Below are 70,712 nucleotides of genomic sequence, written 5' to 3'. Positions count from 1 at the left end.
GTTGGTTTACATTTTCCTGTAGAAGCGCAGCTAGTAAGTATCTGAGTTTGCAGGCTGTATTACCCCCGTGGCAGTGATCCAGCTCTCTCCCTGAAGCACAGAAGTAACCGGTGAGGGAGTGAATGAGCATGGCTCTCAGTGAACTGTGCCCCAGTAAAAGCGTCTCCACAAACCAGGCACAGGGCTGGCTTGATTGCCTCTTGTAGTTTGCCAAGTCTTAGCTAGGTCATAAAAGACACTGAAACTTTTTTTTTAAGATTTTATTTTTATTTATTTGAAAGGCAGAGTTACAGAGAGAGAAGGAGAGAGAGAGAGAGAGAGAGATCTTCCATCTGCTGTTTCACTCCTCAAATGGCTGCAATGGCCAGGGCAGGGCCAGGCCAAAACCAGGAACCAAGAGCTTCTTCCAGGTGTCCCACATGGGTACAGGGGCTCAAGAACTTGGGCCATCTTGTACTGCTTTCCCAGGCCATTAGCAGAGAGCTGGATCAGAAGTGGAGCCACCAGGACTCAACCCGGTGCCCATATAGGATGCTGGCATGGCAGATGGCAGCTTTATACATTATGCCAGAGCACTGGCCCCAACTATTTTTCTTTTCTTTTCTTTTTTAAGAGACAGAGACAGGGCCCACCCATCTGTTGGTTCAGGTCCCCAGATACCTGAAACACCTGGGACAGAGCCAAGGCCAAAGCCAGGAGCCCAAGTACGTGAGCCATCACCACTGACCCCCAGGGTCTGCACTCGCAGAAAGCTGGAGTCAGGAGCTGGAAGTGGGTGTGGATCCCAGGTACCGCGATGTGGAACACAGCATCTTAACTGCCAGGCCGAATACCCTCCCAGGCACAGCAGCTTGTGGCTTGCCATCTTGTGTCACTGGCTCTGCGCCAATTCAACTCCATGTCATAAGGACACTTGAGTCCAACGAGATGTCCCCATGGGGAGGAACCAAGGCCCCCACCGATAGCCAGCACGAACGGGCAGACCCTATGAGTGGACCATCTTCTAAGTGATCCTTAAGCCCCACTCCAACCTTCAGGGGAGACAAGACCCCTGTTAGACAAGACCCCATCTAGTCTGCAGCTTCGTGACAGCCCCCAAGCCAGATCACCCAGCTAAGGTGCCCCTAAGTCCCCGAGCCACAGTGATTGTCCAGCCAGTAGATGTGTTTCTAGGCACTACGTTTTGTTGTAATGTTCATGTGGCAATAGAACTAATTACCCATGGTTATCTTCCTCCGGACTCCTGAGCTAAGCATTAAAGAGATAGTAAACTCTACCATGGGCTCTTGGGTGAGTTATTTACTTGAATCACAAATACATGAATACAGACTCATTGCCAAAGATTCAAGGGACCAGCAATGTGGTGTAGTGGGAAAAGCCACTGCCTGTGACACAGGCAATCCACACGGGTGCCAGTTCAGGTCCTGGCTGCTCCACTTCTAATTCCAGCTTCCTGCTAATGGCCTGGGAAAGCAGCAAAGGATGGCCCAAGTACCTGGCCCCCCCCCCCCCACCCAGGTGGGAGTGGTGGGTACTTGAGCCATCGCATGCTGCACATCAGCTCACGTGCCTGGGAAAGCAGCAGGAGGTGGCTCAAGCACTTGGGCCCCTGCCACCACGTGGGAGGCTCAGATGGAGTTCCAGGCTCTTGGCTTCAGTGTGGCCCAGCCCCAGCCATTGCAGCCATTTGGAGAGTGAAACAGCAATGGACTATCTCTCTCTGTCTCTCCCTCTCTCTGTGTCACTCTGCAGTTCAAATACAGATTTGAATAATAAATAATAAATAAGCCGGCGCCGTGGCTCACTAGGCTAATCCTCCGCCTTACAGCGCCGGCACACCGGGTTCTAGTCCCGGTCGGGGCTCTGGATTCTGTCCCGGTTGCCCCTCTTCCAGGCCAGCTCTCTGCTGTGGCCCGGGAGTGCAGTGGAGGATGGCCCAAGTGCTTGGGCCCTGCACCCCATGGGAGACCAGGAGAAGTACCTGGCTCCTGCCTTCGGATCAGCCAGCCGTGGCGGCCATTGGAGGGTGAACCAATGGCAAAGGAAGACCTTTTTATCTGTCTCTCTCTCTCACTGTCCACTCTGTCTGTCAAAATAAATAAATAAATAAATAAATAATAAATAAAGATTTAAAAGTAAATCTTAAAATAAAAAAAAAAACCAAGGGGGAAATTCCTTATCTCTGAAGGGCTTTTTCTTACTTTCTGCTTTGTTTTAGAAAGCCCTATGCAGGGGCTGGCGCTGTGGCGTAGTGGGTAAAGCCACTGCCGGCAGTGCCGGCATCCCATATGGATGCCAGTTCGAGTCCAAGCTGCTCCACCGTTGTAGCCATTTAGAAAATGAATCAGCGGGTGGAAGACCCCTCTCTCTCTCTCTCTGTCTCTGCCTCTATGTAACTCTCCCTTTCAAAAATTTTTAATTTTTTTTTAAATGGGCTAGTTTAGCACCATTAAAAAAAAGAAAGAAAGAAAGAAAGCACTATACAGATATCTTAATGATGATCTACCAAGATGGAATAATCCAGAATTATTGTTATGATGGGAGACTCCCCCTTTCCCTCCAATTTTGCTTGCTACTCTGAGCTTCATTTGTCCCATGCAGGAACAAAAGAAGAATATGGGCCTCTGTTTCTCATGGGGGGAGAGCTACAAACACATTCTTAAGGAGCAACCACTTCAGCCCCGCACAGCCGGTAAGCTCCATGCTTCAACAATGTCTGTACTCAGAGAAGGACTCTGGGGTGTGCACAAAGGGCTTCATGTTCTCAGGCAAGCAGCAGGAGCCACTGAGGACGGAATGGAGCAGATAACATTGACATGTAAAGCTTATTGTCTGGCACGCTTTAGTCACTGAGTCTTCCACATATTTGCAGGTGTTCAAAGTTCCTGGGAAAATTTACTATGATTTCACGAAAAAAGCACATTATTTTGGTTTATTTAGATTCACTTGATGTGATCAGCTTATTTTTAGAAATTAATTAAGTAACCAATTTTTTATTTATTTGAAAGGCAGAGAAAGAGAGACACAGAGACCGAGACAGATCCTTCATCCATTGGTTCACTCCTCAAATGCCTGCAACAGCCAGTTCGGGGCCAGAACAAAGCCAGGAGCTGAGAACTCCATCTGGGTCTCCCACGTGGGTGGCGGGACCCAAGCGCTTGATCCATGCACATTAACAGGAAGCTGGATCAGAAAGGGAGCTGGAACTCAAATCCAGGTGTAAGGCAAGAAGAGGGAAATTGGCCAAAGTGAGTGAAAGGGCCCAAAACAAAACACAGCCCCCGTGGGGAGGAACGCAGCAGCCCTCGGCAGCCTCGGAAGCACCCAGCATTGTGCCCTACACAGTCCTCTCCATACCCCCATGACTTCATAAGTAGTCCCCGCCTTCCCGCCAGGAAGAATCCTGGGAGGATCCTCTCTGCCCGGTGCCAAGATTTATAACCCAGTATTATAAAATCTTGGGAGGCATTTTATCTAATTCACATTCAGGAAACCCTTTGTCCAGAGGAAAGGGAGGGCGAAGGAGGAAGAGGTGAGCCCCACTCACTGATAAGCCCCATCTGAAGGCAGGCTGGGCTCTCAGCTCTCGGTTCCCTGCAGAGATGTGCACCTGGCCTTCACGCGTGTTCTCTCTATTAAACTTTGTAGCCTGAGTGACTGGGTGCTCTCTCTCAGACCTGTCTGAGAGGTGCCCATCCGTGCTGATGGATGCCCTACCTCATTAAACCTTGCGACCTTGCTCACTACTGCTGTGTCTCACATCTGACATTCTTTTCTTCATGGAAGACAAGAACGTGTATTCCAGACATCCCTCGTAACACAGGCACTCCGACACAGGATGGCAAGGGACCAAGCGGTGTGCCAACCACGGTACCAAACACCCCCTCCAGAACAGAGCGCTTCCTTTTTTTTTTTTTTTTTTTTTTTTTTTTTTTTACGATTTATTTATTTGAAAGACAAAATTACAGAGAGACAAAGAGAGAGAGAAGTTTTCCATCCACTGGTTCACTCCCCACATGGCCACAATGTCCGGAGCTGCACCAATCAGAAGCCAGGAGCTTCTTCCAGGTCTCCCACATTGGTGTAGGGGCCCAGGGACTTGGGCCATCTTCTACTGCTTTCCCAGGCCATAGCAGAGAGCCGGATTGGAAATGGAGCAGCCGGGACTCGAACCAGAGCCCAGTTGGGATGCTGGCACTGCAAGTGGTGGCTTTACCCACTATGCCCCAGTGCCAGCCCCCATAAATTGATCTTTTAAAACATAATTTGGCAGGGTGATATTAACGCAAAATCTCTGGTTTGCGTTAACACAGTTGCCTGCCCACCTCCATGGTCAATTTTTCCTGATGCCTGAAGCAGTGCGTGGCAGGCAGCAGGTGCTGCGAGCCAGCAAGAAGGAAGGCAGGGAATTGCAGTGGAGTGCTGGACAGCTGTGAGGACTTGGGGAACACAGTCACCCCAGTTTGAGGCAGCGGGGAGTGGGGTGTTTGCAAGCTAGGAAATGCGCAACCCCAGGACGCAGCTGCCAGTAGCTGAGGGTAAAAACCTTTTCCATAGGGCCATGGGGTTTCATTTTTACCTCGGTGACTATCAGAATTTAATCTGTGTAAGGAACGTATCTCAGAAGACATTCTGAGTGACTGCCTCCATTCATAGGAGCAGGGTTGGGGGATCATTGCCTTTGATGTCTGTCTCGTGTCCTTTCTCCCGGGCTGGCCCTGTCTCTGTCAATTACCCTGGGACACTGCCCCCAACAATGGAGGCCACTGCTTCAGTGACAGCGGCACATAGGCTGCAGGTGCTGCAGAAGGCGACGCCCAGAGCTGAGGGAGCTCCTGTGAGTTTGTTGTCTACGATGCAAGCCCCATTGCACGGCTGTAGACAGTATGTCCACGATGGATGTCGGCCCAGTCTCCAAGCAGCCTCTGCTGTGAGCAGAGATTTGATTTTTTTAAATTATTAATGTACTCATTCAAAAAGGAGGGGCAGAGAGAGAGAGAGAGAGAGAGAGATATTTCCTATCTGCTGGTTCACTCTCCAAATGCCCACAACAGCTAGGGCTGGGCCAGGCAGAAGCCAGGAGTCAGGAAGTCCATCCAGATCTCCCACATGGGTGGCAGGGGCCCAGGTGCCTTGAACCTTCATGCTGGAATTACGAGCAGAGCTGGGACTCAAGTTCAGGCACTCTTGTAGGAGATGCAGGAATCTCAAGCAGTGTTTTAACCACTAGATGAAACAGATATGGTTCAGTTAGTTAAAGTTTATGTGGGGTCAGTGTGGTGGCATGCAGGTAAAATCCATCGCCTGCAGTGTCGGCATCCTATATGGGAGCCTATTCAAACCCCGGCTGCTCCACTTGTGATCCAACTCTCTGCTATGGCCTGGGAAAGCAGTAGAAGATGGCCCAAGTTCTTGGGCCCCTGTACCCGCATGGAGACCCAGAAGAAGCTCCTGGCTCCTGGCTTCAGATCGGCTCAGCTCTGGCCTTTGTGGCCAATTGGGGAGTGAACCAGAGGATGAAAGACCTCTCTCTCTCTCTCTCTCTCTGTCTCTCTTCTCTGTCTCTCTCTCTGTGTGTGTATCTCTGACTTTCCAATAAATAAATAAATATTTAAAAAAAAATAAAGTTTATCTGAACTGGAATTTTTTTAAGATTTATTTTACTTATTTGAAGGGCAGAGTTAGAGAGAGGGAGAGAGAGAGGGAAACTGCAAGGGAATGGGTGGGGGAGGGAGAGAGAGAGAGAGATCTTCAATCCATTGGTTCACTCCCCAAATGACTGCAAGAGCTGGGGCCAGGCCAGGCCAAAGCCAGGAGTCAGGAGGTTCTTCCAGGTCTCCCACATGAGTGCAGGGCCCAAGGACTTGGGCCATGTTCTGCTGCTTTCCCAGGTGCGTTAGCAGGGAGCTGGATGGGAAGTGGAGCAGCCGGGACTGGAACTGGCGCCCATATGGGATGCCCACTTTGCAGGCGGTGGCTTGACCTGTTCTTCCCCAACACCAGCTGGAAACTCTTGCACCCCTGCAATACAACCTTCAGCTGTCAGTTTCGTACGCCTGCCTTCACAGAACGCACCTGTAGCACCCAGGAATGTGGCGCGTGCCCAGACCCCACTCTGTTTGCATAGCCAGTGGGGGTACCACCCCTTCCTTACAAGAAGAGGTGGAAGGCAGGAAAGAGCACTCCTACAGGGTCTGCTCTTGTTCACTCTCTCTTCATGCCACACACCAGATGGACCACTTAGGCTCTCATCCAAAAGTCCTGTTTTCAGGTTCTCTCTCTCTCTCTCTCTCTCTCATTCACTGGCAACACTTTGGCCCACTCATCATGGGTATGTCTCTGTGTGGGGCTGCCCACACTAACTCGTGAATGGGTGTTTATTCCCTCACTGTTGAATATATTCTGTCCCTATTTGTTCCTGATACCAGTCTCTGCTTAGTGTTTTTATTTCAACGAGAAACATGAACTTGGATTGAAAGTTAATATATTCATTGCCCACATAAAAATATCACAACTATTGTTTTTGTTTTTGTGTTTAAATTTAAGGGAATCTTAGAGGGCTTCCACTGGGGAACTCGGACTCCAGAATAGGGAAACAAGGACATCCCAGCTGCCATGGAGGTGCAGGCCCAGGCACTGTCTTCATAAATCCTTTCCACCTGCCACCGCCAGTCTTCTTTCTTGAAGGATTAAGACATGTCACTCAGAGCCAGAGAAAGGCACTAGCACTGCCTGTCTCATAGCTGTGATCTAGGGCCTGCACAGCTATATCTTAATTCTACTGCACTAGGCCAGCATTGTAATGCCGCAGGTCACGTTGCCGTCTGCAACACCAGCGTCCCATATGAGCCCTGGTTCGAGTCCTGGGTGCTCCACTTCTGATTTAGCTCCCTGCTGATACACCTGGGAAAGCAATGGAGGATGGCCCAAGTGCTTGGGCCCTGCCATCCAAGTGGGAGACCTGGGTGGAGTTCCAGAATCCTGGCTTGGGCCGGGGCTGGGCCATTTGGGGAGTGACTCTGTAACTCTGCCTTTAAATAATAAATAAATAAATAAATAAGTAAATCTTTTAAAAGGTATTACTACATTTAAGAAGCATGATCAGCCCCACTATACAGAAAAGAGAATGAAGTTCTTTTGAGTTTTCATTCAGATATCCCAACTCAGAAATGCTGTTCTTCCTAAATCAAGGCGCTCTGAGAGTGGGGAGCAGAATTTGAGACTACCAGCATGTGTTGGGCTCAGTAATTATGGTATCGGGGGCCAGTGCTGTAGCATAGTGGAGAAAGCCACCACATGTGGCTCCAGCATCCCATATGGATGCTGGTTCAAGTATTGTCTGCTTGACTTCCAATCCAGCTCTCTGCTACGGCCTGGGAAAGCAGTGGAAGATGGTCCAAGTGCTTGGGCCCCTGCACCCACGTGGGAGACCTGGAAGAAGCCCCTGGCTTCAGATCAACCCAGCTCTGGCCATTGTGGCCATTTGAAAGTGAACCAGCAGATGAAAGACCTTTCTGTCTCTCCCTCTCTCTATCTATAACTCTGCCTGTCAAGTAAATAAATAAATCTTTTTTAAAAAAGATTTATTTATTTACTTGACAGGCAGAGTTATAGAGAGGCAGAGGCAGAGAGATAGAGAGAAATTCTTCCATCCAGATGGCCGCAATGGTCAGAGCTGAGCCAATCCAAAGTGACGAGCCAAGAGCCAGGGGCTTCTTCTGGGTCTCCCACACAGGTGCAGGGGCCCAAGGACTTGTGCCATTTTCTATTGCTTTACCTGGCCACAGAAGAGAGCTGGATCAGAAGTGGAGCAGCCAGGACTCGAATCAGCGTCAATATGGGAAACTGGCACTGCAGGCAGTGGCTTTCCCTACTATGCCACAGTGCTGGCCCCAATAAATACATCTTTAAAAAATAATAATAATGGGGGCTGGTGCTGTGGCACAGCGGGTTAAAGCCCCAGCCTGCAGTGCCATCATCCCATATGGGCACTGGTTCAAGTCCCCGCTGCTCCTCTTCCAATCCAGCTCTCTGCTGGGAAAGCAGTAAAAGATGGCCCATGTCCTTGGGTCCCTGCACCACGTGGAAGACCTGGAAGAAGCTCCTGGCTCCTGGCTTCGGATCGGCACAGCTCTGGTCTTTTCGGCCATCTGGGGAGTGAGCCAACGGAATGGAAGACCTCTCTCTCTGGCTCTACCTCTCTCTGTGGCTCTGTCTTTTATATAAATAAAATAAATCTTCAAAAAATAATAATAATGATATCAGGGCAGAGCTTTTCAGGGACAAGCCTAAATCATCTCAACCAGCTTATTAGTTTAATTAATTTGGAGCAAACCACCTATTTGTAATGCAGCTTATTAGTAGGAAATAGCTGGATCCTTCAGACCACAGGAGGAACCTCATGGCAACATCCTAACAGTGTGACAGGTGCCTCCACTCTGACCCTCACAACCATTCATTTAGGAATGCATCCCGGAGAAGGCACGTCTCCTCCTGCAGATCCTCGCGGTTCGGTTCCCTTGTGGCCAGTTCCCTGGCAGGTCAGCCGCAGATGCCAGCCCTACTGGATAAGTTGTACTTTCATGTTCTGGTTCACTCCCCCAATGGCCACAACAGCCGGCGCCGGGCCAGGCCAAAACCAAGAGCCTGGAACTCATCTGGATCTCCCGTGTGGGAGGCAGGGCTGTAAGTACTTGGGCCATTTTCTGCTGCTTTTCCCAGCACATTAGCCGGGAACAGGATTGCAAATAGAGCAGCTGGGGCTTAAACCACCACTCCAGTATGGGATGCTGGTGTTACAAGCATCGAGTGCCTTAACACATTGCGCCACAGCACTGTCCCCCTAACATGAAAGTTGGCAAGCTGCCTCCTATCCATGATACTACAATGTATTTGGGAATAGGCATTTGGTCTGGCAGTAAAGAATCAGCTGGGATGCTCTCTTTACATGGAGGAATGCCTGGATTTGAATCCAAGTTTCTTTTCCAATTCTGGCATCCTGCTAATGCACACCTTGGGAGCCAGCAGATGATGGCCCAAGTACTTGGGTCCCTGCCACCCATGTGGGAAACTGTGATTGATTATTCCTGACATTGGCCTGGCCCAGGTCCAGTGGTTGCAGGCGCTTGGGGTATAAGCAGATGTGAGATCTCTCTGTGTCTCTGTCTCTCAAATAAACAAAGTGTTTTAATATGTTTATAAGTATGATAAATAGAGTTACAGACAGAAGTGGCTACCAAAAGTTCCAGGAAGTGCACAAATTCACAAAAAGGGAAATCTAGTCCCTTGTGACAGAAGTTTATCAAACGAAATAGCACAAGAAGAAATGGTAGCGAACACTGGGCTTCCTACAAGCAATGTAACATGAGCTCCTTAGAAAGAGAGGCCTACATTGTGGCGTAGCAGGTGAAGCTGCTGCCCGTGATGCTAGCATCCCAAACAGGTGTGGTTCAAGTCCCAGCTGCTCCATTTCTGATCCAGCTCTCTGCTGGTGTGCCTGGGAAGGCAGCAGAGGATGGCCCGAGTTCTTGGACTCTTGTACCCACAAGAAAGACTGGGATGCAGTCCCAGGCTCCTGCAGTTGTAGCCATTTGGGGAATGAACCAGTGGATAGAAGATCTCACTTTCTCTCTCTCTCTCTCCATCACCACCACTCCTCTGTAGTTTTGCCTTTCAAACAAACACAGAAATTTTTTAATATAGCAGCATTTGATTCTCAAAGGGGGGAAAAAAGATACGGCAATTCACCTCTAGCTTGTCCTTGAAGACATCTTTTTCCCATGATAAATATTAAAATATGCATAAAGAATGTGTCCTTTCCATCGTCATTAGTAGTATTTATCAAAATGAAATTCACTGAAAAAAAACTGAAAGCTTGAAGACAGCGTGATTTACTTGTAGTAAATATTGCAAATGTTCTATAAAGGATGAGTGTTTGGCTCAGCAGTTAGGTCAGTTTTGGGGACGCCTGAAGCCCATTTAAGGGTGAGAAGGACATGAACAGAAACTGTCTTTGGTGCAGGCATTTGGCATAGGAGTGAAGATGCCACTTGGGATCCTTTCATCCCATACGTGAGTGCCTGGGTTCTAGTCCCAGCTCTGCTCAGGTGACTTCTTCCAGGGGTGGGGGAAACAGCACATGATGCTTCGACGTCTCAGATCCCCAACACCCACGTGGGAGACCCAGATTGCATTCCAGGCCCTTGGGCTCGCCCTGACCCAGCCCTGGCCTTGCAGGCACCTATGAGCAAACCAGCGGATGAAAGATCTCCTCACTCTCTCTCTCTCCATTTCAAGCCAACAATTTTTTTAATAAAAGAAACAATCTGAAATTAAAACTTGCTCTACAATGGAGAAACACTGATGAGTTTTTTATAGAAAGCTTTTATTTAATAAATATAAATTTCAGAAGTACAACTTTTGGATTATTGCGGTTGTTACCCCCATACCCGCCCTTCCACCCCCAAATCATCCCACCTCCTACTCCCTTTCCCATCCCATTCTTCATTAAGATTCATTTTTATTTATCTTTAGATACAGAAGATCAACATTATACTAAGTAAAGATTTCAACAGTTTGCACCCACACAGACACACAAAGTATAAAGTACTGTTTAAAGACTAGTTTTACTGTTAATTCGCATAGTACAACAGATTAAGGACAGAGGTCCTACATGGGGAGCAGGTGCACAGTGACTCCTGTTGTTGATTTAACAATTGACACTCTTATTTGTGATGTCAGTAATCACGCAAGACTATTGTCATGAGTAGCCAAGGCTATGGAAGCCTTTTGAGTTCACAAACTCCATCAGTATTTAGACAAAGCCATAAGCAAGGTGGAAGTTCTCTCCTCCCTTCAGAGAAAGGTACCTCCTTCTTTGAGGGCCCCTTCTTTCCACTGGGATCTCACTCTCAGAGATCACTCATGAGGTCATTTTTTGCCACAACACTGATGAGTTTTAAACAAGGAAGGACTTGGTCAAATTGGTTTCCTGTCACTCTTTTTTGGCAAAACCCTAAACTTCCATCCCAGAATCGATACCAACAAACCATACAGCCGAAGGCTGGACGAGCAGCCAGATGACACGGCAAGCAAGCCCTGGCCAGGATCTGTCCTCCTGCCTCTCTCCGTCCTCCTGCCCACCATGACAGCTAAGGGTAAGCGGAGAAAATTGCACAAGCACGGGGCGGGAGATGCAGTCTTGCTTAAGAAATCTCGAAGCTATGAACTCCCAGGCCTTCGCATTTTGCACAATACAAGGAAAATGCTTTAAGGGATCTTCAGGGATTCCACAGCTGTGGGGAGCAACTGGGAGCAACTCGGACTAGACTAAGTTACTGGAATTAAGACTTATTCTATGCATCTGCTCTCCCACAATATGGCGCTGGGAGAGAAGTAAACAGCTTCCGCACAGCTGCCTTTCAGCAACTTGACAAGCTGCAGGAGCTGCTCCTGATGGGAGGAGAGCAGCGTACTCGGCGTGTGGGTAGCAGAGTTGGGATTGGTGGAAGAGGACTATAAAGGAGGAGAGAGACAACATGCACCAGGAACATCTAAGGGGAACATCTATCTGAAGGAACACCTGTGCAGCCCCCGAGAGAGCCGGCCGGCGGTGTGCCGCTCCCCCACGGACGTGGAAGGGACAGTAGCCAACCCGGGAAGAACCAGCAGCAAACCCGGGGAGGGCCGAGCAGACAAAAGAACAGCGCAGGGTCCTGTGTCGTTCCTCCATGAAGAGGGGGAGCGACATAATGGTGCCGTGACTCGGATATGAAGCCTAGGCAGGGTTTAGTGTCGTTCCTCCATGAAGAGGGGGAGTGACACACAGCAAACCTGCAGCATCTCCTCTCTGATAAACCCTGCGCTCCAATTTCTTTGTAAAGTGAGGAGTCGTGGGGTGAGCATGAGGAAAACCAGACAGGATCTTTCCTGGGCCGAGTGGCTCTCCTAGGCTCCCATGACCACAACATACACGTTCATCATGGCGCTACCATCTTGTGTTAGAGCTCTATATACCTATTTTCTCACTTAGAGCAGCTCCTTAGGAATGTCGCAATCAAGCTAACCTCTACTGAACGCTTACTGTGTGCCAAGCATGTTTAAGACACTTTTCCTCCCCATAATAACCTTATTAGGGAGGGGGCTACTGTTTATGCCCACTTTACAGATAAAAAAACTGAGGCTTACAATTATAATAGTTATCACTCAGAGTCATCATGCTAATTAGTGAAAAGGCCAGGATCGGAGTACAGGCAGTCTGGCTTGCAAACATATACCAGGGCTGGTGTAGGGGCACAGCGGGTCAAGTTGCCTCCTGCAACATTGGCATCCCATGTCAAAGTGCTGGTCCTGACCAGCACTTGGGCCCCTGCCACCCATGTGGGAGACCCAGATGGCATCTCAGGGTCCTGGCTTCAGCCTGGCCCTTGTGGCCATTTGGAGAGGAACAAGTAGCTGGAAGATCTCTGTCTCTCCCTCTCTCTCTGTCACTCTGCCTTTCAAATAAGTAATACGAATCTTAAAAAACAGAAACCACATTCCTTTTCGAGCATGGCTCCCCAGGCACTCCTCCCAGAGATTCCATAGCGCAGGCACGGTGTGTAGGAGGGAAGCGTTTTGGCTGGATCTCAGGCCCATGTGTGGTCTAAGTTTTCTACTTGACCGTCTTCACAACCTCAACTTCTGTTTGCCCTTCAACACGTTCACGTCAGACTTGACTTATCGTACAAAATGATCTTTTCTAAGTCATTACTGCCTTCCCTGTTGCCAAATCTTTACAATTTTAAAAATAATAACTGCCAATGCTTAATTTTTAATTTTTCAATGGTCATTTTGTTTATTTGAAAGGCAGAGACACAAGAGACAGAGAAACAGACAGAGAGAGATCGTCCACCCACTGGCTCTCTCCCCAAATGTCTGCAACAGCAGGGTCTGGGCCAGACAGAAGACGAGAGCCCAGGGGCCGGCATTGTAGTGGAGCAGGTAAAGACACCACCTGTGATGCCAGCATCCAATGTGGGTGCCCGTTCAGGTCCCAGTTGCTCCTCTTTGATCCAGCTTTCTGCTAATGCTCCTGGAAAAGCAGCAGAAGATGGCCCAAGGGCTTGGGCCCCTGCACCCACTTGGGAGACCCAGAAGAAGCTCCTGGCTGCTGGCTTGATCCTGGCCCAGCCCTGGCCAGTGTGGCTATTTGGGAAATGAACCAGTGAATGGAAGATTCCCTCTCTCTCTCTCTAACTCTGCCTTTCAAATAAATAAGAATTAAATATTTTAAAGAGGAGGAGGACCAGAGGAGAGGAAAACAGGAGACTAGAACTCAGTTCAGGTCTCCCATGTGGGTGGCAGGGAGACAAGTACTTAGGCCATTATCTTCTACCTGTCAGGGTGTGCATTAGCAGGAAGCTGGGAGGCCAGTGCTGTGGCATAGCAGGTAAAGCCTCCGCCTGCAGTGCCAACATCCCATATGGGCGCCAGTTCGAGTCCCGACTGCTCCACTTCCAATCCAGCTCTCTGTAGCTCTCTGCTATGGCCTGGGAAAGCAGTAGAATATGGCCCAAGTCCTTGAGCCCCTGAACCCGTGTGGGAGACCCAGAAGAAGCTCCTGGCTCCTGGCTTTGGATCAGCACAGCTCTGACCGTAGTGGCCAATTGGGGAATGAACCAGTGGATGGAAGAGATTCTCTCTCTCTGCCTCTCCTTCTCTCTCTGTGTAACTCTGACTTTCAAATAAATAAATCTTAAAAAAAAAAAAAAAAGTAGGAATCTGGAATTGGGAACAGAGCTGGGATTGGAAACCAGGCGCTCCCAAATGGGATGCAGATGTCCGAAGCAGCATCTTTACCACCAAATCTTTTATGTGGTCTGGGTCCTTATCTAACCTTCTGCCAGCAGCACATAGGGAGCTGTCAGGCTTTGTTCCGTGTTGTCTGTTTGCTCCCTAGTTTGCCGCTCTTCATCCTCCATGGGTGTCTAAGTATTGGAGTTCCTCTTTGAAATCGCAACAAGTGGGCCGGGCATTGTGCAGGGGGTTAAGCCGCCATTCAAGGATGCTTGCACTCCATATCATAGCAATGCTCTTCCCAGCTACTCCATGCTTCTAGTCCAGCTCTCTGCTAATGTGCCTGGGAGGCAGCAGGTGATGGCCCAAATGCCTGGGCCCCTGCCTCCCATGTAGAAGATCCAGGTTGAGCTCCAGGCTCCTAGCTTCAGCCTGGACCAACCCTAACCCTTGCAACCATTTGGTGAATGAGCCAGCGGATGACAAGTCTCTCTCTCTCTTTCTCTCTCTCTCTCTCTCTGCTTTTCAAACAAATAAAATAATTTTCTAAAAAGAAAATAAGTGGCATTTATGAGGATGCTGCCCCAAATTCTTTTTAATATATATATCAGATTTATTTTATTAAAAGCAGAGTGACAGGGAGAGAGGGAGAGACAGAGACATCTTCCATCTGATGTTTCACACACACACACACACACACACACCCACAAATGGCCACAACAACTAGGGCTGGGCCAGGTCAAGTTCTAAGACTGGAGCTCCACTGGGGTCTCCCACCCTGGGGACAGGGGCCCAGATACTTGGATCATCTTCTGCTGCTTCCCTGAGCACATTAGTAGGGAGCTAGATTGAAAGTGGAGCAGCCAGGGCTTGAACTTGTACTCATATGGGAGGCCCGCATCGTAGGGCCCTTCTTGCAACTCAAGTCTTATGACATCGAGAATTTGCACAGCCCTCTTTTGGGGACTTTCTTCCGTGCTTTGGATCATTTTTAGCAAGTGTCAGAATCCTTATACACTTTTTCAAGCCCAGTGACCCCTTGGATTTTCATACTCTTTGTGAGTTTTCTGTTCCCCGACACCTAACAAATGCTTTGCCTTTATATTTCTTCATTTGCAGGCTACCCAATGTTTTCTCTCTCTTTTTCTGAATTGTATTTCCTTTCTAAAAAAAAAATCAGAACTTCAATTTAAAGCAAATTATTTGAAAGGCAAAGAGATGGAGAAAGAGAGAGAGAGCGCACGCACCATCATTCACTGGTTCACCCCCCAAATGCTGGCAACAGCCAGGAATGTGTCAGGCCAAAGCCAGGAGCCTGGAACTCAATCCAGGTCTCCTTGTCCCTGGAAACATTTTGAAAGTCAACCAGCAGATGAGAGCTCCCTCTCTCTCTCTCTCACTCACTCTCTCTCCCTCTCCGGGTCACTGCCTCCCAAATAAATACTTTTTAAAAATATAAGGAACTCTAAGTAAGCTGTGGGCTGTAGTTAATAACAATGTATCAATACTGGCTCATTGAGTGGGTATTTGGCACAGAGATGAAGACACTGTTGGGACAGCTGTTCCTCCTCTCCGAGTGCCTGGTACAAGTGCCAGCTACACTTCTGATTCTAGCTTCTTGCTAATGCATACTCAGGAGGCAGCAGATAGCGCTAGTGCTTGGGTCCCTGCCATCCACATAGCAGACCTGAGCAGAGTTCTGGGCTCCTGGCTTCAGCCTGACCCAGCTCCAGTAGCGGGAATGGAATGAGCAGATGGAAGATCTCTCTCGGTCTTTGTCCATCGGCCTTTCAAAAAAATAAAAATAAATCTAAAAACTCAGTATCCTCAAAATGCCCTGAGAACTCATTGTCTAAAGAATATAATTTGTGTATTTATGAATTGTGAAAAATGTATCATTTTAATATAAGATAAGCATAATCGAGGAAGCCAGGGATTTTCTGGGGAGAAGATATAGCAGAACTGGCTCTGCAATCTGTTCAGCAATTCTGTAAATATAAAACGATTTTTTTAAAGATTTACTTATTTATTTGAAAGTCAGAGTTACAGAGAAAGGAGGCAGGGAGAGAGAGAGAAAGGTCTTCCATCCGCTGGTTCACTCCCCAAATGGCAGCAATGGTTAGAGCTGCGCTGATCCAAAGCCAGGAGCCAGGAGCTTCTTCTGGGGCTCCCACGCAGGTGCAGGAGCCCATATACGATGCCAGCACTGCAGATGCAGGATTAACCTACTGCGCCACAGCACTGGCTCCTCAAAATAGTTTTTAAAACAGTTTCAGGAGCTGGTGTTATGGTGTAGTGTGTAGGGCCACCGCCTGCAGTGCCACCGCCTGCAGTGCCAGCACCCCATATGAGCACTGGTTGGAGTCCTGGCTGCTCCACTTCCGATCCCGATCTCGGCTACGGCTTGGGAAATCAGTGGAGCATGGCCCAAGTGCTTGGGACTCTGCACCCACGTGGGGGATGGGGAAGAAGCTCCTGGCTCCTGGCTTTGGATTGGCCCAGCTCCGGCCATTACGGCCATTTGGGGAGTGAACCAGCAGATGGAAGACCTTTCTGTCTCTCTCTGTGTGTCTGTAAACTCTACCTCTCAAATAAATACATAAAATCTAAAAACAAAAAACAAAACAAAACAAAACAAAAAAAAAAACCCTATACCAGGGAGGTACAACACCATTTTTTGGTTCCAGTATTTAAAGGTGACAAGAAAAGGCTTTCCTGAAGGGATCACACAAAATCTGATAGTAAACATTGAAAAAGAAAAAGACAAGAAAAAGAGGGGCCAGAGTTATAGCACAGGGAGTGGGTTAATCCTCTGCCTGTGCTGGCATCCCATATTGGCACTGGTTCTAGTCCCGGCTGCTCTACTTCTCACCCAGCCCATTTCTACTGTGCATGGGAAAGCAGCAGAAGATGGCCGAAGTCCTTGGGCTGTCACCCCCTGACACCCACACAGGAGACCCAGTTGGAGTTCCAGGCTCCTGGCTTTGGCCTGGCCTAGCCCCAGCCATGGTGATCATATGGGGAGTGAACCAGAGGGTGGAAGACCTCTCTGTGTGTTTCTGTCTCTTTCTGTAACTCTGCTTTCAAATAAGTAAATCTTCAAAAAAGAGAGAGAAAAAAATAAAGTTTTTTTTTTTTTGGACAGAATTACAGAGAGAAGTAGAGAGAGAGAGAGAGAGAGAGAGAGAGAGAATCTTTCATCCACTTGTTCTCCAAATGGCTGCAGCAGCCAGAGTTGAGCTGATCCGAAGTCAGGAGCCAGGAGCTTCTTCCAGGTCTCCCACATGGGTGCAGGGGCCAAAGGACTTGGGCCATCTTCCACTGCTTTCCCAGGCCATGGTGAAGTAGACAGGCATACAGATTAAAATTGTTAGCTTTGTGAACTGGAAGACCACGCCTTTGCCATGCCCCTGAGTGGCCTCATCCCCCTACCTGGCCACACCTGGGTGCCCACCAGCCAATCAGGTTAATTAACCACTCCCCTTTGGAAGTGGGTTAAAAGCCGGGACACAGTGTGGTCTGGGGGGCTCTTCTGCCCTGGTCTCTTACCAGGAGGGGGCTTGCTGCAGCCCCGCGCCCCCAGGGTGCATGGCCTTCAGGCCTTGTGCTCCAGGCTTCCTGACCCAGATACAGGCCTAGATGCTCTTCCACGTGGCTGGTTCCTGGTGCTCAGTATGAACCCCCATTCACCTCTCTCTCTTAAATAAAGCTCTCACTCTCCTATGCATCTTTCTCACTAAATAAAAACTTATAATGTACCATGCTGCCTCATTTATCTGTGCCGGTATTTAGAATTCTTTTCTAAATATTAGGCAAGAACCCTCTTGGGCTTATTAATATAGGGGGTTTAGTAATAAGCCCGTAGTGAAATCATAAGGCACCCCAAATTCCGGTAGCGCATGTGGCACCCCGGATAGCATTTCTAGGGAAATTTAAGGGGCCATATTTTAGTGTAAAATTTTAGGGGTCTTGTACAATTTCAATAGCAGAGAGCTGGATCGGAAGAGGAGCAACCAGGACTAGAGCAGGCACCCATATGGCATACTGACACTTCAGGCCGAGATTTTAACCTGCTGCACCACAGCGCTGGCCTAGAAAGAGGGTTGGTCATGAGAAGAGGACTTCAGAATCCTTCTAGGCAGAGGTCACGGGGAACTCGATGACTCAGAAAGCTAAATGCAGGCTGGAGCCCTCAGGATAAGTGATAAGGAGGCGCCCAGGGTTCCAAGTCAGGAATCTTCTCATTTATCCTAAAGCCAAAGCAGAACCAGTCACTCAGAGACCCACATTATCAGTACCATTGAGTGAGGCTCAGGGGCCATATGCCCCATGGCAATAAATAAACCAGAAAATCCTTGCCCTCAGGAAGGAGCCTGGTCTGGAGTAGACAAGGGGCAGGGCAGGACTGGAGGGGTTTTGAGCCCAGGAAGGGCTGAGGCTTTGTGTATTTTAAATCTCACCTGCACTTGCCAGTAACCTTTCACAGGTGTAGCCCGGCCTGGCCACCCCCATCCAAAACCCTCCAATTGTTTCTCCTTGCACAGGGATGAAAATTCACAAATCAATTGGGTGTTCGGCTGCGGTGGTTATAGAGGGCAAATCTCCTCTAGACTAAAATCAGGTCTCCCCGGAATTTTAGGAGATGTGCATATGCAAAACAACCTTCCTTGGCTTATCTTCTCTGCCAAAACTGTATCTCCATTGTAGACTCCTGGTTTCTGTAAGTGGGATCCAAGTCTATTGTACTCTTGAAGCTGCAGTCCCAAACGCACCAGCTAAACAGAGGTTTGTGTCCATCTTCTTCCTTCCTTTCTCTACCGACTTGTTCTACCCCTTCTGCTTTTGTTCTCCCAGAACGCTACTTTGGGGTGATTTCCTTCAAGATACTCGTTGATTTCTGTTACCACTCAAGGTCACCAAGGGGAGGGCGAGTCTCATGGGTTCTTTTCCTCAGCTTAGTGTAGAAATAAAAAGCTGGGAAACAACCTGCAGAGGCAGAAACTTTGATTTGATTGACAAGCCACAGAGAAAGCCAAGTCCGAGAGGAGACCAGGTGGAGTGCCCGAGCAGGACACTGGCTTTGAGGAAGTATCCCAGGTTTTTAAGGCATTACTGTCTGTTCACTGGGTCATCCTATTGGGGGTGCCCATTGGACGGGGTGGGGGGTGGGGTTCACATACGTATGTTGATTGTCTTGGAGCTCATGGAGATAGCAGGGGTCTCCTGAAGACTGTCTCTTTAAGGGCTCAAGGTCACCCAACACAGCCAGGGTCTCTTGGAGCGGGTCCAACTCTCCCCAGGGGCTCAGCCCACCCTCCCCACCCCACCCCCTGCCAGCTCTGAGTGAAAGATTGACCCCACCCTGAAGGTGTGATTTAAGGCTGCAAGGTCACACACGGAGCACAAGAAGCTATTAGTGGGGGAGATGTCAGGTGGCCTGGAGACAGGTTTTCCAGCCACAGCTGGCAGCCTGCTTGTGTCTGAAGGGCAGACTCTCAGCCCCACTGGCGGGCCTCAATTTCCTTGTAAAAATAAGAATTTTTGAATTTATCCAAAAGCCAAAGGAGAACTATTCATCCCGTAGCCAATATGATCAGCATGGTGTGTGGGGGCTCTACTAAGCACTTGCTTGTGGAGTTCAAATCAACCTCAAACCCTTGCCCCTAGCAAGTCCTGGCTGGGAGGTGGGCTTCCGGCTGAGCGAATTTCACTGTAATCCTGCTAGGGGGCTGAACCCAGTGAAAATGGTTTTTTTTTGTTTATTTAAAGGATACTTCATTTATACAGCATAATACACTTTAGTATGCAAATATTTGCCTTTGGAATGCTTTAAAATTTTAATTAAGTGGAATTCTGGGAAGTTGTTGAAAAAGAACTAGACAGATGCGCCTATGGAACAGAGTCAAGATAGAATGTGTGGGGGCCGGCGCTGTGGCACAGTGGGTCAACACCATGGCCTGAAGCACCGGCATCCCATATGGACACTGCTTCGAGACCCGGCTGCTCCACTTCTGATCCGGCTCTCTGCTATGGCCTGGGAAAGCAGTAGAAGATGGCCCAAATCCGTGGGCCCCTGCATCTGTGTGGGAGACCTGGAAGAAGCTCCTGGCTCCTGGCTTCAGATTGGCGCAGCTCCAGCCTTTGTGGCCAACTGGGGAGTGAATCATTGGATGGAAGACCTCTCTCTCTCTGCCTCTCCTCTCTCTGTGTAACTGACTTTCAAATGAATAAATAAATCTTTAAAAATTAAGAAAAGATAGAATATGAAAGGAAAATGTTTTAGGAGCATGTGAAACAATTTTGTTTTAAAAATGTTTATGTTTTGGGGCCAGCGCTGTGGTGTAGAGGGTGAAGCCTTTGCCTGCAGTCCATTTTCAGGGATGGGCAATTGGTGCAGCATTTAAAAGGCCACTTGTGACACTGTTACCAGAGAGTGGCAGGGTTCTTGTCTTCGCGCAAGAAAGAATTCAGGCGTGAGACAGAGAGTAGTGGAAAGTAAAAGTAGCAAAGTTTGTTAGGGTAGGGACATCTGCAAGAACGGTTGGGCACCTCTCCAGACAGAACCTGAGAGAGAGTGCCTGGTTTACATTTAGGCCAGGGGATTTTAAGATGGGTCTCTGTCTTCACACATTTCCTCCTGAAACAAAGGATTTTATGGCTGCAAATATTAAGAAGCTCCTATCTGAGTTTTCCCTTGAAGGTATCAGACAGGAGGAAGCCTAGCTGGTGCCATCCTGGGTTCAGAGGAAGGGTGAGCAGGACCCCCTGGAGAATGGGGATCCGGAGCAGGGTGTTTGAAATGCAGATACTGGGCTGCATCTGGGAGATTGTGGAAGATTTGTCAGGCAGAAGGGGCGGGGACCCCCACTTGGCAGGTTATCAGGTAGAGGGGGCAGGGCAGGATGGGAACACAGGGCTGCCCCTCAAACATTATCGGGATGACTTTGAGATGCAGCGTATGCGGGACATAGAAGTCTTCTCTTTAGGCCTGTCACACACACATCAGCTCGTATCTAACTTCCTACCTAACAACACCTGCATCCCACATCACAGTGCCTATGTGGAGTCCCAGCTCCTCTTCCAGCCAGTCCAGCTTCCGGCTAATGAGCATCCTTAGCAGCAGATGATGGCTCAGGCTCTTGGGTCCCTGCCACTCCACATGGGAGACCCACACGGGGCTCCCGGCCCCCAGGTCCAGCTGTTTCAGGCATCTGGGGTGTGAGCCAGCAGTCTGAGCTTGCTTTCTCTGGCTGTCTCTCTCTCAAATAAATAAAATAAATAGTAATAATAGAAGTGACATAATAAAATTTGCAGTCAGGACAATCATTCATTAAATAAATGTACAAGCACTAATTAACTAAAATAGTGTTTAGGGCCACTCAAACCATAGGCTAGGGGCTAACAGCACAGGTGATTCCTTATACTGATTCAGTGAACAGGCCTGCCAATGTTTTTCTCAGACAGCAACTTCAGTGACTTACAGGGAGATACTCCAAAAGTTCATGAGAAGGGATGGATGTCCAGCACAGTGGTTAAGAAGCTGCTTAGAGGACCGATGTTGTGGGTAGTAGGTTAAGCCTCCCCCTGCAGTGTGGCATCCCATATGGGTGCCAGTTTGAGGCTGGCTGCTCTACTTCCAATCCAGCTCCCTGCTAATGGCCTTAAAAAACCGTGGAAGATGGCCCAAGTGCTTAGGTCCTTGTGCCCACATGGGAGACTCACGTGCGAAGAAGCGCCTGGCTCCTGGCTTCGGATCAGCCCAACTCCTGCTGCTGTGGCCACTTGGGAGTGAACTAGTGGATGTAAGACCTCTCTGTCTCTCCCTCTCTCTGTCTGCTACTCTACCTCTCAAATAAATAATAAGAATAAAGTTTTTAAGTATATTTTAAAAAAAGGAAGAAGAAGCTGTTTGGAATACCTGTATCCTACCGAAGTATCCCAGCTTTTTGCTAACAAGTACCCTGGGAGGCAGCACATGATGGCATAGGTACTGAGTTCCTGCAATCCTTGTGAGAGGCTGGTGTTGGGTTCCAGGCTCAGTTTGGCCTGACACAGCCCCGCCTGTGGTAGGCATTTGAAGAGTGAGTCAGTGAATAAAATATCTCTGTCTCTCTCTCTCTCTCTCTCTCTCTCTCTCTCTACCTCCCAAGTAAATGAAATAGATAATTGTTTTTTTAAAGTTCCTGAAAGGGGCTGGTACTGTGGCATAGCAGGTAAAGCCATCTCCTGCAGTGCCGGCATCCCATATGGGCACTGGTCAAATCCCAGCTGTTCCACATCCAGTTCTCTGCTGTGGCCTGGGAAAGCAGTGGAAGATGGCCCAAGTCCCTGGGCCCCTGCATCTGTGTGGGAGACCTGGAAGAAGCTCCTGGCTCCTGGCTTTGGATCAGCTCAGCTCTGGCCATTGCAGCCATTTGGGGAGTGAACCAGCGATGGATGACTCTCTCTCTCTGGCTCTGCCTTCAAATAAATAAACAAATCTTTAAAAAAAAAAAAAAGTTCTTGGAAAATGGAATTGGGTCAGTTTATTTTGGTGCAGAAATGTTTTGAAATCTGCATCTTTCTTACAATACGTGCTTTCCATGACCTTTTTGAAGATCCCATATAGCTTTGGTAGGACTTGATCTCATTCAATGAACACTTCCTGGGAGGTAGGGCCCGAAAGCTGATAACCTGAGGAATGAGACCAGGTGGCCCAGGCACAGTGTGTGCACTGGAAGAGGGTGCGCGGGTGGTGAGGTCCGGGAGAACTCACCAGGTGGTAGGAGCAGCATATAGCTAGAGCTCTAAGCTGGGCATGGCCTGAGTGGCAGAGCTGGAGCGAGGGGAAGGGACAGCCCCAGCCAAGGTCAGATCAGGCAGCTCCTCGAAGGACTTGGTGAGCAGGCTGAACGGTACCTTAGGCAATGGAACGCAGGAGAAGTGGAGGGTGTAATGTGATCTGTTCAGATTTACATTTTATAGCTTTAAGCTACTGCTTGGGATTCCTATATCCTGTAGCAGGGTGCTTGTTCAAGTCCCTGCTACTCCATTTTTAATCCAGCTCTTTGCTAATGCATGTGGGGAGGTGGCTGATGATGGCCCAAGTGCTTGAGCCCCTGCCACCCACATGGAAGACCCAGATGGAGTTCTGGGCTCCTGACTGTGGCCTGGCCCAACCCTGGTTGTTACAGGCATTGGGGGAGTGAACCAGCTAATGGAAGATCTCTCTCTGTCTCCCCTTCTCTCTCTGTCAGTCTGCCTTCTAAATAAATAAAATAAATCTTTTTTTTAAATGAACTGTTTTAGGCTATAGATTGGAATGTAGAATAACAGGAAAGGGCAAAGGGAGATTAGTAGTTGAGGCAAAGAGATAACTGTAGCTTAGTGTGTGTTGAGTGAATGAGTGAAAATTAGAGCCAAAACATAGACTATAGTGCTTGGAAAATCCCCAGAGATTCCACCCCTGGTTCTACATCTCAGTCAGCTAAGTCCCTGGGGCCAGTGTTGTGGCATATCCGGTAAAGCTGCCTCCTACAACACACCAACATCCCATATGAGCTCTAGTTCATGTCCTGGCTGCTCTACTTCCTATCCAGCTCCCTGCTAATGGCCTGGGAAAGCAGCAGAAGGTGGTCCAAGTGCTTGGGCCCCTGCACCCATGTGGGAGACCCAGAAGAAACTCCTGGCTCCTGGCCGGGTGCTGGCTGTTGTGGCTATCTGGGGAGGGAACCAGCAATGGAAGATTTTGTTCTCTCTGTCTCTCCCTCTCTGTAGCTCTGACTTTCAAATAAATCAATAAGTCTCTAAAAGAAAAGGAAGTAAATTGAGTCCCTGAGAGGTGCAGCCGAGGATTGGGTACGGTGCAGCTTTCCACAGTAGGCTAGCACTGCCTCCCTGCTCTGCCTTTCACCCCTTTCTGTCTTCTTTCCTGGCTCTTCTCCAGCGACCCAGTTCTTGAGTTTTAAAGAAGCAGCACTGCACTACACCGAGACACAGAAGGCGTTCATCATACTGCTCTCTCCACTTTGATCTGTCTGAAAATGGTGATGACGGTTAGCAGGTTTACAAGAAGCAGTGCTTTAGAACTGTTGTGGCATAGGCCTTTAGAACAGTTTACAAGACTTTTTGGTGCTCCTATATTGGCACAGCGCACTCCAATTCCCAGCCCTATAGATTCAGGTGGGTGGCTTTTGGATTGATTGTGACAGTCAAACCCAGAGCCAGAATGCTGAACTCCATGGCTCTTGCCTGGGGTAAGACATGGAAAAATGAAAGCTCTCTCTCTTGCCAGCACCGCGGCTCACTAGGCTAATCCTCCGCCTTGCAGCGCCGGCACACCAGGTTCTAGTCCCGGTCGGGGTGCCGGATTCTGTCCCGGTTGCCCCTCTTCCAGTCCAGCTCTCTGCTGTGGCCAGGGAGTGCAGTGGAGGATGGCCCAAGTGCTTGGGCCCAGCACCCCATGGGAGACCAGGAGAAGCACCTGGCTCCTGCCATCGTATCAGTGTGGTGCGCTGGCCGCAGCGGCCATTGGAGGGTGAACCAACGGCAACTGTCTCTCTCTCTCACTGTCCACTCTGCCTGTCAAAAATAAATAAATAAATAAATGAAAATAAAAAAATTAAAAAAAGAGAAAGCTCTCTGGCTTTTCTGTAAGATGAGACACAGAGAATGATAGACTGAGGTGAGCTGATGGATGCAGAAGTCTCTGCCTGCTCTACACTCTCACACCCACGATTTTTTCTTTTTTTAACTTTTCCTTGACAAGGAAAATGTCACCTCACATATCTGCATAAACCACCAAGACTTTTTTTCTTTTCAGATTATATTTATTTATCTGAAAGGCAGAGTTATAGAGAGAGGTGGGGAAAGACAGAGAGACCTTCCATCCACTGGTTCACTCCCCAGATGACCTCACCAGTCAGGAGCCAGAGCTTCTTGCGGGTCTCCTACATGGGTTCAGGGTCTCAAGCACTTGGGCCGTTTTCCTCTGCTTTCCCAGGCATGTTAGCAGGGAGCTGGATCAGAAGTGGAGCAGCCGGGACTCCAACTGGCACCCACATGGGATGCAGTGCTGCAGATGGTAACTTCACCTACTCCACTGCAGCACTGTCCCAAATCAAGATGGATCAGGTGGTTGTCTATTCATGATTTGTACCAGGGCATGTAAAACATTTGTGGAAAAACGGAATTAAAAGATGTGTACTTTGGTGCAAAAAATTCTGGAATCCATGCAGTTTTTTCCTGACATACATTTCCCATGGATTTTTTGAAGACCTTTCCTACTGCATTTTAAACTTGAAGGTTTTTGTTGTGTTTCTCAGGGGTCCTTACTCATTGTATAGCCTTATCATACAGATAGCAAAGATAAGGGCTTCAGTTATGAAAACAATGACATGGAAGGTGTTTGGGGGTGAGGTCATGCTGTTTGTTTCAAGCTGTGGAGTCTGCTGGCTGATGCTGAAGGGATGCGCTTGGGCTCTGTTTCTCGTTCAAGGTGAAGCTTCCTTGGAGGTGATCCGGGAGCTCTTCCAACTCCTCCCAACAGACTCCCTTATATACACAAGATTTTGATCAGTCGCCTCCCCATTTCCTTTCCTTTCCTTTTTAATTCAAAGAAGCAAAACCAGCGCATTCTAAGTACCTATAGTTGTTGAGTAAATGAAGCAATTAACAAGCAAATTTGAGCCCTATAATTAAAATAGAACATTGTTAGATGCATATTATATGACTGTATGGTACGGGAAGTGAGATACCCCTAATCACTGTGGCCAGTATTCTGACCACTTTCTATACCATGCGTCATATTATGTTAAGATATATTGAAAGATTCTGATCTTTGACATTTGTGAGTTGTCACATTGAGTGAACACTGTAGATGTAATTACTTTTTATTTTAAAGGTTTTAGAAGATGAAGAGCAGAGTTCACAAACGTTACCTGAAACATTAAAAACCACAGAGTTGGTGAATTTGTTTATAAAGTAGACAGAAGAATAGGAAGACAAAACCTTAATAGCCTCTTAAGTTAGTGAAGAGTGAAGAAGCCTGAAGATGAAGTTGTGATGAAAAGCATGTGAAAGAATACCTTAAAGCAAACAAAAACTAATGAGAAAAAAACATACTGTGTCTTAGAGGTGAAATCCTGTTCTAAAGGATCACCATTTCATGGCACTCTACAGTTCAGTTCAACACTCAGCAAACATTGCATTTAACAACACTCAGCACACATTGCATGCAAAAACAAAACAAAACCAAAATCCTGGGGAATCTAAGACCATCTACAAACACGAAACTCTCTAGTTTGCACTTAACGGGTCTTGAATTGACTTGAGCAGGGGTTAATGTTAATATATTTTTTAAGATTTATTTATTTATTTGAAAGTCAGAGTTATACAGAGAGAGGAGAGGCAGAGAGAGAGATGTCTTCCATCCGATGGTTCACTCCCCAGATGGCCGCAAGGGCTGGAGCTGCACTGATCCGAAGCCCGGAGCCAGGAGCTTCTTCTGGGTCTCCCATGTGGGTGCAGGGGCCCAAGGACTTGGGCCATCCTCCACTGCTTTCCCAGGCCATAGCAGAGAGCTGGATTGGAAGTGGAGCAGCCGGGTCTCAAACCGGCACCCAGATGGGATGCTTCAGGCCAGGGCGTTAACCCGCTGTGCCACAGTGCTGGCCTCATGTTAATATTCTTAGGAAAGTCCAGGGACATCAATTCTGGTTGCAATGAGTCACCTTTGTCTATAAAGCTTTTCTTCCCTTTCTCATGGTGCAGAGTAGAGACTCCTGACTGTCTGTTGGCAGTGTCCCAGTAAAGAGGACATGGACTATAAACCTGGGCTTATTTGCTTCTTTGTTCGGTCTTAAGCACCTTTCACCTTTGGTAGCTGGTAATTGAACAGCAGGTTTTTTCAAAACATCTTTTAACTTTCTGCTTTCAAGTATAGTGACATTTCTATAAATGCTAAATTTATTAAGTTGACCTAATATATTTGGTAGGCAATTCATTAAATATCAGTACCTGTCTCGCAATTTTTCAAAGTTTGGGGCTATATAATCCCCTTGGGTGCTGGAACCCTAGAGCTCCAGGGGACCCCCAGACCTTAAAGACAAAAAGTTTGAAGTCACCAAAATATTTTTGAGGTCCAAACAATTTCCTAAACTTTGGTAAATTGGTTGACATAGCTGATCTGTCTTAGAGATGATGGTGGCAGAGCAAGGCGTGCTTTGTTTTCTAGGCCAAACAGTCTGGTCCAGCAGACTTCAGTAAAACACTGGGGGCCTCCTCAGAGCAGTTCAGGTGAGGGCATTTTCTGGGAACCACTGTGAGTTGGTGGCAGACAGTGAAAGCAACGGAGAAGAAAATGACCTTTTCCTGGCCTTCAAACTGCCTATTGGCTATGCATACTTCACAATGAAGAGTGGGACAAAGAAGTTGAGTTTCTGTGCGAGGATTGCTCTCCTCAAAAAGTTGAGTAATGAAGCAGTGGATTGTCCAGGCCAGCAGCTCACAGCTGGGGCAATGTTCCCCCAGGGAGAGTTATCAGATGCAGTGAATAAAACTGCAGGAACAGGCCGGCGCCGCGGCTCACTTGGCTAATCCTCCACCTTGCGGCGCCGGCACACCGGGTTCTAGTCCGGGTCAGGGCACCGGATTCTGTCCCGGTTGCCCCTCTTCCAGGCCAGCTCTCTGCTGTGGCCAGGGAGTGCAGTGGAGGATGGCCCAAGTGCTTGGGCCCTGCACCCCATGGGAGACCAGGAGAAGCACCTGGCTCCTGCCTTCGGATCAGCTAATATGGATCTGCTAATATGCACCCTGGGAAGCAGCAGTTGATGGCTCAAGTTCTTGGGTCCCTGTCACCCATGTGAGAGACCCAAATGGATTTCCGGGTTTCTGGCTTGGACCTGATGTAGTGCTGGTTATTGTGGGAATTCGAGGAGTGATCTAGCAAATGGCAGATCTCTCTGTTTCTCTGCCTTTCAAATATATAAATATTTTTAAAAATTATTATTTAATTGAAATTCAAAGTTAACAGAATCCCTACATGTGGCAGTAGCATCCCTGGGAGACACATGCTGATGTTTGGGGTCACAGCTAGGGAAGGCAGTGCCACTGGCATCTTGTGGGTAGAGGTCACAAAGCTGTTAGCACCCTACAGGACAAGGACAATCCCACATGGGTGACGAATTCTCCAGCTCCAGATGTCAGTGTCAAGGCTGAGCTACTCTGACCGAGGCCAACTGATGTTTAAGGCACTCACTGGCTGATCGTGTATGCTTCTGGTTATAAAATAATAATACTCGTTATAGTGAATGGTAAGGAAAGTGTTATTTGAAAGCAGAGTCTGTTGTCTTGAGTCCCAAATCACCATTCACCATTGGAAATGTCGTTCCAGATTCTTTTCATAGCATATTCTTTTCCTTCTTTATTTATTTTCACTTTACTTGAAAAAAGGAGAGACAGATAGAAATAAATAGATCTTCCATCCATTGGTTCCCCCCAAAATGGCCTGGGTCAGGTCAAAACCAAGAACCCAGAATCCAGTCTATGTCTCCCACATGGCGGCAGGGACCCAATTACTTGAGCCATCATCTCCTGCAACCCAATATGCACATTAGCAGGAAGCTGGATTTGGAAACAGAGCCTGAACTTGAATCAGGCTCTTGGATATGGGATGCGGCATCCCAAGTAGGTCCTAATTGCTGATCTAACCACTCCACTAGGTGCTACCTTAAAAAAAAATTAAAACTTACATTATATGTCTTATTCTGAAACCTATTTTTTAAAAAAATTGCACAGTATGCTGCAGGTATATTTTTATAACAAAATAAATTTCCATTTTATTTTATTTTTTTAAAGATTTTTATTTATTTATTTGACAGGTAGAGTTACAGACAGTGAGAGAGAAAGAAACAGAGAGAAAGGTCTTCCTTCCGTTGGTTCACTCCCCAAATGGCTGAAATGGCTGGAGCTGCGCAGATCTAAAGCCAGGAGCCAGGTACTTCCTCCAAGTTTCCCATGTGGGTGCAGGGGCCCAAGGACTTGGGCCATCTTCCACTGCTATCCCAGGCCATAGCAGAGAGCTGGCCTGGAAGAGGAGCAACTGGGACTAGAACTGGCGCCCAAATGGGATGCTGGCGCCAAAGGCGGAGGATTAACCTCGTGCACCATGGCACTGGCTCTCCATTTTATTATAAAAACACGTGGGCAAGTGTTTAGCCTAGTGGTTAAGGTATAGCCCATATTGGCTCTTGAGCCTGGCTTCCCACTAATGCAGAGCTTGGGAGGCAATGGTGATGGCTCAAGTAGTTTGGTCCCTACTCCCGGGTGGGGGACCTGGACTGAGTTCCCAGGTCTCGGCTTCAGCCTGACATGGTCCAGCCCAGATCCTACTGTTGTGAACATCTGGGGAGTGCTAGGTCTTAGTCCACCCGACCGAGGATGGACTGGGTCCGAAGAAAGGTAAGTGCGCCGCTTGCCCATTCCCCAGCCTCCCAATCCCAGAGACAATCAGACGCAGCGGAGAGTCAAGTGAAGCAAGCAAGAACTCCGTTTATTGCACGTGTAGCAAAGCCTTTTAAAGTACAAGACCGCAGGATTACTGGGGCAGGGCATAAGGACCAACCAATTACTTAAAAGGTCATTTTATGGGGTGACTTTTTACAGGACCAGCCATATGTCTGTACACTCATCATCAGTTGTCACCTCCCCTGATGCTGCGCGGCCAATCAGCTTTGGTGGTAAACGCCTTTGGGCACCGCCCACCTTACTTCCTTTGGGCGCCATCTTTGAATTGCCATGAGTGCCTAATTTCCCTGCAGGCGCCATCTTTGAATTGCCTCCTGTGCCTAATTTCCCCACAGCAGGGAGTATACTAGCAGATGAGACCTTTCTCTTTCTCTGTCTGTATCACTGTCTCTCAGCCTCTCAGATAAATAAATTCAAGAAGGAAATTTTTAAAAATTCTATTAAGGGTTGAGCAGCCAGCATTGTGGCCAGCAGGTTAAGCTACCACTTGTAACACTGGAGTCCTACGTCTGAGTGCCAGTTTGAGTCCTGGCTGTTCTGTTTCTGATACAGCTTCCTGCTAACATACCTGGAAAGGCAGCAGATAATGGCTCTAGTACTTGGGCTCCTGCCAACCGGTATGTGAGACCCAGATAGAATTCCTGGCTCGTGGTTTGAGCCTGGCCCAGAACTGGCTGTGGCCATTTGGGAAATGAGAAAACAGATAGAAGACACACACACACTCTCTCTCTCCCCCTCCGTCACTTTGCTTTTCAAATAAAGAAATAAATCTTACAGAGAGACCTCTATGTTGATAACTTTTTTGCATTGTACCTGTAGTGCTGCAGTTACCAAACTTATACAGATATCTTTGCAGATTTTTGCAAGTATTTCTGTAAATTCCTACATGAGGAATTGCTGGGACAAAGGGTATGTACAATGAAATCTTCAAGAGTCCTAGCCAAATTACCATCCCAAGAGGTAACAAACTATTTGTACTGCAATTTACACAGCATGCGACTCCTTAGAATGTCCTTTCCAAAGATCATTGTTATCATTTACTTCACATTTTCCCCCTCTAGTATTGAAAAAGATGGCACCTGTTCGTGTCCCAGCTGCTCCACTTCTGATCCAACTCCCCGCTAACGTGCCTGGGAAAGCAGCAGAAGATGACCTAGTGCTGTCTCTCTGTCTGTCTCTTTCTGTCACTCTGCCTTTCAAATAAAAAAATAAGTAAATCTCTGAAAAATTTTTCTCCTGTTTCCTTCATTTAACTTTATACCATAAATAATAAAATGTATATGTATGTTTGAGTACTTTTAGTAATAATTGCATTTAATTGCTTATTTCTTGTTGATGTACCATGAACTGTTAATCTAATCCTTTAATGTGTATTTTTTGGAGGGGGGGAATTTTTTTTTTTTTTTTTGACAGGCAGAGTGGACAGTGAGAGAGAGAGACAGAGAGAAAGGTCTTCCTTTTTGCCGTTGGTTCACCCTCCAATGGCCGCTGCGGCCGGTGCGCTGCAGCCGGCGCACCGCGCTGATCCGATGGCAGGAGCCAGGAGCCAGGTACTTCTGGTCTCCCATGGGGTGCAGGGCCCAAGCACCTGGGCCATCCTCCACTGCACTCCCTGGCCACAGCAGAGAGCTGGCCTGGAAGAGGGGCAACCGGGACAGAATCCGGTGCCCCAACCGGGACTAGAACCCGGTGTGCCGGCGCCGCTAGGCGGAGGATTAGCCTAGTGAGCCGCGGCGCCGGCCCTTTAATGTGTATTTTAAGATCGCTTGCTGTGAGCACTCAAAATCACTTTCTTGTTGCTGTGACAATAAATATAAACAATTATAAACGAGTTGGTGAACAAACATGCTTTCGTTTCCTTGTGCTAAACAATTCTGGGATTGGACATAAACAACTTGTCTGTTTGCTGTATGAAATTCTTGCTCTGGAGGATACTCTGGCTCTGAGCCAACTGAAGAGTTCACTTACCAAAATTCACAACTTGCTCACTGATACTTGTCACTAGACCTCACTTCACTATGTTCACCGATCTTACTGTGTTACAAACCCTGCCCGTTCCCAGCTTCCTGCCTTTTTAAATTTTTACAAAGATTTGTTTTATTTATTTGAAAGGCAGAATGACACACAGAGAGGTCTTCCACCTGCTGGCTCACTACCTTAAATGGCCACAATAGCTTAGGCCAGGCCACGTCAAAGCCAGGAACCTGGAATTCTGTCCAGAGCGCCCATGTGGGAGGCAGCGATCCAAGCACCTGGGCCATCCTCCATTGTCTTCCCAGGCACATTAGTAGGCCGTTCCCTGCCTTGAAAGTCATCCACCTGGAGGCAGGCATTTAGCCTCGTGGTTGGGAGGCCCCTGTTCCATAGCAGAGCGCCTAGGTTCAAGTCCTGTCTCCGGCTCCTTGCTCTAGATTCCCGCCGGTGTGCACCCTGGGAGACAGTGGTGAGGTCTCCTGTCACTCTCACAGGAGACCTGGATTGTGTCCCTGCCTCCCAGCTTTGGCCAAGCACAGTTCTGTCCATTGCAGGCAGTTGGGGAGTGAACAGAGCATAGAACAGCTGTTCTCTTTGTCTATCGGCTTCTCAAAGAAAGAAAAAATTTTAAATTTTATTAAAAAAAAAGTCATCCAACTTGGTCTGGTAACCCCTGTAATATCTCCCCCTGACTGCTGTCCAAGTGCTGTTCTCTCGCAGTATTTTCACACCTTAGCTTTGCTTCTTCAACGTGTGTTTCTGAAGGTCTTTCGGAAGACTCATGGTTGATAGCAACGATCTGTATCATAGGATTGTCTGGAGCACCTGCACGTACGCAGCTACGTGCTTTGCCGATGGGCTCTGGGGATTTCCTTTCTCCTCTCCAACCGTCAAGTCCTGTATGACCTGAGGAACTTGGAAGAGGAAGGCAAACAGCTGACCGTGACCGAGCGCTCAGTCTGGGCCAGGCACTGGGCTGGGTGCTCTCCATCTGGGACCTTATGTGATGCTCACATCAGCCTTGTCGGCTGGCCCCATCTCTGGTTCTCCAGAGAGAGAGAAACTGAGGCTGAGGGGCCGGCGTTGTGGCCACTGGGTTAAGCCACCCCTTGTGACTATGCCAAGCCATAGCAGGGGACTGATTCCAGTCCTGGCTACTCTGCTTCTGATCCAGCTCCCTGCATATGTGCCTGGGAAGGCAGTGGAAGATGGCTCAAGTGCCTGGCCCCTGCCACCCATGCTGGATCCCAGAATGGAGTTCCAGGCTCCTGGCTTTGGCCCTGGGTGTTGTAACCATTTGGAGAGTAGACTAGGGGGTAGAGGATCTCTCTCTCTCTCCCTTTCTCTCTCTCTTTCTCTCTCTACCTTTCAAATAAATAAAATACATATTTTAAGAAGAAGAAGAAGAAGAAGAAGAAGAAGAAGAAGAAGAAGAAGAAGAAGAAGAAGAAGAAGAAGAAGAAGAAAGAAATGAAGCTGAGGCTGAGAAGTGAAAGTTCTCACAGTCACAGCAGAGCCAGGAGTCTCCCCGCCCCCAGATCCGTCTGACTCAGCTTGTACTTTCTCTACGGGGTTACTTGACTTCCCAGGCTTAACACAGTCGTCCCTGTGTATCTGTGGTTTGCACATCCATGCTTTCAAATAACCACAGAGAGGGGAAAAAAAATCTGTACTGAACATGTACAGACTCTCTCTTGACATTATTCCCTAAACAAAACAAGCATAAGAGCTATTCACATAGCATTGCTGTTGCACCAGATTTCTGTGTGTGCACATAGCATTGCTGTTGCACATAGATTCTGTTACAATCCAGAGATGATTTAAAGTATATGGGGGATGTGTTCTATGTTCTATGTTCTATGCAAATCCTGTGCCTTTTGTATGAGGGACATGAGCATCCTCATAGTTTGATATCCAGGCAGGTCCTAAGACTAATTCCTTGAAGTGACCAGATAGTTGCTCTTACAATTGTAGGAAGTTCAGCTGAGACTTCAAGGCAGGAGGCCGCTCAGTGCCTTTTACGGACAGCACTGACCACACAGAAACAGCATGCACGTCACAGATGTCATGTAAAACTTCCTGGTGGCCAAAACTGAAAATAGTAAAAGGAAACACGTGCAATTAATTTTGTAAATTTTAATGTTTAAATGATCCTAGGCACACAGGGGAGGTCCTGTGTCACCTTTTAAGCACTTTCCCCCAATGTCAGCGCCGGACATAATCACAGCACAAAATCAAAACAAGGACATTGACCCTAGCACAGTCCACGGGCCTCCTTCAGATTCACATGCACAGACGGCTGCTCCATCACTGCTGAGATTTTAGACTCCTTTACCCACCCCTGCCTGGACATCCCCCCCACACACACACACCCCTACCTCGTGCCTTTAACACAGAAGATGCTTAATATTCCTGCTGGATAAAACAGTTTTGCCCTCTCCACTGTGTTTCTCTTATGTGGACATGGCCATTGGGTTTAAGATACACCCAGATAATCCAGGATGAGCTCCTCAAAGAGCCTTAATTTAATTGCATATACGAAGGTCTTCAGACAGGACCAGGTGTGGCTGGAAACCAGTGAGCAATGGTGAGAAAAGGAGACGCAAGAGATGTTAGGGATGAATAGTAGAAAGACATCATAATGTAGAATTCTAGCCGGTAAGACTTACTTATGGCTTGAAATCAAAGTATAAGTGACTTGGCAAGCATGGACTGGAAGTCAGGAGAAAACTAATCTTTTTGTCATTTTAACAATTGAAAAATTGGTGCCGGCGCCGCGGCTCACTAGGCTAATCCTCCGCCTTGCGGCGCCGGCACACTGGGTTCTAGTCCCGGTCAGGGCTCCGGATTCTGTCCCGGTTGCCCCTCTTCCAGGCCAGCTCTCTGCTGTGGCCAGGGAGTGCAGTGGAGGATGGCCCAAATCCTTGGGCCCTGCACCCCATGGGAGACCAGGAGAAGCACCTGGCTCCTGCCATCGGATCAGCGCGGTGCGCCGGCCACAGCATGCCAGCCGCTGCGGCCATTGGAGGGTGAACCAACGGCAAAGGAAGACCTTTCTCTCTGTCTCTCTCTCTCTCACTGTCCACTCTGCCTGTCCAAAAAAAAAAAAAAAAAATTGAAAAATTGGTTTGTTTGATTTGTTTGAAAGGCAGACAGAGATCTGCCACCTTTTTTTTTTTTTTTTAAGATTTATATTATTTATTTGGAAGACAGAGTTACAGAGAAGGGCAGAGACAGAGAGAGAGGTCTTGCATCCGCTGGTTCACTCCCCAGAAGGCTGCAATGGCTGGAGCTGGGCTGATCCAAAGCCAGGAGCCAGGAGCTTCTTCCAGGTCTCCCACATGAGTGCAGGGGCCCAAGGACTTGGCCCATCCTCTACTGCTTTCCCAGCCCACAGCAGAGAGCTGAGATGGAAGAGGAGCAGCCGGGACTAGAACCAGTGCCCATATGGGATGCTGGCGCTTCAGGCCAGGGCTTTAACCCGCTGCGCCACAGCGCTGGCCCCTTTAACCACAGACACATATACAGTGCACAAAGTGATAAAGCGTATTTAAAAGTTAAGAAGACAAACACACACACACATGTGGGCATAGGTAGTGTGGGCCAGTGAGAGATGGGGGTGGAGGAAGGGAAGTAGGGAGACAGGGACACCCTCAGCACCTTCTCCCATCCTTGTTTCTAAGGGAATGAGCACCTCCCAGCACCTCCTTTGATGAGGTAGTGTGTTCACCTGGGAGATTTATGAACCTCCATAAAATTCCACGTGGAGCTTAATATACATATTTACGTGGCGACCCTTCCCCAGGTCCCGGATGGAAATAGGCCATTCCAGGAAAGGGGGTGTTCTGACAGGATAGAATTACACGGGGCAGGGCCTTGTGGTTTGTGACCTGCAGCTCAGCCAACTATCTTACCCCAAATCACATATACCAGGAGGAAACTGGACTCAGGAGCAGAGCCAACTAGAACTGGGGACGGCCATGGATTATGTTGTGGCTGGTCTCGGGAGAGTTCCAGTTAGACTTAGTCCAGGCTCTTGTCTTCTATCCAACTAGGAGGGGCTGGCGCTGTGGTGTAGCGGGTAAAGCAGCTGCCTGCAGTGCCGTCATCCCATACTGGCGCTGGCTTGAGTCCTGGCTGCTCCACTTCTAATCCAGCTATCTGCTGTGGCCTGGGAAAGCAGTGGACGATGGCCCAAGTGCTTGGGCTCCTGCACCCACATGGGAGACCTGGAAGAAGCTCCTGGCTCCTGGCTTTGGATCAGCTCAGCTCTGGCCATCGAGGCCATTTGGGGAGTGAACCAGCAGATGGAGGATCTCTCTCTGTCTGCCTCTGCCTCTTTGTAACTCTGCCTTTCAAATAAACAAGTGAATCTTTTAAAAATATATATATACAACTAGGAGACATTGATAGAGGCGAGAAGAAAAGCAAGATTCACTGAAAGGCAAAGGGTAATAAGCACTCAGACTGCAGTGTGGGCAAATCTCAAGAGGGTGAATTCTCCCATCCAGGCTGGGATCATTCTTTTACAGGGAACGGGGCGGTGCTCAGGACAGATTCTGATTGAAGATCCAAAGGTATGGGGTGGGGTTGCTGCTCATCCAGTGACCTCCAAAAAGCTGTCATGGCCTCTGGTGCCTGATGTAGATTGAAGCTTATCTCCATAATGAGGAGAGGGTGTGCCGGGTCTTCAGCATGGCTGACCGGGCATGGAAGGTGATGGGATTAGGACTGTGCCTGTGGCCTGGGTGTTGGCTCCTAGTCCTGCTATTCTGTGCACAATACAGACTTCCTCACTGCTTGGTTCAAGTCTGGCTGTGAGGATTGGGTTGAAGTGCTGCACTTGTGCCTGTCTGAGAGACTGCATGATAATTTACTGAATAACCTGGAGGGTGGGAGTGGAAGCCACACCCAGCCATAAACGGGTGTCTGTCCCACCCTGATTTCATGCACTTCCACCTCAATCCTGTTTGCTCTCTCTTCCAGTGGGCAGCTCTCTGGCATCCCTTCTCTGCACCATTTGGGAGCGACACATTAGGAACCACCTTAAAGCAACTGATTCCTGTACTTTGGACTTGCCCCGTGTGAACTGTGTCTGTGGGCTCCCTAGTTTCTGGCTTGACAAACTCCAGGCTCCTCCTTGAAGCTTGCTCATCTCACCGGAAGTAATTTCTCCTTCCAACACTGAAGTTGTTACTGACTGGGCTTTCTTTTCCCCAGAAAAATTTAACAGGTTTATTTATAATATAAAGTTGAACTGCTAAAACTTGCTCACTGAAGCATTGTGACTTGCATTAATGCTTTGCTTCCCAGCATTTATATTAAAAATCCACACACAAATGAAAACAGAAAAATTGCCCATACTGGGTTTCTGTCCCCTGTTTTTCCCATTCGCAGTCCTATACTTAGGTATATGATTGACCCCATGAAAAATGTATCTAATGTTCAGAACTACCAATAACAGGAAGAAGAGAAAAAAAATTTTTGAGAATGAAATGTTTCCCGTCAGAGTGGATTCTTGTTGTACCTGAGCAAGTGCAAACAGAGGAGCACCGCACATTAATAAAATTTGATGGTCCTTTATTGCCAGCGGTGGAGAGTGGGCTCATGCCCTAAAGAACTCTCGACCCTGAAGCCCAAAGCAACAGGGTTTATAAAGGCAAAAAAAAACACAAAACAGGAGGGGGAATACATGGTTGTGAGGGTCAGGGGGAATACATGGTACTGGGGTCCAGCTAACCTAAAGCCTATGCAAAACTGGTATCAATTATAACCTTAACGGTACTAGTTACAATCTTTTTTTTTTTTTTGCCCCCCTAGTTAAAATCTTTTTTTTTTTTTTTTTTTTTTGACAGGCAGAGTAGACAGTGACAGAGAGACAGTGAGAAAAGTCTTCCTTTTTCCGTTGGTTCACCCTCTAATGGCCGCCGCACCGTGCTGATCCGAAGGCAGGAGCCAGGTACTTATCCTGGTCTCCCATGGGGTGCAGGGCCCAAGGACTTGGGCCATCCTCCACTGCCTTCCCAGGCCACAGCAGAGAGCTGGCCTGGAAGAGGGGCAACCGGGACAGAATCCGGCGCCCCGAACAGGACTAGAACCTGGTGTGCCGGCGCCGCAAGGCAGAGGATTAGCCTATTGAGCCATGGCACCGGCCCCTAGTTACAATCTTAACAATTTTAATTATAATCTTGACATTTATCCAGGTATTGGCCTAAATCATATGTGGGACATAGACAAATTACAATCTTATCATTAACCCAGGTACAGCCTATTTGTTTTTAAGCTTGAGCAATCATGCTAGGGGGTTTCTATGCTTTGCCAAGTGTGATGTGGTTTGCCAAGTGTGATGTAGTGGACTGCTATTGTCTGAGTGTTTTAGGTCACAGTTTCAGACCAGAGTCTCATGGTGGTGGTGGTGGGTGCTTCTCAAAATGGAGTCTCAGGTGCTCCAAAATGGAGTCCCTACTGTCAAGGTGTTAGTTACTTCATTCTTAAGCACGTTCGCATGCTATTTGGATGACTGTTGACGTAACTGTTACACGTTTGGCATGGATAGCACACAGGTTGGTGTCTTCAGAAAAGCCAACCACGTAGGCCTCACTTGCCTGCTGCAAAGCACCAATAACTGCGCTCTGGAAGGGCAGATCTGTTTCGAAGTTCTGAGAAGTTTCTAGCATCAGATGCTGGAAGGGGAATTTGCGAATCAGAAGCTCAGTGAACTTCTGTAAAATCTAATTTCAGGAAGTGACACAGTACCAGGCCTGTAACAAGGAGCATTCTTCACCCCTCCAGTAGAGGGCGTACTCTTGCAAGTGGCCTTTGTAGCCAATTGCTCCCTGGTGCTTTACCACGGGTCTATTTGCTGGCAGTCTGCTTTGTAAGAGCCATGATATAAAGACCTCCTTCCTACCCCCTTCCTCCTTCGGCTGAGGCAAGGCAAGTGAGAGGCAGCGCTGGCATTAGAGAGCAACAGTCGTATGGTGGTGGCAGCCGCCGATTGTGCTTTTACTAAAGCATGCTTTGTTTTATTTCCCCAACCAGGTTATAAGCTGACGGAGGTCAAATCCCATTTTAAACTTCCTTACCTGTCTCCAATTCCCAATATTCATGTGCCTTCACCAGAGAAGGTGCTTGATAAATGCCTGCTATGAGGGTGGTGGAGGCGGTACGGTGGTGGTGACATTTGGCACAGCTGTTGATACTCTGGTTAAGAAGTCCAAGTTTGACCTTCACGTACATGGATTCAACCTCCAACTCTGGCTCCTGTTTCTACTTACTTCCTAACGGGGATCCTGGGAGGCAGTGGTGATGGCTAAAGTGATTGGGTTCCTGCCTTCCATATGGGAGACCTGGATTGAATTCCTGCTTCCAGGCTTTGGCCCAGCACAACCCTAGGTCCCTGTGGGCATTTGGGGAGGGAGCAATAGTGGGAAGCTCTCTTTCTCTGTCTCATAAAGAAATACCTGGTGCGTACAACTTTAAGGATAGAAAGTGGCTTTTTAGTATGTGTTAATGGAGACTATCAGGAGAAAAGAGATCATTCTCAGATATGATATTTTGTCCAGGGATTTGAGCACTTAACCAAAATGCAAATAGCCAAGACATCCACACAAACAAAAGTTATTGCCTTTTTACAGTTATTTCAAAAGATTTATTGAGGTGTGATTAGCATTTGGTAAAATTCTCTGTTAAGTTGGTCATTTCTACAGATTTGGAAAAACTTAGACATTTGGGTAGCTATCACTAGAGCTGAGATACACATCACCTATGACACCCCCAAAACTCCCTTGTGGTCATCTTTCTCTTCCTCTTCCACCATCCCTTAGCAATTACTGATGATTTATGTTTGCATCTTGCTCCTGCCACTCAGCACAATGCCTTTGAGATTCATTTATGTAGCTCCATGGGTAGGTACTTAGTTCCTCTTCATTGTTTTTGAAGAGGCAAAGGTGGTACATAAAAATTATGTTGAGCACGAAGATGTGACTTCCTGAAATCCTTTATCTCCCTCCACAGAGCCTCGCAGAAACACTCACAAGAAATCCATGGTCATAAATCCCTTCCCAGGGAGCTCTTATCAGGGCACCGCACCTCAAAGACTGTCACAAAGCGAGGATCTCTCAAAGCCAGGGTTTGTCTTTGAAAAAGTTCATTTGTTTTCCCATAAATGCCCCTTGCTTCCCCTCCCCTCACTAGGAAGTCCTCTGTTTTCCCTTCAGTGTCCTTCTGCCCATCCTCTTCCCTGTTAAGATGGTAGACAGACTTCAACCTCCTGAGTCATATTTTTCTTTTTTAAAAGATTCATTTATTTATCTGAAAGACAGAGCTACAGATAGGCAGAGGCAGAGAGAGAGAGGTCTTCCACCTGCTGGTTCACTCCCCAAATGGCTGCAACAGCTGGAGCAGCACTGATCTGAAGCCAGGAGCCAGGAGTTTCTTCTGGGTCTCCCACGTGGGTAGAGGGGCCCAAAGACTTGGGCCATCCTCTGCAGTTGGCCATAACGGCCGGAGCTGCACTGATCTGAAACCAGGAGCCAGGAGTTTCTTCTGGGTCTCCCACGTGGGTACAGGGGCCCAAAGACTTGGACCATCTTCCACTGCTTTATCAGGCCACAGCCAAGAGCTGGATAGGAAGTGGAGCAGCCGGGACTCAAACCAGAGCCCATATGGGTTGCTGGCACTGCAGGCAGCAGCTTTAACCACTACACCACAGTGCCGGCCCCCTAACTCCACTTTCTAAAAACTTCTAGAAGTTCCCTTGGAGGCAGAAGAGCAGGCGGGGAGATTCCTTCAGCCAGTGCTTACCAGGGAGAATCAGGGAGGCAGGCTAGCAGACTGCAAAGATTGTGATGGGTCCTGAACTGGGGGGACCGCGGGGGTGAGGAGGGTCCCCACAGTGGGCAGCTGTGATACCACGTTAGGATGCTGTAGCCCTTCATTTAGCAATTTCCTCCAGAGTGACTACCAGGTGATAGGCACTGGGGAAAAAGACAAATCTGCCTACCCTTCTAGTGAGGGCAAAGACAATGACGAGGGTAAATGGATCCAATATGTTAGCGTGCTGGCGATAGAAGCCCACAAGAAGGAAAGCAGGCAAGGACAACTGGATTAGTGCCAAGGGAGGGGGTTATCGTTTTAAATAATAAAGCCACTGAGAAGATAACACTTGCAGGAGGAGAGAGGAGGGCGCTGGGTGGTTCTTCAGACTGCCAACAGGCAGAGCCATGGATCTGAGTGTGCGGTTGCCAGGGTTCAAGGAGGCTAGTGTGGCTGAATGGAAGAGAATGAGGAGGAGAGCAATCTTAAAGGGGATCTCATCTCCAAAAGAAGCTGGGAAGGAGCCCAGCTCAGCCTCAAGTTGTGTGCTCACCTCCATCCCTTGTGATAAGTGAGAGACACCCTCCTGCCTCAAGCTATCGATGCCACAGGGAACTGGCAGGAGCCGAGCCAAAGGTCAGAGTCCAACAGGCAGCAAGCTACATTCAGCAGGACTGGACCAGGCTCAAATCCCTCTGTGTGCACACACCATCACTTTTTTTTTTTTTTTAAGATTTATTTATTTATTTATTTGAAAGGCAGTCATCAGTTAGAGAGAGAGAGAGAGAGAGAGAGAGAGAGAGAAAGATCTTATATCTGCTGGTTCACTGCCCCAAATACCTGAAACAACCAGGTCTGGATTAGGCCAAAGTCAGGAGCCAGGAACTCCATTTGGGTCTCCCATGTGGGTGGCAGGGAACCAATTACTTGGGCCATCTTCTGCTACCTTCCCAGGTGTATTAGCAGGGAGCTGGCCTGGAAACAGAGCAGCCGGGGACTTGAACCTGCCCATGTTGCAAGCAGAGGTTTAACTCACTGTGCCACAATGTTCAGCCCTCAAACAATGTTTTCAATTGTGTTTTAACTCTTAACTAAATGAGAAATAGAAACTGTGTTGATTTAGCAAAAATGTCTTGGCTGGCAGTGAATTCCTGCAGGATTAGTTACCTACGAGGAGCTCCCTGTGGGGACAGAGGTGGGGACAGCAAAGAATGGGAGAAAGGCCCCCAACTTCAGTCCTTAAGGGAGCAGTGTATTCCAATTGGCTAAAGAGAACACAGAGCAGACAGCAATGGACTTGTAATCAACACAAAGCAGGAGCAACAGATACATTTAAAGCAAATCACTGAATTCCAATGTAACAGGAATGTGGGTTCAGTCAAATTAAGCTCTAATAAAAAAAATGAAACACTTGAAATAAAAGGCCCATGGGAAGCTCAAAAACAATATTTTCCCAAAGTTTTGAAATAAATCTCTAAAGAAAAATATTATTAAGCACACATAATTAAAAATTTTGGAAAGGACGAAATGAGTAAGAAGCAAAGAACTCATCTAAGAAAAGCAGAACTCATTCACATTTCAAAGTCTATCTTGCAGATGATTTTACATTTTGGGTACATCAAAGTAAAATATAAACTCTTGGAAAAACAATGATGAATTGAAGTTCATAGCACTAGCCACCCCCAAGGAAATATTCTATTGATTTGTAACTTGGCTTTGAATTTGACCTATGGCCTTCATGTCATGATAATTTGGGTCACTCTGAATATGCCATTCCTTGAACAAGGGCCTCTGCTAATTTTAAATGAATGCAGCTGCCCATTTGCCATTCTTCCATTTGCATCACAATGTGTAGGAATAAATTAGCAATTAATAAAACATTTCCAGTAAGTGGTCAGACTGAGAAATGGGGAGGGGGGGCGTTTATCTGTGAAGTTTAAAAAGAAATGTTTCATTTTTACTTTTCTGGACATACAAAAGGAAAATAAAACAGTTCATGTATTTTCTGTTGGTTTTTAAAAAATTGTTTGAGATGCAGATGTAAAGAAAGGGGAAGAGAGAGAGAGAAAGAGAGAGAGGGAGAGCGCGTGCACTCCCATCCACTGGTTCACTCCCCAAACTCCTCTAAGAGCTGGGACCCAGGAACTCAATCTGTGTGTCCTCTGAGGGTGGCAAGACCCAACTACTTGAGCCATCACCTGCTGCTTCCTCGGCTGTGCATTAGCAAGAAGCTGGAACTGGATTTCAGAATTGGGACTTGAACCCAGATACTTCAGTACGGAAGCCGGCATTCGAACCTTGGCCTTGCAGCTAGGCCAACTGCCTGCCTCCAATCCATGTCTCTGGCAAGTTTGGCGGAATCCAGAATTGTTCCTTGGGATACAGCATCTTAAAAAAACCCATGGAACCTCAAGTCATATTTTAGTTAAAAGAAAAAAAATGAATGAATGTAGAAAAGTGTACACTAGGCCTTAAAATAGTTGGTTTTCTCTTTCTTTCCTCTTTGGTTCAATGAAGATGAACATTTTGCAAGTCTGATTTTCAGCCTTCTCAATGGCCAGTGTTTGGAATAAAGTCACTGAAAACTTTGGTAGGCAAGCACTTTAGGGAGGACTTTATCCACCTTGTGTCCGCTTCCATCTTAACCCATAGTCTGCTGTTTAGACGCAGGGAACACGAGTACAGAGGTGTAACAGGAAAACAAGAACTTAGGCAGCTGGGCGCAAATGAAAAGACCCGCAGAGATGGAACTTGAGGCGCTTCCGGGGTGGGGTGATCCTGGACAGCTGCTCTGGGACCCTGCGCCTAGCGCGCTGTGTGTCCCCTGCCCTCCCTGTCCAGGCCAGGACGCACAGTGTTCTGCTCTGGGAGGCGCGCAGACCTCCCGGGACCCGCGTCCTCCGCTGAGTCCGAGTCCCCGGGGCTGCCCGCACCACGCGGGACCCCGTCTCCGGTGCGCACGGCAGGTAAGAAGCGAGGAGCGCAGGCGTCGCCCGTCCTCGGGGCCCTCGGCTGGCGACCCCGCCCTGAAGCCCGCGCCGGGGGCTCGGCCCGTCGCCCCCCGGGTCTTCGCCCTCAGCGACGGTTCTCAATCCGCACACCCGCCTGCGGGTCTCCACGCTTAAAACGAAGCTCCAGGAGCGAAGGCAGCCGCGGCGGAGCCCCGAGGCGACTCGGAGGGGCGTTTTCCGAGCGCCGCCGCCCCCGCAGGCCGGCGACCATGCGGCTCTGAACCCGCAGGCTTTGCTCACAACGACTCCATCCTCCACGCGTGCACGCCCGGGGCCGGGGGGGGGGGTCCCGTCTGTTGTTCTGTTTAAACGGCGAGACACAGCGGGACCCGCCGCCCCCGCGACCGCTAGGGCCGGCGTGAGCGACCGGGAGGACCAGGTCCCGCGCTCCGGCCCGCGGGCGCGCCCCCGGCGGGGCCCGAGCGCTCGCGCTCCCCGCGCAGGCTGGGCGGGGCGCGTCCGCGGGCGCGCGCGCGGGGGGCGGTGGAGGGGGCGTGCCCCGCGGGCGCGCGCGGGCGGGGGCGTGTCCCGCGGGCGGCGGCGGCGGCGGCGGCGGCGCGGCCCGGGTGCGCGGCTCGGCGTCCTGTGCTGGAATGTGCGGCTCCCGCGGGCCGTCGGCGCAGCAGCAGAGCAGGCGCCGCCGAGGCCCCGGGCCCCAGACCCCGGCGGCGGCGGCGGCGGCCGGGAAGGCAGCGCGAGGGCCGGCGGAGGCTTGAGCGACGCCTGCAGCCTCGCTCTTTCGACGGCCGCGGCGCCCAACTTTTCCATCCTCCCCTCCCCTCCCTGGAAACTCCGGCAACAAAGAAAAGGAGTCGGCGAAGGAAGCGGCGACGCCGGGTCGCCCGCGCCTCCCGGCCAGGCGAGGCCGGTGAGCGCCGCGCGCGCGCGTGTGCGGGGGGCTGGGGGCTCGGCCGGGGTGGGGGAGGGCCGGCCCGGCGGCGGGAGGGGGAGGGCGCGGAAGGACGCGGAGCGAGGCGCTGTCCAGGGCTGATTTGCAGATACGGTGGCTCCGGCGGCGGCGGCCGCGCCGGGCGGGGGCGGGCGGCCGAGCGGGATCGGGTTACAGCGCGGCTGCCCGGGGGCTGGGCCGGGGGCGTCGGCGGGGAGCCGCGCGGCGCCGGGACCCCCGCCCCAGCCGAGGCGGGGCGGCCACCCCCGCCGCCGCCGCCGCTCGGAGCGCGCGGTGCTCCCGGGGCCAGGAGCGGAGCTGCTCGGGGCCCCGGTCCTGAAACTGGTCCCCCCGGTCCCCCCTGGTCCCGCAGCCCCTCGGCCCCGCCGGCACCCACCCCGCCCCCGCCCCCACCCGGCCTCTCCCTTTCGCCGGAAGGCGCCGCGGAGCGCGGCCGGCCGGGCTGAGTCAGCCGCGGGGCCCGGGCGGTGCCGCCCGCGGGGCTGGACAGCGATTTTCCGCGCTCCGGCCCGCGGGCCTCCGCTCCCCGGGCCGGCCCGGGCGGGACGCGCGCTCCGCCGGCCGCTCAGCGGAGTGAAGTTCGCAAACTTCCGGGGCGCGGGGGCGGCAGCCGGCCCGCGTGGGGGCCCCCTCGGGCGCTCGGGGCCCGGCGCCTGCGGAGGGCGCCCGCGGAGCCTGCCCGGGCCCTGCGCGGAGCGCGGCCGGGGGCGGTCGCAGGAGCCCGGCGCCGCTGGAGGTAACTTTCCGCCCTCTTGCCGGACGCGGGCCCGCGGGGCCGGGGAGGGGGCTGCCGGGGCGCGGGGCAGAGACGGCGGCCGGGCCCCCGGTGCCCGGAGTCGGGCCGCGTGTCCGGTTCGGCGTGGGGGCGCGCGTGGGGGGCGCAGCTCCCGCGAGCGGAGGGGGTGCGTGTGCGCGCGGCGAGCGGGCCGGGCCGAGAGGAAGCGAGAGCGCCCGAGTTTGCAAAGAGCTGCTTTGTGTTTGGTATTTTGAGAAAATGGCCGAATGCCTATTTGAGTGAGGAATGCCGCGGCCGGGGCCGGCGCTGGAGGCCGGGCGCAGAGGAATTCGTGCGGCACGCGGGGCTCCGGGGCCATGCTTGGCCGGCCCTGGCCGGGAGGCGCCCAAGTCGCTTCCAGGACGGCGCTGAGGGCGCCCGGCTGCGCGGCCCCGGGCCGGCCTGGCCTCCGTCCGTGTGATGGCATTTGGGGCACCTTCCGTGGGCGCACGGGACCCAGCCGCCCGCCCGTGTGCATGCACTTGGGCCAGACGCTTGCTTTTTGTTTGTGAATTTGCAGTGTAGCTTCCTTTTAGGTTTTTTTTTTTTCCTTTTTTAAATTTTTTCCCAGTAATTGTCACTTTGCTTTTTTGCTAACGTGCAAGAGGACACCTTTGAGATTGGGAAGGAGCCTGGTTAAGGCCATTTAAAAAGGCCAACTTGTTTTCAGGAAAGTGATTTTGTAATGGCTTCCTCTGGGCGAGTAGGCCAAGTGAAGGCAGTGCCAGTACGAGTTGCTGGTAGCCGAGTGGAGTTGCAGGATTGCTTTATTAGGGGGCTGAAAACTGTTTTCTTCCGTGAAGTTTCGAATCAGCCAGACTTTGTTTTTCACACGAAAAAGAGTCCATAGGGTGTGTTCCCTCCCCCCCCCCCCTTTTACGTTGGAGTCATGGGAAATTCAAGAGGGACTAAGTGGTACTTTTTGTTCACAGCAGTTTTATTCTTTTGGAGTTAGTTGAGTTCATATGAAATTCAATTAAGTTGACCAATTTTTACAGGCCTCCTACTTTACAGACGTGTTTGTGGACTTCATAAATGCAGAGAGTGGCTTGTGGATTTCCCGGGGTTCTGATTCAGACCAGTGAACCCCTGAAGGGGAGAATTTGGAGGACAAATTCCTCACTCATCAAACTTTTAGAGTAATTTTAATTAACATTAAAAAATGGAGGTTACCTTTCTCTTTTCACCAGAATTAAAAGGGCTTGATGGAAGATTTGCCAGTGATTGATCAGTTGGTGAATAAGCTATGTAAAATAATTGGTAGAAGTTTTTTCTAGGGATACTAGAAATTTTCTTGGTGACCGTAAGAGAGTTGGGAATTGATGAATATTTTGTTTCTTTTTAGTACTAAATAAAATTATGTTTAATTCTAATTTTCCACAGATTTTTAAAAGACTGACGTTTTTGTTTGAAAGGCCAGAGTGACCAGATTGAGAGAGAGAGGGATTGATCTTCCCTCCTTTGGTTCATACCCCAAATGTCCCCAGTAGGCATGCTAGGCCAGGCTTGAAGTCAGGGATCTAGGAACCCCTTTTGGGTCTTCCATGTGGGTTGCTGGAAACCAAGTACCTGAGCTGCCTCCTGGGTGCAGTAGCAGGAAGCTGGATCAGAAGTACTGAGCAATTGAAACTTGACCCAGTACATCCCAAGTAGCAGCTTCACCTGGGCCAGGAAGTCTGTCCCTCTTTCTGGTGTTTAGTGAAAGTGATTGAGGTTTGGAGATTATATTGGGAAAAAATATTTTTCTGAAGATTTATTAATTTTTTTGGGGGTACAAGCAGAGTGGACAGTGAGAGAGAAAGGTCTTCCTTTTCTGTTGGTTCACCTCCCAATGGCCGCTGCGGCTGGCGCGTTGCAGCGGTGCACTGCGCTGATCCGAAGGCAGAAGCCAGGTGCTTCTCCTGGTCTCCCATGGGGTGCAGGGCCCAAGCACTTGGGCCATCCTCCACTGCCTTCCCGGGCCACAGCAGAGAGCTGGACAGGAAGAGGAGTGACCAGGACAGAATCCGGCGCCCCGACCGGGACCAGAACCTGGGGTGCTGGCGCTGCAGGCGGAGGATTAGCCTAGTGAGCCGTGGCACCGGCCAGTTTATTAATTTATAAGGCAGTGTTACAGAGAGAGACAGATATCCCATCTGTTGGTTCACTCCCCAAATGGCTGCGCTGACCCAAAACCAGGAGCCAAGAACTTATTCCAGGTCTCCCATGGGTACAGGGACCCAAGCACTTGGTCCATTTTCCGCTGCTTTCCCAGGTGCATTGGCAGGGAGCTGGATTGGAAGTGGAGCATCCGGGTCTTGAACTGGCACCCACATGGGATACTGGTGCTGAAGATGGGGCTGGTCTGAAGAATTAACAGCGATGGCTTGGTTTGGGGTTAGTAACATTGTGTTTAAACTGGTACTCTTGTGTGTTTTTGTGTTTTGTTCAGGACACAACCATGGCTACCCAGGTAATGGGGCAGTCTGCAGGAGGAGGAGGGCTGTTCACCAGCAGCGGCAACATTGGCATGGCCTTGCCCAACGACATGTATGACTTACACGACCTCTCCAAAGCTGAGCTGGCTGCACCGCAGCTTATCATGCTGGCAAACGTGGCCCTGACTGGGGAGGTGAATGGCAGCTGCTGCGATTACCTGGTTGGTGAAGAAAGACAGATGGCAGAGCTGATGCCTGTCGGGGATAGCAACTTCTCCGATAGTGAGGGAGAAGGACTGGAGGAGTCTTCCGACATGAAAGGCGAACCGAGCGGGCTGGAAACCATGGAAATGCGAAGCCTGGAACTCAGTGTTGTGGACCCGCAGCCTGTATTTGAGACAACAGCCACCCCAGAAGTGTATAGCTCAAATAAAGATCTTCCTCCGGAAGCCCCGGGAGCGGAGGACAAATGCAAAAGCCTGAAGACCAAGCCTTTCCGCTGCAAGCCGTGCCAGTACGAAGCAGAGTCTGAAGAGCAGTTTGTGCACCACATCAGGGTTCACAGCGCCAAGAAGTTTTTTGTGGAGGAGAGCGCAGAGAAGCAAGCCAAAGCCAGGGAGGCCGGCTCTTGCCCTGCGGAAGAGGGCGATTTCTCCAAGGGCCCCATTCGCTGTGACCGCTGCGGCTACAACACCAACCGCTACGACCACTACACCGCGCACCTGAAGCACCACACCAGGGCGGGCGCCAACGAGCGCGTCTACAAGTGCATTATCTGCACGTACACAACGGTGAGCGAGTACCACTGGAGGAAGCACCTGAGAAACCATTTTCCCAGGAAAGTGTACACGTGTGGGAAATGCAACTATTTCTCAGACAGAAAGAACAATTACGTGCAGCACGTTCGAACCCACACAGGTAAGAGCAGCTTTCTGGCCAGTAAGTTCAGCACGCACTCTGGTTGTTCAGTGCTTAGTTACACAGTGCCTGGGGAAAGGGACAGTGAGTTCAAGTCTAGGTTCCAGTGTTTGCTATCGTCAACCACGAGCAAGTCAGTTAACCTCTTGGTGCCCCATTTTCTTCATGGGGTGACAGCATATAGGCTTAAGTGAGGTAACATGTAAAGCGCTGAGGTTTGTTTTGAAAAATAACCAGGAGAAGGCGTTCTTGTTTAAGACTTACGTATTTAATCATTTGAAAGGCACAGTGGTAGCAAGAGATCCATCTTCCTTCCACAGGTGCATTCCCCAGATGCCAGCAATAGCCAGGGATGGGCCAGAACAAAGCCAGGAGCTAGGAACTCCATCTGGGTCTCCTGTGTGGGAGGCAGGTGCCCAGGTACCTGGGCCATCATCTGCTGCCTCCCACATGGATTGACTTTGGTCAGACACTCGAGAGATGCTGCTGTCTGCCTAACCTGCTGTGCTGTAACACCTGCTCTGCCGTGAGAAATCTGACCAGTGCTCTGGCCAGGGCATAAATGTCAACAACTTGGGACAGATGATTTTGTTAAATTAGGCCGCTTTTAGCTTTGCAGATGTATTCCTGTTACAAGGAACACATCTGAAATGTAGTGGTTTCCCAAAGGAATTGAGGTCTTAAACAAAAGTGAAACCAGTGATTAACCTTGCATAGCTGCTTTTAATGAAAACCTTGGACTTTGAAAAACATTTTGACTTAAGGCATTGAGTTTCTAAGTGAAACAGCTTGTCCTTGTGTCTCTAAAACATAGAAGTAAGTTAGTTTTAAAAGATGAGTTAAACTGTTTTCTTAAAAAACCAAGCATACAGAGACAGAAAATAGGAACAATTATGTTTATAGTATGCTTCAACACACAGGTTAAAAGGACCTTTGTAGTCAGTAATGAAAACTGTCAAAAAGTTTTTTTTAAAAGATTTACTTAATTATTTGGAAGACAGAATGACAGAAAGCTTTGGAGACCTTCTACCCATGGTCCACTCCCCAAGTGCCCACAACAGCCAGGGCCTGGCCAGACCAAAGTTAAGAACCCCATCTGGGTCTTCCACATGAGTGGCAGGGCCCAAGCACCTGGGCCGCCCTCTGCCACCTTCCAGGACACCTTAGCAGGGAGCTGGATGGGAGGTGGAGCTGCCAGGACTCAAAGCTGGCACACTGGCTGGAGCTTGTGTCACAAGAAAGGGCTCAGCCCACTGTGCCACAACACTGATCCCGGCGCTTTCTTAAAAATACGACAGATTCCAAGCATCTCAGAAGTAAAGAGAGTGCTACAATGCACAACACAGACCCATTACTGCACACTCAGCAGTTATCAGTAGCATGTCACAAATGACATGTTTCAGGTACTCATTTTTAAAAATAGCTTTTTGAGATATACTTCACTGGTATACAGTTCATCCACTTAATACATACAAGTGCGTTTGTGGGCTTTTTTTTTTTTTTTTTTTTTTTTTTTTTTTTTTTTAGATTTATCTATTTTACTTGAAAGGCAGTTAGGGAGGGAGAAAGGGAAAGGGAGAAATCTCCCATTGGCTGGTTCGCTCCCCAGGTGGCTGCAACAGCTGCAGCTTGGCCAGGTCAGAGGCAGGAGCCAAGAACTCCATCCTGGTTTCCTGTGTGGGTGTGGGAACCCCAATACTTGGGCCGTTCTCTGCTGCTTTCCCAGCCACATCAGCAGGGAGCCGGACTGGAAGTAGGGCAGCTAGGTCTCAAACAAGCGCCTGGACGGCATGCTGGCGTTGTGGCTGCAGCGTAGCCTTCTGTTCCGTGACACCTGCCCCTGGCGAATGTGTTTCTAAGGTATTCACATCACTGTGTAACTGATGATGATACAGTCAGTTTTAGGACATCTTCATTGCTCCAGAAAGCAAGCCCTTTCTGTTAGCAACCACTTCTCTTTTTCCCCTGATGTCCCCACGTTACTCACTTTAAAAACCGTTTACTTGAAAGGCAGAGGAGACAGGTGTCTGTCTGCTGGCTCTCTTCAAGTGCCTGCAGCCGCTAGGGCTGGGCCCTGCTGAAGACAGGATCTGGGGCCTCGGTCCAGGTCTCCCATGTGCGTGGCAGTTCTTGAGCTGTACCTCTGCCTCTCCGGGTCTGTGTGTACAAGGACCCAGGAGTCGGGAGCCAGAGCTGTTTCCATGTTCAATATGATCATTTTAACCACCAGCCAGATGCCTGCTCTCCCACAAACTTTTTAATCTCCTATGTCATACAGTACTTAACTATTTTGTGTGTTAGTATAAGGTTGATAGCTCTACAGTAAGGTTTATGAATACATAGTAATCACTAGTTTTGAATATTTCATTTCATTTTGCATTTTAGTGCTAAACTTACTTGATCTTAGTGCTTTTTTTTTTTTTTTTAAGGTCTTATTATTTATTTCAGAGGTAGAATTACAGACAGAGGGAGAGACAGATCTTCTGTCTGCTAGTTCACTTCCCAAATGACTGCGATGCCTGGAGCAGGGCCAGTCAAACCAGGAGCCAGGAGCTTCTTTCAGATCTCCCACATAGGTGCAGGGGCACAAGCACTTGGTGTTTTCCTAAGTCACAAGCAGAGAGCTGGCTCAGAAGAGGAGCAGCCAGGACACGAACTGGCGCCCATACGGGATGCTGGTGCTGAAGCCTGAGGCTTGGACTACTACACCTCAGAGCCATCCCCAGTGCTTTTTTAAAAAGGATTTTTCACTCCCCCCCCCCCCCATGGATTTATTTATTTGAAAGTTACAGTTAAAGTTAGAGTTACAGAGAGAGAGAGATTTTCCATCTGCTGGTTCACTCCCCAGATGACCACAACAGCCAGGTCGGAGCCAGGAGCTAGGAGCTTCTTCCAGGTCTCCCATGTGGGTAGCATAGGCCCAAATACTTGGGCCATTCTCTGCTTTTCCCAGACCATTAGCAGGGAGCTGGATTGGAAATGGAGCAGCCAGGACACAAACCGGCACCCATGAGATGACAGCTCGGCAGGCCGTGGCTTTACATGCTGTGCCACATGCTGGCTGGCCTCAGTTGTGCTTTTTTATTTTTTAAAGATTTACTAATTTATTTGAAAGAGTTACACAGAGAGAGAAGGAGAGGCAGAGAGAGAGAGAGGTTTTCCATCCACCAGTTCACTCCCCAGTTGACCGCAATGACTGGAGCTGTGCTGACCAGGAGCCAGGGGCTTCCTCCGGTCTTCCACGTGGGTGCAGGGGCCCAGGGACTTGGGATGTATTCTTCTGCTTTCCCAGGCCACAGCAGAGAGCCGGATCGGAAGTGGAGCAGCCGGGACCCGAGCCGCTGCCCATATGGGATGACAGCACCACAGGTGGCGGCTTTTACCCACTATACCACAGTGCTGGCCCCATTTTATTTATTTCAAAGGTGGAAGGAGAGACAGAGACAGATATTCTGTCCTCTGGGCCATTCCCTCAGTGGCCTTAACAGCAGGGGCTGGGCCAGGCCCAATCCATGACCACCTTCTTGGTTTTCTGTGTAGGTACTGGGGTCTGAGGACTTGGGCCAGCCTCTGCTGCTGCTCCAGGTGCATTAACAAGGAGCAGGGTTGGAAGTGGAGCCGCTGGGACTTGAACAGGCACCCATGTGGGTTGCCAGCATTGCAGGTGGTGGCATTACCCACTACACCACAATGCTGGCCCCAGTTTTGTTTTTTGTTTTAGATTTGTTTATCTGAAAGGCAGAGTTAGGGCCGGCGCCGCAGCTCACTAGGCTAATCCTCCACCTGCAGCGCCGGCACCCCAGGTTCTAGTCCCAGTCGGGGCACCAGATTCTGTCCCTGTTGCTCCTCTTCCAGTCCTGCTCTCTGCTGTAGCCCTGGAGTGCAGTGGAGGATGGCCCAAGTGCTTGGGCCCTGCACCCCATGGGAGACCAGGAGAAGCACCTGGCTCCTGCCTTCGGACTGGCGCAGTGCGCCGGCCACAGTGGCCATTGAGGGGTGAACCAATGGAAAAAGGAAGATCTTTCTCACTGTCTCTCCGTCACTGTCTACTCTGCCTGTCAAAAAAAATTTTTTTTTTTTTTTTTTTTTTTAAAAAGGCAGAGTTAGAGGGAGAGAAAGAGCGCCCATCCACTGATTTACTTGCCAGATGGCCTCAACGGCCAGGACGGGGCCAGGCTGAAACCAGGAGCCAGGAGCTTTATCTGAGTCTCCTACATGGGTGGCACCTACCCAAGCAGTTGGGCCATCTTCTGCTGCTTTCCCAGGTGCAGTGTCAGGGAGTTGAGTAGGAAGTGGAGCAGCTGGGACATGAACTGGCACCCACATGGGATGCCAGTGTTGCAGGCAACAGCTTAACCTGCTACGCCACAGTGCTGGCCCCTTCTTTTTTTTTTTTTTTTTTTTTTTGTATTTAAGCAAGTTCATAGTACATACACTGATGTCTTGGGGATTATATCTGGTGCTCAGTGCATAGTTCTGAAGATACCTCTTGAGAAATTCATGCAGTGCTGAATAGTAGAGTCAGGAAACCACAGCAGGAGTCCCCGAGTGGGTAGTGTGTGGGAAGAGCTCCTTTTGACTCGCCCTGCTAGGTAGCCTGGTTTTCAGGTTTGCCTAATGAGTTTATTCCTAGCCTTACTGAGCGCCCAGTGGTTTGATGCTTCTCTTCTATGCTAATCTTCAGAACAATGCATTGAGGAAAGCAGTCTCTGTGAGTAACAGTCCATGTTTATGGAGAGAGAAATTTTAGATTGAAAGCCTGAACTGAGTTCCTCAGGTACACGTTACAGGTAACATTCAGAGTTGAGAAATCCTGTTACACCACAGGTGAGTATTAGGTAGTAGGAGAGTGGGGGATTACACTTGCTCAGTTTGGCACAATTGAAATTTACCAATTCACAGCCATTAAAGAATGATCTTTTGGGAGCTGACTTTTGACTAAGCAGTCAGTGTGTCTGTATCCCATGTTAGGGTGCCTATATTTGGATTCCAGCTCCACTCTTCTGCCTTTTGTGCTAATTCACACCCTGGGGGGCCGTGGGTGATGGCTTGAGTGGTTGGGGCCTTGCCACCCATGTATTAAACCTGGATCGGGTTCCCAACTCCTGGCTTTGGCCTAGCCCTGCCTTAGCTATTGTGTGTATTTTGGTTGTGAACCAGTGGATGAGGAACCGTCTTTGTCTCATCTCCCTGTCTCTCTCTCTGCCTTGAAATAATAAATAAAACTTTTAAAAATAATGAAAGATAACCTTTTTGCCTATGTGTGACTGAAAAATCAGTGCTTGACTAAACTTTGTATAAGAGTGATTATACAGGGCTGGCGCTGTGGCGTAGTGGGTAAAACCACTGCCTGCAGTGCTGGCATCCCATATGGGTGCCGATTTGAGTCCCAGCTGCTCCTCTTCCGATCCAGCTCTCTGCTGTGGCCTGGGAATGCAGTAGAAGATAACCCAAGTCCTTGGGCTCCTGCACCTGTGTGGGAGACCCGGAAGAAACTCCTGGCTCCTGGCTTCAGATGAGCCCAGCTCCGGCCATTGCAGCCATTTGGGGAGTGAACTAACAGATGGAAGACCTCTCTTTCTCTGTAACTCTGCCTTTCAAATGATAAATACATCTTAAAAATAGTTATGCATAGTTTGTGGAATTGCACAGATAAAGTAACCTGTCCTTCTAAAGAGAATTTAACAGGGAATTAGCCTTACTTGGTGCTTCCTGTTGGATCTGTAATGGAATTGACTTTTTCTCCCATTGGCATTTTTATCACTTCTTTATTGACATAACTCCCGTGGCATATGCTTCTCTGGGATGGCCTGCTCTGGACGTCTCCTGGAAGTGGAAGTGTGCAGTGCAGGGTCCTCCGGTCCTGCCTCCTGTCACTAGGAGACTGTTGTCCAGGTTCACGCCATGTTGTCATCTCTACACTATTTGTTTGCTTATCACCAAATAACATTCTGTTTATCCATTCATCAGTTGATGGGTGTTTCCACTTACATTCTGTTACAAATAATGGTCTAAACATTCAGCTGTAGAGATTTTTTGTTGAAACAGGTTTTTGTCTCTCCTGAGTGTGCAGGTAGGCCTGGAGCTACAGGAGGGGACGGCAGCTATTTATTTGTATGTAACCTTTTGGGTTACTGCGGACTGTTTCCCAGGCTGGTTGCACTATTTTACAGCCTCGCTAGCAGTGTATGAGGGTTCCAGTTACGACCTCATCAGTGCTGCTGGTACCCATCTTTCTGATTACAACTGTTGAAATGGATAGAGGTCTTCATCTTTTGGTGGTGTTTCTCCCACCCCCAGAGGCAGAGAGGGAGAGCAAAAGCTCCCCACCCACTGACTCACTCCCCCCAGTGCCTGTGACAGCTGGGGCTGGTCTGAGGCTGCAGCCAGCCCCACATCTTCCACTGGGTGGCAAGGACCCAAGTTCTTCAGCTGTCTTTCTGCTGCTTTCCCAGGCACACTAATGGGGAGCTGGATGGGAAGTGGAGCAGCCGGGACTCAAGACTAGTAAGGCTTAACCTGCAGCCCCACAGTGCCAGGAGCCGGGGCTTGCTCTTTGATTTCTGTTTTCTTCCTGTTCAGTGGTGAGGTGTTTCTTATGTGCTTGTTGGCTGCATGTCTACTTTTAAAGAAACACATGAACATTTAAACTCTTAATTCTTCCAGGTCTTAAGATATGCATTCTAGTCTATTGCTGCAAGCTGTGTACAGCTGATAGCTTCCAGCCAATACTAGTGGGATCGTCCCTAGGAGCTCATTTACTACACCTCGGTGTTGTTTTTATGCCGTCTTTCCTTGTCTCGTCTCACTAGGCACATGTGTTACCGTAGCTTGCCGTACTGAGTTGGTAGCTGATAGTTAGACTTCACTATGTGCCCAGCACAGTGTTCAGTGCTTCGCATGTATTGTTCAGATTTCTGCAGCTATAGGAAATAAAGTTACTTTTTATTTTTTGAGATTTTAGAATTTATTTGAAAGGCAGAGTTACAGAGGGAGGTGGGGAAGCGACACAGAGATCTTCCATCTGTTGGTTCACTCCCCAAATGGCGCAATGGCAAGAGCTGGTCTGATACAGAGCCAGGAGCTCCATCCGGGTCTCTGATACGGGTGCAGGGGCCCAAGCACTTGCGCCATCTTCTGCTGCTTTCCCAGGCACCTCAGCAGAGAGCTGCATTGGAAGTGGAGCAGCTGGGACTTGAACCAGCACATACGAGATGCTGGCACCACGCGAGGTGGCTTAAATGCCATGCCACAGCACCTGTCCCTTTTTTAAGCTTTATTTAGTTTGAAAGTCAGCGTTACTTTATTTCATGTTTATTTGAAGGGCAGAGAGACTAGAGAAATATTCCACCCATTGGTTCATTCCCCAGATGTCTGCAGCAGCTGGGCCAGACTAGGTCTCCATGTAGGTGACAGGGACCCAAGTACTTGAGTCATCATTTTTTGCAGACGCAAAAGGGTGTGCATTGGCAGGAAGCTGGATTGGATGTGGAGGAGCCAGGACACAAGTGGTGGCTTACCTGCTGTGCCATGGGCTGTTCCAGTACTGTTATTTTTGTAGATCGGAAACTGGGTTTTTAATAACTTGCCTAAGTATTATCTTATGGCAAAAGACCAAATTAAAAAATTATCCAGAATTTATTTATGTATTTTACCTGTTTTGTAGCCGACAGCCTGTGTCCAAAAAAAAGAACATACACGTCTTACCTTTGAGTCTTACATCACTGGCCTCACCTTCAGTTGCTCTCAGTCCCTGTGGCTTCATGGTTTACACTAGTGACATAGGTGTCTTATAAATGCTAGCTAGCGTTACCATTAGAGCTTTTTTTTTTTTTAAAGATTTATTTATTTATTTGAAAGTCAAGAGTTACACAGAAAAGGAGAGGCAGAGAGAGGTCTTCCATTTGCTGGTTTACTCACCAATTGGCTGCAACGGCTGGAGCTGTGCCGATCAGAAGCCAGGAGCTTCTTCCGGGTCTCCCACATAGGTGTAGGGGTCAAAGCACTTGGACCATCTTCTACTGCTCTCCCAGGCCATAGCAGAGAGCTGGATAAGTGGAGCAGCCGGGACTTGAATCAGTACCCATATGGGATGCCGGCACTACAGGTGGCAGTTTTACCCGATATGTCACAGCACTGGCCCCGCCATTAGAGTTTTTAGATTAAAACATCAGCATTCCCTCTCAAATATGTAACATCCCTGTGAAAATTAAAAGGCATGTCAGAATTCAGGAAGCCAATGGTATTTTATCGGCCAAGTTGAAATAATGTAGTTAACGTTTATTATGAACTAAACTATTTACATTTGCAATAATGTGATAAATTGTCTTGGCAGGAAATAGGAAAAAAAATCCTTGTGAAAAAGTGCACTGTACTGAATACTGTTACATTGTTAGAATTGTGTTTGGTTGATTTTGTTGCTTGAAGCACTAATCTGTAATTTTGCAGGAGAACGCCCATATAAATGTGAACTTTGTCCTTACTCAAGTTCTCAGAAGACTCATCTAACAAGACATATGCGTACTCATTCAGGTTGGTAAGAAGTGGGAACTTTCCTACCATTTTCAGTAGACTGTCTTTATAAAGAAGTTCTTTTAGATTGGGAGCTGAGCCATGTATTTGTGATTTGTTTTTAATTTAAGGATTAGAAATTAAAAATCAGTGTTCTGTTAAGGTGGAGCTGTATTTAAATGGAAGTTCTTAACATGGAATCCAAAGGTGGAACTCGGGAAACCGAGTTTTATAAATAAGTGTGTGTATTTGTTGTGGGAGGATGGTCTTAGTTTCCATCAGATCTTCAAAGAGTTTGTGACTCCAGTAAACGCTGTGCTAACATGGGCCTAGTCTGACTCATCCTTGCCTCCCCACAGTGCCCCAGCAGTGCGACAACAAGCGTCAAGTGTTTGTCCTGTCTCAGGGATCCCTTAGCTTCTCACCTGTTGAGTTTGAGTTTATCCTGTTTCGAGTTGATAAGGGCTTTTTGAGGACTTGATTTTTCAAAAGCTGAACTTAAAACCATAGCATAGCATACCAGTTTATTAATCTCTACTAGAGCGCAGACTGAAACAAGGGAGAATGCACAGCAGTGACAGAAGCGGTCATGTTAAGTTCAGAGTTGACCCCGGGGTTAATGGCCACATTGGACAAGTCAGTGGCAGCACAGCTGGTCTTGAACGGGTGACTACTTGATTTTGGTCCTGACTGACCTTGGCCAACTACTCCTTACTCTCCTCCCAGATTCAGCATGTGTATCCCCATGGGGAAAGTATGCCAAATTCTTGCTGTTTACAAAAGTCTGGAGCCAACTCCCTTAAGTTAATCATTACCTGAGATCTGTGCTGTCCGTTTGGTAGCCACAGCCACATGTGACTATTGAGCTTGTGAAATGTGGCCAGTTTGAATTGAGACGAACACATAACTGGATTTTTAACAGGATGCGCTAAAGCCTATAAAACGGCTTTTTAAATATTATTGTATTTTGAGAATATTGAATATATTGGGTTAAAGAAGCAGCAAAATTAATGCTATCTACTTACTTTTTACCTTTGTGACCAGTAGGAAATACAAAACGACATGTGTGATTTTTATTGGATTTTGCTGCCTTAAGTCAGTGGTAAGAATAAGACTTGATGGTATCACGTGTTCTGATTTACTTGAGCAGCTGTGAAGGTGCCCCTGCCTGCCTTTGAGTTGACAGGCTTGTCATGTTACTGTCTTCCTCTTGTAATAGTCGCGTCTCTTAACCAGAAGCCTGGTTGTGTTCTCTGAGGTATCTTGGGTGAAGCCTTGGGCTTTGGGGCTAGAGCAGACATCATGTCCTATGACAGCTGAACTCCTGCCTTTTAATAGAACATTTCAGAGCTTTACATGGCTAACTCCTGCTTGTCTTCATGACTGTGCTACGTTGTGTAAGTTCTATTACCCCATTTTACAAGAAAAAGCCTTTTTTTCCCCCCATGGAATGTTCTGTATATTTGTCTACTTTTTTCTGAAAGCATCCTTTGTGTTGTAAACTGGAAATTAGATGCTTGGGATGTGTCTCACCTGGTCACTTCTGGTTGACCCACTATTAACGATGGTCAGGCGGTAGGTTAGAATGACAGCTCACTTGTACCCTTTCATTGAGTTGTTTTTCATCACTGTCTACATGTTGATGGTGTTTTACACAAGTTCATATCCCTGGAACAATTTTGTTTGGGTTTGCTAAGTGTCATCTGGAGTACTGCCTGTCATTTTAAAGATTGCTGTTTCAGTCTAGTTAACTATCTTTATAGACTTACTAGTTACAGCTACTAAGTGGTAGCCGCTACTCCTTCATGCATGCTGGGTACTGCAGAGTTGTACTTGGTGCTGTGAAGAAATGAATCCTCATTTACATATTAGGACATGGGCTCAGAGAGGGTGAGTGCTGTAAGGGTGGTGGTCTTCAACGTTGGAACAGGGAGTCCTGCACCCTCTTACTTTGTTCAGAGTCAGAGGAATGTACAATTCAGGAAGGGGCTGAAGTGAAGCCGCCACAGGCAGAATTGGAAACACGTACACTGTATTTGAGAGCTTGTGAGTTACCAATAATAGGCAGTAAAAATGGCTATTCTTGTGCATGCAAATGCTGAATCATTTTTGTGCACTTTCAACTATTTTTTCAAGATTTTATTTATTTGAGAGGTAGAGTTACAGACAGTGAGAGGGAGAGACACAGAGAGAGGTCTTCCATCTGCTGGCTCACTCCCCAAATGGGCCGCAACACCCGGAGCTGGGCTGATTTGAAGCCAGGAGCCAGGAATTTTCTCGTGGTCTGCCATGTGGACTCCAAGCGCTTGGGCCATCCTCCTCTGCTCTCCCAGGCCACAAGCAGAGAGGTGGATCGGAAGAGGAGTGGCCGGGACATGAACCAATGCTGCGGGCGGAGGCCCAGCCTATTATGCCACAGTGCTGGCACCACTTTTAATTATTTTTAAAACTTAATAAAAGTTGCTGATAACATGTAATAAGGTTGAGGCTACTTGAGGTAGCCTTTGAGACTGGATTGCAAGGGGTGACAGTTTTGTCTTGTGTGGTTTGGATCGGATCTTCACAGATCCTCTTGGGCATTTGGCTCCTTCTTCAGGACTGGTATCCGGGTTGTCTTATTTCTGGAAAGGCCTAAGCTCTGTTAAGTTACACTGTAAACAGTGACACATTAAATAAAGCTCATCACGTGGAGCACTTCAATCTAGATGGTGGATCTTCTCAGGGCAAGTTAAGGAGGAATCAGAGTATTGGTTTGATTAAAACAGAAAATTGTGTATTGGTGAAAATACAGACATAGTAACTGATCTGCAGTTCCTCTCCATTTTATTGGGATTCTGCCTGGTAGTGTTGGGATGTCCTCTGCTCGGTATCCCATCTCCTCAGCCGCTTCCCCAGCTCTCTTGGGAGATCTATCATCCACAGCTGATTGGTCCCTCCTGCTGGCATAGGAATTCATTTAGTTTGTTTTCTTATTGTACATGTAATGTTTTTGCTAAAGCAAACTACCAACTTACCAAGATCCATCCTTCACTGTGATTGTTTTTAAGATGCAAAAAAATACTCCACAGTAAATTTGTTTTCCAGCCATATGATAATTATCATGGAAGAATCATTTTGATACCTGAAGTTATATGAAATACGACTATATGAAATATGTCACAAGTTGAGAGTCTTTGCATGGACTCTAGAATAAGATTTTTTTTTTTTTTAAGATTTATTTACTTTACTTGAAAGTCAGAATTACACAGAGAGAGGAGAGGCAGAGAGAGAGAGGTCTTCCATCCGCTGGTTCACTCCCCAATTGACCACAACAGCTAGAGCTGCACTGATCGAAAGCCAGGAGCTTTTGGGTCTCCCCCGTGGGTACAGGGAGGGCCATCCTCTACTGCTTTCCCAGGCCACAGCAGAGAGCTGGATAGGAAATGGAGCAGCTGGGACTCGAACCGGTGCCTACATGGGATGCCGGCACTGCAGGCAGTGGCTTTACCTACTACGCCACAGTACTAGCCCCTAAAATATTTTTTTAAGGATTTATTTATTTATTAAGATTTATGTGAAGGGCCAGAGTTAGAGGAAGAGACAGAGAAAAAAATGTCTTCCATCCTCTGGTTCAGTCCCAAACAGCTGCTACAGCCGGGAATGGACAAGGCCAAAACCAGGAGCTAGAAGCTTTTTTTTGGTCTCCCATGTGGGTGCAGGGACCCAAGCACTTGGGCCATCCTCTGCTGCTTTCCCGGCTACATTAGCCAGGAGCTGGATCCTAAGTGGAGCAGTCAGGATTCGAACTGGCACCCATATGGGATGCCGGCATCACAGCCGTCTGCTTAACCCACTGGCCCCAATGTGGTACCCAGACGTTCTTTGCCTTATTGAGGCAGTGCCCACATAGGCTTTCCACTGGGTGGTTTCTGACTTCTATCAAGAGTATTATCATTTTCTTCCATAAACACCTCTTGAGATAACCTGTGTTGCACTATTTATCATAACTTGGTTTTTATTGCTGAGTGGTGATTCATTAATCCGTTATATGTTCCTGTTACTCTTTTGGTAAAAAATTTTACTATCCTTTTTGGATTTTTCCTGGTAAGAATGTGTCAGAGGCTTTAAAATGTTTCTCTCTTTTGACTTGGCATCTACTTGGAAGTAATTTTGGGAAAAATAAAAAAGACAACTGACATATTTGTAAAAATTAAAAACATAGGTAAATGATACCAGAATTTGAAAAGGAAAACTATTTGTTTAGGGCAAAATAAAAATTGTAGTTAGCCAGGTACTCATAAGATAGGAATTCTTGATAAAAGCTTTTTTTTTTTTTTTTTTTAATGTTTTCCTTATTTGAAAGGCAGTTACAAAGAGAGAAGGAGAGACATAGAAGGATCTTCCATCTGCTAGTTTACTCCCAAATGACTCAACTGCCAGGGCTGGGCCAGGTTGAAGCCCGGAGCCTGGTGGAACTCCATCCAGGTCTCCCGTGTGGGTGGCAGGAGCCCAAGTACTTGTACCATCTTCTGCGGCTTTCTTAGATACATTTTCAGGGAGTTGGGTGGAGGCAGAGCAGCCAGGACTTGAACCAGTGTTCATATGGGATGCTGGCACTAAGGCAGCAGCTGAACCTGCTGCGGCATAACACAGGCTCTGCCCTCAGATTTTTTAAACAGAAAAATCTTTTTCCAAGACCATCTCTTAGGTGGAGCCTTGTACTTTGAAGTGTGATTGCTGTGTAGGTCCCCTCCGGGGCCGGCGCTGTGGCTCATAACACCCTGGCCTGAAGCGCCAATGCCGGTTCGAGACCCGGCTGCTCCACTTCCGATCCAGCTCTCTGCTGTGGCCTGGGAAAGCAATAGAAGATGGCCCAAGTCCTTGGGCCCCTGCATCTGCGTGGGAGACCGGGAAGAAGCTCCTAGCTCTGGCCACTGCGGCCAACTGGGGAGTGAACCAGCAGATGGAAGACCTCTCTCTCTCTCTCTCTCTCTGCCTCTCCTCTCTCTGTGTAACTCTTTCAAATAAATAAATAAATCTTTAAAAAGTACAGAATTTTAAAATTCTATTTCTTATTAGCATGGTATTTTCATAAAGAAAATTCCATCAGTATGTTAACTTAGAAGTAGGGTGTATCTAGAGAAGGCCAGATAAGTACTTGAGTCTTCCCTCTTAGTTATTTGAAAGCAGAGGGATTCACTCTCCAAATGGCTGTGACATCCGGGGCTGGGCCAAGCCAGAGCCAGAGCCAGGAGCTCCGACCTGGTCTCCCATGGGGGTGCAGGGACTCAAGTGCCAGGAGCTCCGACCTGGTCTCCCATGGGGGTGCAGGGACTCAAGTGCCAGGAGCTCCGACCTGGTCTCCCACGGGGGTGCAGGGACTCAAGTGCCAGGAGCTCCGACCTGGTCTCCCATGGGGGTGCAGGGACTCAAGTGCCAGGAGCTCCGACCTGGTCTCCCATGGGGGTGCAGGGACTCAAGTACCTGAACCATCCGCTGCTGCTTTGCCAGGTGCAGCCACAGGAAGCTGGATTTGGGAGCAGCGGGGACTTGAACCAGCACTCCCTGGGGCTCGCTGGCAGGCGTCACAAGCAGTAGCTTGTCCTGCTGTGCCACAGCACCAGCCCTGGCTCTTCTCTGCGTTAGCCATACTAGAAGTTACCAGTTACAGCTCAGGCATATTGAGTGTTTGCTATCATGTGTATCGCCAATACTTTGCATGGACTGGATTATTTACAGTTCATTATACTTAAGGTAGTATTTTATAGATGTCAAGAGTATTTTATAGATGAAGAAACTGGGCGGGCCTTAAGGAGGTTTCAGTACCTCACCCAGGGTCTCCCAGTAATCAGATCACAGAGCCCCAGAACAGGCTCCTAGCCATTATGCTCATCTGTCTTTTTCCATTCCAGCTCTACATGTTAAGCAAGTGTTTATCTCCATTTACGTCACTCATTGAGCATTTTTAGGGCCAAGTATAGATTATTGTAGCATGTTGTAGGAATTACCGTATGTGTAGGTCTAATGGTAGGCTAACCTGGGGAAGAGCTGTCCAGTTAGCTACATGTTTAATCAGAGATCTGGGTAAGTTTTTGCTTTTCTGATTATTTTATCACCAGACATTTTCTAATCATGTAAAACTTTAATGTCTACATGGTTTTGCTTAATGTCTGAGTTTTGGTTTATGAGAAATTTTCATAAGATTTGGTGTGAATTTCAAAATGTTGGAGAGATGAATTTTCATAAATGTCAATTTCCATTTTTCTACTATGCATTCCATTGGACCAGTGGGGTGTGGATACCATTTGGTAATATTTACTAGAGTGTGATCTAGGTGGGTACGTATGCAGGTAGAATGTGTCACTCTTCTGCTTTTCATCGGGGGTGGGCTGGCTCTGGTCTTGTATGTGTCTGTGATATGACTGTGTTTACTTACGTCATTTACCATATCTATTTGTATGCCACTTCTCATTTACCTGGTTTCTTTGCCAATTTTATGGACAAGGTGAGGGGAAAACCAAGAAAAGTTTTCTTGCCCCTGTTTTTGCTTCAAAGTAGCAAAATCTGCCATTTGAGAAATTGAGGGAGGGGAACTTAGTGCTTGCTCTAATGGACAAAGGGATTAAATTTCAAGAAAAAGCCACTTATTGCGTCTGGAGCAAAATGTGCACCTGGGGCTGGGCGTGTAGTCCGGAAAGATAGATACTCATGCTTTAAAATACACGGGAATTTTACATTCTACTGCATTATACATTTGTTTTGGTTAAGCAAGAAAAAATTTAAGATGCTTTTCAGTGAGTTTCCTTGCCCCAGAATTAACATCCAGAATCCAGCTGCACTCTGCCAGTACTTGAGTGCTGATTGACGAGCCTGTGTCCTTTAACGCTGTGTGAGAGCCCGAGTGGGCGAGCTCCTTTGAAGGTGCAGGTGGCTGAGATAATTATCCTCTGCGTCCTGTGTGAGCCAATGTCAAGGGCTAGAGAGAAGTTACACAGATGAATATGGTAAATGTGAGGTGCATGATGGTCCTCTCGGTAAATCGTCTGTGGTGGTTTCACACACACAGTCCTTCTGAGTAGATTCCCGGAAATCTGGAGCCTGTGTCCTAATCTGTGTCCTCTCGAACCCTCCTTGCTTACCCTCAGGTGAGAAGCCGTTTAAGTGCGATCAGTGCAGCTATGTGGCCTCTAATCAGCATGAAGTAACTCGCCACGCACGGCAGGTCCACAACGGGCCCAAGCCTCTTAACTGCCCACACTGTGACTACAAAACAGCGGATCGGAGCAACTTCAAAAAGCACGTGGAGCTACACGTTAATCCACGGCAGTTCAACTGCCCCGTGTGCGACTACGCAGCTTCCAAGAAGTGCAACCTGCAGTACCATTTCAAGTCCAAGCATCCCACTTGTCCGAATAAAACGATGGATGTCTCAAAGGTGAAGCTAAAGAAAACCAAAAAGCGAGAGGCTGACTTGCCCGATACCAGTGCTACCAACGAAAAAGCAGACGCAGAGCAGACAAAGACGAAGGGGGATGCAGCTGGAAAGAAAAATGAGAAGTCTGTGAAAGTGGAGAAAAAAGATAATATTTCAAAGGAGAAAAAGCCGTGTAGCAATGTGTCAGTGATACAGGTGACCACCCGAACTCGCAAGGCAGCAGAGGCTAAAGAGACAGACGGACATTCGGGGAGCAATTCGGAAAAGTCCAATAAGACCAAGAAAAGCAAAAGAAAGCTGGAACCTGAAAGCCGGTCCCTACAGGATCCTCCGAGTGAGGAGCAGCCTGTGCCAAAAAAGAGAAAGAAGGTAGAAAGCAAGTCTAAGAACAGTCAGGAAGCACCGAAGGGTGACAGCAAAGCCGAGGAGAGAAAACACCAGCATGCCAGCGTGAAGAGGAGCGCAAAGAAGAAAACGCTGAGAAGCAAACCAAGTAAGAAAGGCAGCAGGGTCGCTCAGAAGGAGCCGCCCCAGAAGGAACCTGCGCAGGAGGCCCCTGCTCAGCCCGAGCCTCCTGCTGCCCAGGCTGCCCCCGTGGCGGCTGCCCCGCCGGAACTGCCTGCTCCCGTGGACCCGCCGCCTCCGGTAGAGCGTCCTCTTCACGCTGAACCAGTTCCCAAAAAGTCTCCCCCGCGCAGAGACAGCAGAAAGGAAAAGGCTGACACGCAGAAGGAAATGGCACGGAAGGAGCAGGTCCTCATTGAGGTGGGCCTAGTGCCCGTGAAAGCAGCCGCAGCCACGCAGGAGCCCTCCCCGCCCTCCCCACCCCTGCCCGCGGGAGAGTCCCAGGCAGAGGAGGCGGGAGACCAGAAGTTCCTCTGCGAAGCGGGAGGAGATGCAGGAGGGCCTGCCGAGGAGGAGGCAGCTCCAGAGGCAGGAGCGTGTCCCGCTGGTCCTGTTGCCAGCAGCGACACGTCTGCCAGCGTTCCACCCTCAGGACAAGGCCCGGACACGCCGGTCGGGCAGCTGCTGCACGGCGACCCTCAGACAGACACGGCGCCTTGTGAGATGGAGGTGCTCGCTGACCAGGGCACCGCAGAGAGCCTGCCCGGGACAGACCCAGCCGCGGAGGAGCCAGCCTCGCCCTTGCTCCCCCCCCCACAGACAGAAGAACAGGAAGCAGCGTCCAAAGCTGCCCCGGCATCACCTCCGGTCACCACGGCAGGAAACGAATCTCAGGAAATCGATGAAGACGAAGGCATCCACAGTCATGACGGCAGTGACTTAAGCGACAACATGTCAGAGGGCAGTGACGACTCTGGACTGCACGGGGCTCGGCCCGGCCCCCAAGAAGGCAGTAGGAAAAATGCAAAGGAGACCTCAGCAGTCAAAGTGGCTGAGGGGGATTTTGTTTGTATCTTCTGTGACCGTTCTTTTAGAAAGGAAAAGGACTATAGTAAACACCTCAATCGCCACTTGGTCAACGTGTACTTCCTTGAAAAAGCAGCTAAAGGACAGGAGTAACTAAACTTTGGACAAAGTTTTGGATCCTAGGTTGTAAGAGCGATTGCATTTTTTATTCATTTATAGTAGTAGACACCCTTTAAGATTGCTTTAACTAGTGTCCAGTGTTGATTTTTAAGTGGCTTGCTTTTCCTTAGGACTTCATGTGTACCTGTTGGTAGTCGCGTAACTTTTAGCACATCCGAGGGAGTACTGAACCAGCAGGTGCCTCAGTGCGCCAGCTCCCGTGTGTAAGTGAACAGAGACCACAACGGTAAGGTCGCAGCTTCGTTGTGCTGTCCAGCTACAGTTTGTCAGTTTTTCTCTCCACGTCTATCTTCCTGTTTCACTTTGCTTTTAGTTCCTTGTTTAGGTCTATAGAAATCAGCTTCCTTAATAGCAAATTACTTGAAGAATTTGCCTGCTTTATAAAGTTAGCACTTTAAGGTTTTGTTTTTGTTTTTGTTTTTTTTAGAGAAAAGGTTTAAATTGAAGAAAAAGTCTCCCAATAGTGGACAATATATTAGTCCAGATATTTGCTTCTTGAGTTTTGATCAATATTTCTTACTTGTGTATGTTAATTGTCATAAAACAGTGATTTGGGTTTTTGTTTTTTTTTTTTTGGTGCTTTAATGGCTTAAGATGTTGCACAGTTTTTTTTGTTAACCTATGCAGTTAAGTCTTTCTAGAGATAGCATTTGTGTTGAACAGTAACACTTTATACATATATATATGCATGTCAATTTTGGCCTCTTTGGAGGGATGCTTTTAGGGCCTGTTTGCAAAAGGGTATTTTTTTTTCTTTCCTTTGCTCTGATTGTCTTTTTTGCTGAATAATGTGTGTGCAAGTTTGTGAGCAAATGAAATGTGCCAGTTCCACCCATTGATTTTTTATTTTCTCATCTTGTATCTATGCCAGAATCTGCATTTCTTAGAGATTATTTATTTCAAATGGCTGTAGTGGATTCTCTCAGTTTTGATTTCTCAATAAACACACCACCAGGTTCCATACTGAACACATTTTTATCTCAGCTGTCAGCCATCAGTTTTTTTGTCTTGCCCGTTTTGGTATAGTTGCTTCCTCATTGTAGAGCGTCGGACCATACCTTTGAGGAGAACTCTTTCTCATAGATGGCTGGTGTCCACGTGGCTGCTCAGCTGAGAAAGAACAGTAAGTGCTACTTGGAAATTGCAAACCTGGGATTAGGAGAGGGAGCAGTTCCTTCAGGTTTACAGAATATCACTTGGGAGATTCCATGGCCGCAAGTGTTGGAGGGATGAAGCTACGCCGTGAGAGGCGGCGTGAGTGCTGCAGACCAGCTCAGCTTCCCACAGACGCGGTGTGACTTGAGAATGGTCCACGCTTCCTCAGGGATCTCCAAGCCTCGTGGGTGTTCTGTCCCTGTGAGCGCTGCCGTCTACAGGGGAGGCCTCCAGGGCAGCACAGCTCTCCCGGCCTCCTTCCTGAGGCAGGTCTCGGGTTTTGTCAGTACACAGGAACAGTTAGGACAAGCGGTGATGTGTGAGTGGGAAACTGGGTAAAAAATCTGAGAGTGGAGTTTGAGGTAAAAGTTGTCTGAACTTGGCATTGATCGGGAGGCCAAAGATTTAAGAAACAAGATTCTCTTAAGACACAGGAGTAAGTTGTGTGATAAATGGTGTGTGTTTTGTGTGTATGAATGAAGGTTTGTAAATGTTGAAATCTAGGCTCCGACAATCATTGTCAGCAGAAGATCAAGCTGCAAATATTTATGTTTTAAAATTTAAGTTATAAAACTAGTTAAATCTTTCTAACAACTAGTTATAATGCTCATGGGCGCATTTTACCTAAGTTAGCTTTTTACTTTTATAGAAAAATATTTTAAGCACAAATTAGAGATTGGGCATCAGTTTGGAGAAGACATGTTGTGATTTTTTTTTTCATACTGCAGGTAAAACATTTGCCTACTAGGGAATCAGACTAATTTCTGATCTAGTCTATAAGACTAGAAGGCTAAAAACACAAATAGGAAGAAAACCCATTATTAAATCTTTAAAAAACATTGTTCCTGGAAATCGACTGGGACCTGAGGCCTTTCTTCAGAAAACAAGGACTTGTCAGGCCTATATTAGGTTCTGAGCCCTAATCCGTGTATTTGTATTTATCATGAACGATGGTTTCAGTGAAAAGCGAATCAGTAACGATGAACTTTCGTGATCCAGTTGGGAGTTCTTCCGTTTTGACAAATGTGATATTTGCATGGAACTTATTTTGTAGCCTTTTTTCCCTGGCCTCTGACCCTCTCCCTCTGTAGAATTAAAGCTAGAATTTTTCCCTTTTGATCAAGGAACAAAGAAGAACATGATATCTGTAAATTGATGTTTAGTAACTAGTGGTGAACTTGAAATAGTAGAATACATTGTAAGCCTAATTCTAGGTAGTCATATTAAATGTATCTCTTATCTTTTGAACCTATCTTCACATTGGTTTTTCAATGTATTTTAAGTTATATATATTTTTTCTCTTTTTTTTTTTCAGAGCTGCTTATTTTGGGGCTACTTTGTTTTTTTTAAATTGAGATGTAATTCACAAGGGTCTATATTGTGTTGTTTCGGTAAGGCTTCTTTTAATTGTGGCTCTGTGTTTTGTCGTAGTCTTCCAAGAAGAGCCATTTTATTTTTTAGAGTCACTTCTGAAGTCCTGTGGTCATTAACTTTGGGGACTGTTTTGTATGAGTGTTGATGCAAATTGAAACCCAAGTAGACCTCATCACTTGCCGCCCGTGGAAGGAGTGCCCTGCCTGTAGCGTACCATCATCTCTGGACTGAACAGCTGGGAAGAAACGGAATTTTCTTCTTTTGCATAAATCAGAAAAGCTTAGTGTGCTGGGTTTCCTCGTTAGCCTCGGCAGATTAAGTGAGCTGGTAGTATTAATTCAGACTTGAGGAGTCCTCTGAATCTGGGTCTGTGTAGGTTCACAGACTACATGCAGTAGTGCCTACATCGGAGAGCTCCTCAGCTCCGCGCGTGCACGAGGCTCCTGCTGCCCCTTCCTCATTTCTTACGGAACTTTGTTAACTGGCATTGAAACATTACAGCAATGTTTTATTGCACCGATTTTTATAAACTTTTACAGTGCAATACGTGTTACTTTTCTGAGGCAAACCAAAGGTAAATTTCTCAAGGTTTTTGCTGCCTTCTTGTGCAGCATTTGATGGAAGATCTTTTATACATTTGTAATAGGTAAAAATAAACCAGGCTGCAAATCCTTTTTTTAAAAATCTTAAACCATGTACCAGGTTTTTGGTAAAAATTGTAGGATAAGTTAAATTTAAATTGTGTTCTATTAACCAATATGAGTGTATTTCTGTAAGCATAGTTATGTTGAAATAAAGTTTAAAAAAGCATTTGGTCTCTTTCTTTCTTATTGGTATACAGGTGTCAAGGAAGCCAAATTTATTTTGATGGTGTTTCAGGTATATTAGTTATTTCCAAGATTATTTTCCCCAGGAGACCCACAGTGGGTGGAAATATCACACGGTCCTTGTGTGGGGTGGTAGTCCCAGCCAGTAGTGAGGACACTGCACGAGGTGGAGGCGCAGAGCCTGGGTGGGTCTCAGCTCCTGTGCAGAACTCGCCTCCCCGGCCACAGGGCCCCTACACGGTGTGGTGGGCAGATCCCTCCGCAGGAACAGGCTTAGAATGAGCACATCTTTGCCCCACTGGGGAAAGGTGTCTTGAAGGAGGGTGAATTGAATTACACTGGGTGTTGACAGATCCAGGGCAGTGCTTCGCTTTGCTGTGTTTGAAAGGCAGAGTTCCAGAGGGAGAGACAGATCTTCCAGCCACTGGTTCACTCTCCCCCACAGCCATAGAGCACCCAGGACCCCAGCTGGTGCTTACGTGAGATGCAGGCTGTGCCCCAGTGCTTGGCTCCTCCACGCATGGTTTGGGCGACTTAGTTATATTTAATGGAGGAGGAAGTGAAACCAAACGATAGTGACACAGTGTGTTTGCAGTTAACGCTCTGCTTCCTGTCAGTGGAAAACAGGAGAGCCGCGTGTTGAAGGCCTGTGGGTTCTAGTTGTTTAGAAGGGAGGATGAGCAAAGACATTCACACTTGGCCTGGTGCCCATTCTTTTTTTTTTTTTTTTTTTTTTTTGACAGGCAGAGTGGACAGTGAGAGAGAGAGACAGAGAGAAAGGTCTTCCTTTGCCGTTGGTTCACCCTCCAATGGCCGCCGCGGCCGGCGCGCTGATCCGATGGCAGGAGCCAGGAGCCAGGTGCTTTTCCTGGTCTCCCATGGGGTGCAGGGCCCAAGCACCTGGGCCATCCTCCACTGCACTCCCTGGCCACAGCAGAGGGCTGGCTTGGAAGAGGGACAACCGGGACAGAATCCGGCGCCCCGACCGGGACTAGAACCCGGTGTGCCGGCGCCGCAAGGCGGAGGATTAGCCTAGTGAGCCGCGGCGCCGGCCCTGGTGCCCATTCTTGGACTCAAGCAGGCTTTGACCCCAGGCAGAGCTGTGTCTCCGCTAGGGTATTCCACAACTCTCAGTTCCACAAAGGCAGGCCGATCAAAGTCCCGAGAACCATGGGGGAACGTCTGCTCATCAGGGAAAGTCTCGGTGCCAAGGAATTAGCTTTGCCAAGGGTTTGTTGCTCGCTGTATTTTGGGACCTGCAGTTGGAGCCAATTCACAATGGGCTTCTCACTACAGTTGGGTGCGTCATTGTGCCTTTTTACTGAGCCCTGAGGTGTAGATAGATGGGGCTGGGTGTATTTGTGACAGGGCCCCGCGTCGTCAGGGGGCTTTTGAGAACACCAGCATGCCATATTGGAGTCTCTCTGAGTCCTGGCTGCTCCGCTTCTGTTCCGACTTCCTACTGGTGGGTCTGGAGAAGCAGCACATAACGACCCAAGTGCTTGGGCCTCTGCCACCCACGTAAGACCCAGAACCTCCTGGCTTCTCCCTGGTCTAGCCCTGGCTGTTGTGCCCATTTGGCAAACAGCAGATGAGAGCTGTCTCTCCCTAACTCTGCTTTTTAAATAATTTTTCCCAAGATTTATTTTGAGAGGTAGAGCTACAGACAGAAAGGTCTTTATCCAATGGTTCACTCCCCAAATGGCCACAATGGCTGGTGCCGGGCCAATCTGGAGCCAGGAGCTGCATTGGGGTCTCTAATGTGGGTGCAGGGCCCC

General features: G+C 48.4%; 1 protein-coding gene across 3 annotated transcripts; it reads left to right on the top strand.

The window, feature by feature from the left end:
* Window positions 1–43,618: 43,618 nt before the first annotated feature.
* REST (RE1 silencing transcription factor) lies at window positions 43,619–67,536 on the top strand. Of its 3 annotated transcripts, none has more exons than XM_051820241.2 (4): window positions 43,619–43,950; window positions 47,199–48,102; window positions 56,551–56,634; window positions 63,738–67,536. In XM_051820241.2, exons 2-4 carry the CDS (start codon window positions 47,208–47,210, stop codon window positions 65,549–65,551), a joined length of 2,793 nt encoding a protein of 930 aa, XP_051676201.2. In that variant the 5' UTR covers window positions 43,619–43,950; window positions 47,199–47,207; the 3' UTR covers window positions 65,552–67,536. The 3 variants fall into 3 exon arrangements, with proteins under 3 accessions (XP_051676201.2, XP_051676202.2, XP_051676203.2); XM_051820242.2 differs by lacking the exon at window positions 43,619–43,950 and adding an exon at window positions 44,103–44,728; XM_051820243.2 differs by lacking the exon at window positions 43,619–43,950 and adding an exon at window positions 45,305–45,618.
* Window positions 67,537–70,712: the final 3,176 nt, after the last annotated feature.

Source organism: Oryctolagus cuniculus, chromosome 8 (genome assembly GCF_964237555.1).
Source record: "Oryctolagus cuniculus chromosome 8, mOryCun1.1, whole genome shotgun sequence".
Lineage (NCBI taxonomy): Eukaryota > Metazoa > Chordata > Mammalia > Lagomorpha > Leporidae > Oryctolagus > Oryctolagus cuniculus.
Note: the sequence above shows the minus strand (reverse complement) of the source record. Positions and strands in the feature narration are given on the sequence as shown.

Bases quoted from the DNA above. Each gene is read 5' to 3' on its own strand.
- REST (XM_051820241.2), top strand. From the start codon at position 47,208: ATGGCTACCCAGGTAATGGGGCAGTCTGCAGGAGGAGGAGGGCTGTTC. The intron at 48,103-56,550 runs GTAAGAGCAGCT...GTAATTTTGCAG, and splicing joins GCACGTTCGAACCCACACAG to GAGAACGCCCATATAAATGT. The intron at 56,635-63,737 runs GTTGGTAAGAAG...GCTTACCCTCAG, and splicing joins ACATATGCGTACTCATTCAG to GTGAGAAGCCGTTTAAGTGC.